The sequence below is a fragment of the Lolium perenne genome, chromosome 6, assembly GCF_019359855.2.
Source record: "Lolium perenne isolate Kyuss_39 chromosome 6, Kyuss_2.0, whole genome shotgun sequence".
NCBI classification, from domain to species: Eukaryota; Viridiplantae; Streptophyta; class Magnoliopsida; order Poales; family Poaceae; genus Lolium; species Lolium perenne.
The window spans coordinates 26,058,161-26,130,249 of record NC_067249.2 but is presented as its reverse complement, the minus strand read 5'-3'; the positions used below and the strand labels follow the sequence as shown (position 1 = coordinate 26,130,249).

General features: G+C 44.0%; 3 protein-coding genes across 4 annotated transcripts; 2 read left to right on the top strand and 1 right to left on the bottom strand.

Annotated features, from left to right (window-relative positions):
- Nucleotides 1–24,403: 24,403 nt before the first annotated feature.
- LOC127308548 (uncharacterized) lies at nucleotides 24,404–30,173 on the top strand. The gene is made up of 5 exons (XM_051339411.2): nucleotides 24,404–24,867; nucleotides 25,157–25,235; nucleotides 27,902–28,891; nucleotides 29,099–29,356; nucleotides 29,590–30,173. The coding sequence occupies exons 1-5, from the start codon at nucleotides 24,459–24,461 to the stop codon at nucleotides 29,747–29,749; spliced, it is 1,896 nt and encodes a 631-aa protein (XP_051195371.1). The 5' UTR covers nucleotides 24,404–24,458; the 3' UTR covers nucleotides 29,750–30,173.
- Nucleotides 30,174–36,505: 6,332 nt separating this feature from the next.
- LOC127309759 (uncharacterized) lies at nucleotides 36,506–37,294 on the bottom strand. The gene has a single exon (XM_051340493.2). It carries the CDS (start codon nucleotides 37,126–37,128, stop codon nucleotides 36,667–36,669), a length of 462 nt encoding a protein of 153 aa, XP_051196453.1. The 5' UTR covers nucleotides 37,129–37,294; the 3' UTR covers nucleotides 36,506–36,666.
- Nucleotides 37,295–47,983: 10,689 nt separating this feature from the next.
- On the top strand, nucleotides 47,984–61,881 carry LOC127308549 (uncharacterized). 2 transcript variants are annotated; one of them, XM_051339412.2, is made up of 7 exons: nucleotides 47,984–48,145; nucleotides 49,730–55,960; nucleotides 56,471–56,944; nucleotides 57,025–57,306; nucleotides 58,578–59,036; nucleotides 59,114–59,245; nucleotides 59,327–61,881. In XM_051339412.2, exons 1-7 carry the CDS (start codon nucleotides 48,104–48,106, stop codon nucleotides 61,595–61,597), a joined length of 9,891 nt encoding a protein of 3,296 aa, XP_051195372.1. In that variant the 5' UTR covers nucleotides 47,984–48,103; the 3' UTR covers nucleotides 61,598–61,881. The 2 variants fall into 2 exon arrangements, with proteins under 2 accessions (XP_051195372.1, XP_051195373.1); XM_051339413.2 differs by having other exon boundaries at nucleotides 47,985–48,145; nucleotides 58,578–58,991.
- Nucleotides 61,882–72,089: the final 10,208 nt, after the last annotated feature.

The window sequence follows — 72,089 nt, the reverse complement described above, 5'->3', positions numbered from 1 at the left end:
CGCCACCCGGACCTGTACCAAGACAAGTTCAAGCGTGCAGTAGTCCTGGTCGATGCAGAGGAAGACGAAGTTCCTGCGGGAGACCAAGAGGTAGCAGTGGCTGAATGGGATCGGGGAGGAGCCCCCGTGCCCTGCAAATGGGTAAAGCCACCAGGCCCACCCAGGGGATTTGATTTTGACGTGACCAAGACTGAGCAAATCTTCGACCTCCTGCTCAAGGAGAAACAGTTGACGATTCCTGAAGGTCTCAAATTCCCCACGGTGCAAGAGCTAAACGGAAAGCCATACTGCAAATGGCACAACTCGCTCTCCCATGCCACCAACGACTGCAGGGTGTGGCGTCAGCACATCCAAGCGGCGATAGAGAAGGGGCGGCTAATTTTCAACCAGTACGCCATGAAGGTCGACACCCAACCCTTCCCCGCCGTTAACATGGTAGAGGTCACCTACCCTGAGGGTTGCCAGCCAGGTCCCTCGTTCAGCATCAACATGGTAGGACCTGGGAACCACTCTGGCAAAGATAGAGATGAGGGCAGCTGCTCTCATAGCAAGGACACAGAGGAGGCCGCTCCACGCGATCGGCTCCATCATGATGGCAAGCGCTACGTCACAGAGGGAGAAGTGAAGAACATCAGATATCAAAGACCCCTCTCCGATCACCTACTCAACAAGTATGTGAGTCAGTATGGCCAACGCCGACGATCCAGCGATGATGATGAGAGAGACCGTCTGGCTAGAGAAGCCAGAAGACATCGTCGGCATGATCACGATGAGGAGAAGCACGAGCGCCGTGCCAAAGAAGAATCAAGGGAGCAAGATGACAACGCCAGGCACTGGGACTGCCCCTTCTTCAGACACTGCTGGAATTCAGGAATGAGCCGATTGCCCACAATCGGCAATTGCCCAGAATGCAACCAGAAGAAGAAGGAGGCAGCCAACGTGTCTGTGTTCGAGCGCTTAGGGCCTCTCCCGCCACAGAGCAAACGTGCTGAGTCCCCTCGGTGGGCGGATCTCGAGGATTCCGAAGACGAGGGACAAGAAGAAGAAGAAGACAGGTACCACCGTCCAAGGTGGTGCCCTGACGGACTCAGCCGTTCACAAAAGCGCAGGGTTCAGCGGTTGCGCGGCCTGGAGGAAGCCGAAAGGTTATACCTGCATACGCTAAGGAAGGCATGGCCTGATCTGGCTGCAAAGGTTCAGCGAACCCTGGATGAAGAGGGTCGTCCACGGAAAATGGAATGGCGTCCCAAGCAAAGGAAAGCCGATGATGAAACATCGGCTGGTACAAACATGGTGCTCGTCCTCCCGACGGAGCTTAGTGCTCCACGATTCTACGATGCACTCAGGGTGGACGACAGCAAGCGCATCAAGTCAGAGGTTGGGCTGGTTTTATCCACCAGCCTGACCGCATAGTTGAAGCAAAGCGATGAGCAGACATGGCGAGGCTGATCCTTGTGATCGGCCCCAAAAATTGTGAAGGAGCATTACAGAACCTTCAGTCAGCGCTTCAATCAATATGGAGGCCGATTCCAGCAATCGGCCAAAATTATCCTAATCACATGTTCTGCCTGTATGCAACGTCAATCTACTGGGCAGCGGCCACGTCGGCGGATGAAAATCAGCACGAATCCTCGCGGAACCGACGTGCAAGTGCAGTGTCCTGGCTAACCACAAAAGCCGATATCTGCAGTCATCTGGCAGATTCGGCTCGGGGGGCATATAGTCAGATGAACAGGTGCAGATAAGCATGTGTAAACATGCGTGCAGTAAAACATTGGGGGGCCGATTAGGAAAAATCGGCCAAATAAAAAAAAATTTGTACAAGAAGCAAAGCCGAGGCACAGTCATCGACTCTAGTACAGTCACACCAGACCAAGAAAGTTTGCATCAACATCGACGTTCAGTAGAAGAAAGCTGATCAACAACCTGTGCGTCCTCGCCGGTATTCTCGCCTTGATTAAGGCTCGGGGGGCAGCTAACTTGGTAGGTGTTATGTTTTGGGAGCCGATTGGAGTCGCATCGACTGACCCTGCATCGTGATCTTCTCTGAAAGCAGTTCAGGTGTTGCAAAAAGAAAACTGCTAAAGCTACGGAGAGGAACCGGAAAAGGAGGTCGTCGGCTTTACAGGTTTTGGACCGTCCTGTCGCTACAAGAAAGGAAAGGGACTCGATTCTCAAAATAGCCGATGAGTAGTCATCGGCTAAGGGGTTGCGAGAAATCATGGTCAGATATCAAATCACAGCCTGAATTTGAGAAGTGCTTGACTGGCGGTCTAATCGACATTTGAGTCCGGCTTCACGGGCGTCCAAAGGGAAAGGGATCCGATATGTTGCTATCGGTCTTGGTATGACTAGCGGAAGGAGTGAAATTGGATTAATTGAAAGAACAATTTCATTAATTCAAAGGAGCGGCTTTACAAGAAAGAGCCGATGGCTCTCAAAAGAGGGATCTGGTGCCTAGTGCACTGCTACTACTAGTCCTATTCTACTAGTCGTCGCTGTCCTCATCATCGCCGTCGTCGAGATCGTCGGCGCTGCTCCCAGGAAGCTCCTCGTCGCTGCTACCCCAGCCCTTGGCCGGAGGTTCGTCTTCCTCGTCATCATCATCATCCTCGCTGTCCGCCCAGGAGCGGAAGCGCTTGGTCGGCGGATACCCGATGGAGGAGGAGGATTCATCCTCCTCCTCTTCCTCCTCGTCATCATCATCGTCTTCGCTGTCCGCCCAAGCGCGGAATCGCTTGGCCGGCAGAAGCTTAGCGGGGGGAGGGGAGCCCCCCTCCTCTTCTTCTTCCCCCTTCCCGTCGGGGGAGGTGGGTTTCGCTCAGGGATGGAGGTCGTCTTCACTTTCGCTTATCAGCTCCCCATTGACGAGGAACTTGAGGTCCTCTTCCCCATCGGTTAGAGGCAGGTCGCCCTCTGGCGCGTGATCGGAGTTCCACTCCGGCTCGCTCGAAGAGAAGGACTGGAGAGAGAGGCCGGAGGAGACAGAGGAAGAGGAAGACATCGCTACAGGGGAGGAGGTTTTTTTTGGTGCCGATGGCTGGAACAGAGGAAGGGGATGAAGAGAGCTAATCGATCGGCACAGTTAAATAATGAGAAGCCTAGTGGTAATTTAATGCCATTGCAGTTTCCGAGGAAGCGATGCCAAAGCTATCGAATTTTGCAGAGAAGCTGGAAAGACAGGTCATCATGATGAAGAATACTGCGCCAGGTCTGCTCTGCCATGACATGACCCTTCGAAGGAAAAACAGAGTGGTTTTGAAATTATCATTGCCAAAACCAGGGGGGCATGTGTTATCACCAGATTTTGGCCAAATCAGGAGGTGGGCTGTAAGAGGGATGGGCTTGGAAGATTACATATGGAAGATCTCTGAAGCGGCCTTGCACGAAGAGTTTGGGCTAGATTGCCCGTGTATCTTTAATTATAGTAGATTACATCTTAGATTAGAAGATAGAGTTTTACCCGTGCACGGTTAGGTGCACGCCTGAATTAGAAAGTCCCCTGGACTATAAATATGTATCTAGGGTTTATGGAATAAAACAACAACTCACGTTCAACCCAAAACAAACCAATCTCGGCGCATCGCCAACTCCTTCTTCTCGAGGGTTTCTATCAGGTAAGCGACATGCTGCCTAGATCGCATCTTGCGATCTAGGCAGCACAAGCTCCACGTTGTTCATGCGTTGCTCGTACTGAAGCGCTTTTGATGGCGAGCAACGTAGTTATCATAGATGTGTTAGGGTTAGCATTGTTCTTCGTATAACATGCTTACGTAGTGCAACCCTTGCATGTCTAGCCGCCCTCACACCTATCTTAGGTGTGGGGGCGGCACCCCGCTTGATCATTATTTAGTAGATCTGATCTGTTACGATTGCTCCTTGTTCTACAAGGATTAGTTTAATATCTGCAATAGTTAGGCCTTACAAAGGGGGGGAGGATCCAGCGGCACGTAGGGTGTCGTTCGCAAGTCCTGAACAGGATGTTCCGAGGATCAACTTCATGTTGGTTTTTAGGCCTTGTTTAGGATCGGCTTACGATCACCGTGCGTGGCCGCGAGGCCCAACCTGGAGTAGGATGATCCGATTATGCGGTGAAAACCCTAAATCGTCGTAGATCTCATTAGCTTTATCTTGATCAAGCAGGACCACCATATATTCGTGCACCCCGTACAAATCATGGGTGGATCGGCTCCTTGAGCCGATTCACAGGATAACCTGAGAGCCGATCGAGGCTCGTATTTAATGTTTACGTGTATGCCATGCAGGAAACTAAGCGAGGCATCCCCATCACCTTCCTGACCAGGTATAGGTCAGGTGGCACGCCCTTGCACTTCGCATCGGACGTGTGACCAGAAGAGCATTGCGGGCCGTCGCTCGGAGGGGTCTCAGCCAGCCGCAGCTCTAGGCTCTTCCCGGCTCTACCTGTGTTGACGGTCGCTGCCCGCCGGTGGGTTTTGGCAGTCAACAGTTCTGCGAGCCTCTGTCGCTCCGCCGCCATGAGGCGGCGTCCCGCCTCCTCCGTGGCCGCTCGCTGGCGCGAGATCTCGAGGCCGTGCTGGAGGTTCACGTCGTTGACGAACTTGTCCTCCTCCTCCATCAACCGCTTGTACTGTTGCGCCTTTAGCGACGAGAGGATCGCCACCTGATCCGGGTGGGCGGGGGCCTGCGGCGGCTGCCCCGACTGCGCTGCCTCCTCCGCCGCCTCCTCCGCCGCCTCTTCTTCCGCGGTTGCGACGTAGACCTCATCCCACTCCGCGAACCGTGGGTCTGCGTCCTCGTCGGTGCTGTTGTCAGCATCGGCCTGCGGCTCGGGCTCGGGCTCCGGCTGCGGTGGTGGCGGAGGCAGCCCGCGGCCGTTGAGGCCAAGCATGGAGTACGTGGTCTTCAAACGGTGAGACATTTTGGTGTGGAGAGGAGTGACATAGGCATCCCAAATGGGCCTGCCGAAGATAGTACCCGGGGTTTACTGAAGGCCCACTACCCGAAGAATAAAAAGATTCGAGAGCCCAAGATGTATTTAAGGAAAGATAGAGTTGTAATAGGAAGTGTTATTTGTAAATCTGGCGGGATGAGTTAGAAACCGTCCCGGACTCTGTAACCTGCACTATACGAATCCCTCGGCTCCGCCTCCTATATAAAGGGGGAGTCGAGGGACGAGGAGATCATCGAATCATTGTCTGCAAACCTTAGTTCTCATAAACGTCGAGTACTTTTCGGCTGAAACCTTCGAGATCTACTTGCCCTCTACTTCTAACTAAACCCTAGCCTACAATCCATAGGCATTGACAAGTTAATACCTTGTCAATTGGCGCCGTCTGTGGGAATTAGAGGCATAAGGATCTGATCTCGATGGCACGTTCAAGATCTTCGACATCGTCAACCGCAAGCAACACAATGGATCGAGGTAAACAGATCGCTACTGGTCTTGTCGATTTTGTTCCTCACCCACCCTCCCGTTTGGATGCATATGCGTATCTGGCGGAGCCCATGGAGATGACGTTCGGAAGGTTTCACTTTCGCGTCGAGAAGGAAGGATCGTATCGTGTCGAGGTTCCGATTTCATCGGGATCGTCGGAAGTCGATTCCGATTTTTCAAGCTATGCATCATCAACCGAGTCAGGAGAAGAAGAAACTTCGGCGACACACTACGTCAGCACCAGAGCAAGAGAGAAACTCGCCAAGATCTTCAACGACATGTCGTTTGAGTCATCCGCGGACTCATATATAAGCGATGGCTCAAGCGATGTCGACAGTTACGACTTCATCGACAAATCTATCACAGTGGGCAAGGTCTTCATTAATCTCAATGATGATGTCACCAAACCCAACATAGATCTGAGTACAAAGTATCATCAGATTTATGCCATTGAAGACCAAGAGGAAACATCTGAGGTTTTCGACGATCTGGGAAATCCATACGTCGATCCCTCCAATCTGCGACAAGGCCTGGGCAATAAATACGTCGGGCCAGAGCCGCGAGATAGAGTTCAACTTTCACAAGCAGCATGGGACAGAGCCACGAGAGCTATGAACGGTACAGAACCAATGGCTACCACGGCCACACCAGAGGAATTGCAAGCATATCAATATAGGCTCGCACGAGCTGCGAGGGAATTGGAAAAACAGACAGTTGAGTTGAACAGGAGAAAGGAGGCAGCTTCTGCATCCAGCAGGAGAAGGGCAGATCTAAGTCGACAATCTAGAACTTCGGGTGATAGCCACAGGGAGGCTCGGAACAGAGGAAGATCAAGGTTACAACACATACCCGAAGCAGAAAGAGAGCATTTGGTTCAAAACCTCGACATGTCCTTTATGTCGATAGACACAAGAGGAAACATTATCCCTAAGACACCAGAAGCTGGGTATATGGCGACACAAGCTTTTATCCTCGCGTCTAAACCACCTCCAGGTGATCCAAGGGAAACATTATACAATATGGCGATAGCAGGAGTCGGAGCTATGGGGACAGCGTTCGTGTCAACGCCTCCCGAAGGAGCGGCAAGGCAAAATAGTCCACGACCTGCAGCAGCAACGGCGGCAGCCCCTGAAGGGCCAAGCGGAGCAAGAGATACGGCAGCACAAGCAAGAGTCGACAGAGCGCGGCAAAGTAGAAGGGATCATCGGCAATCTCCGGAGCTTAACGACGAAGATATGTGCGGCTTGCCATGCTTCACGAGGAGAGTCCGAAAAACTCGAGTCCCCTCAGGATTCAAGTTACCCGACAATTTCAAAAAGTTCGACGGCCTTCAAGATCCAGAGGATTGGCTAGTCGACTATCTGGAGACAGTGAAGCTCACGGGAGGAACCAGGGCAACAGCTATGCAAAGCATTCAGGTGCATTTGAGTGGAGCCGCACGATCGTGGATAAAGAAACTCACTCCAGGATCTATCGACAGCTGGGAAAGTTTCGAGGACGTGTTCGTCAAGAACTTCAGATCCACGTGCAAAAAACCTGCGTCGTTAGAGGAGTTAAGAGCATGTCGACAAAAGCCAGATGAGTCAATGAGAAAATACATCCAAAGATGGAATATCATCAAAAACTCGGCAGAAAATATATCTGACGAGAGAGCAATAGATGCGTTTGTCGCAGGAATCAGGCGTGGAGATTTTGTCGAAGACTTAGGGAGGACCAATCCAAAGACAGTATCTGCATTAATGGAGATAGCAAACAAATGGGCAGATGGAGAAGATGCTGTCTACAACAAACGGCACAGGTCGCCAGAGGAAGACCGTGGTCGAAATTATCAACCGAGGCGACGATTTCCTCGACAGTACCCGAATTATGACGCTCCAGGACAAATTTCAGCAGGTTTTCGAGCAAACACAGGAGGAAACAACAGAGATGATTATCAGAGAAGCAGTGAACAGCGAGGTGATAATAGGGATGATTCTCGCAACAACAGGCAAAATAGCGGGCCTAGGTTCCCAAGGCCTTTCGTGTCCCCTGAAGAGATGATGAACGGGCCGTGTCAGATGCACTTTTTCCTCGATAGCAACGGTAAAAGACAGTCAGGGCACCTGCAGAAAGACTGTCGAAATTTTCAGGCAATGTTGCGGTATGCAGAAAACGCTAACGCGCGAGCAACACAGAGAAATCCTCGGGAACCCAGAAGCGAGATTCACCTGCCACCACCTCCCGCGATTACAGACGACAATCGACACCAGCTCAGAATAGCAGCAGCACCCCCACCACCACCTTATGTTGATCCCAACTCTCATGGGGCGGTGTCGATGATTCAGAAGGCAAGGCCGTCAAATAGAGCTCAGAAAGTAATCTCACGACAAGTGTTTATGGCAGAAAAAATGCCTCCACCAACTGTTGAGTATCTTAATTGGTCAGGGCAAGATATTGGCTTCACAATAGCAGATCATCCGCAACAAGTTCCTCGACCAGGGCGATCGGCACTTATCCCGCCGGCGATCATTGCGGGATTTGATGTCTCTCGAGTGTTCATAGACGGCGGCAGCAGTTTAAACCTCATGTATGCAGATACATTGAGGAAGATGAACATATCCTTAGCAAACCTGAAGCCAACAGACACAAGGTTCCACGGTATCACACCAGAGAAGCCAAATTATCCATTGGGAAAAATCAACCTCGACGTTCAGTTTGGAACCCGAGAGAATTATAGAATCGAGAGGCTGGAATTTGAAGTCGTGGATTTTCCGTCGCAGTACCACGCGTTGTTAGGACGACCGGCATATGCTAGATTTATGGCAGTGCCACACTATACATACCTGTTGTGGAGGCTGCCTGGACCAAGGGGACCAATCACAGTCAAAGGAAGCTTCGCTTTGGCCGATAAATGCGACAAAGATTTTCATCGGCTATCAGAAACCTTCGGGATGCAAGCGGAGTATTTGGCGTCAAAAAGTATGACTGACTACGACGTGCTGCCAGACGTTGGAAGGCCAAATAAAGAGTCAACTTTCAATACCGAGAAAAATTCTAAGGAGGTGCAGATTCACCCGACAGACCCGAAAAAGACGACGTCCATTGCAACAAATATGGATATCGCATAGGAAAGCGCGCTCGTCAAGTTCCTCCGTGAGAACTGGAAAATCTTTGCATGGTGTCCAGCTGACATGCCAGGAGTACCCAGGGAACTTGCCGAGCACCACCTAAACTTGGATCCAGTAGCGAGACCAATCAAACAACCTTTGCGGCGTTTTTCGGAACCAAACCGCAAAGCCATGCTATCAGAAATAAATCGACTTGAGGAGGCTGGTTTTATCAAAGAGATATCTACAGAAGCCACATGGGTAGCTAACCCAGTGATGGTGCCGAAGAAACACACGACAGTCCTTCGCATGTGCGTCGACTTTACGTGCCTCAATAAACATTGTCCTAAGGATCACTTTCCCCTCCCAAGGATCGATCAAATCATCGACTCCACGGCAGGCTGTGAACGTCTTTCCTTTTTGGATGCATACTCTGGTTATAACCAGATCAGATTAAAAGAAGATGATGAAGCCAAAACAGCGTTTATTACACCTTACGGCGTGTTTTGCTACAGAACAATGCCCTTTGGTCTAAAAAATGCGGGAGCAACATATCAGAGGATGATGCAGAAGTGTTTAGCAACACAGATCGGGAAAAACGTGCAAGTATACATCGATGATGTCGTCATAACGTCAAAAAAGGGGGCAACGCTGATCGAGGATCTCAAAGAAACTTTTGACAACCTCGATAAATTCTGCCTGAAGTTGAACCCGACAAAGTGTTCTTTTGGCGTCCCAGCAGGAGAACTTCTGGGGTTTCTGGTCTCAGCAAGAGGGATTGAAGCAAATCCCGACAAAATACAAGCTATAGTAACAATGAGGAAGCCAACAAAGTTGAAAGAGATACAGACTAATCGGGCGAGTCGCAGCATTGAGCAGATTCGTCGCCAGGCTAGGAGAAAAAGCGTTACCATTTTACGCTTTGATAAAGCAAGGAGATAAATTCCAATGGAACGAAGAGGCCGATAGAGCTTTCGAGGACTTGAAACGCAAAATTTCGACACCACCAATTTTGGTGGCGCCAAAGGAAAAGGAACCTCTCCTGCTGTATATTACAGCCACACCTCAAGTGGTTAGCACGGTGCTAGTTGTCGAAAGAGAAGAAGAAGGAAAAATCCATGGAGTGCAGAGGCCAGTATACTTCGTGAGCGAAGTTCTGTCGCCCTCAAAACAAAGGTACCCTCAGTACCAAAAGCTAGCATATGGAGTGTTCACAACAGCACGAAAATTGCGCCACTATTTTTCGGCACACCCGATCATAGTGGTCAATGAAGCTCCCTTGTCAAATATACTAAACAATCCAGAAGCTACGGGTCGTGTCTCCCTTTGGGGAATAGAACTTTCCCCTCGGGACATCACGTATGAAAAAAGAAAGGCAATCAAGTCGCAAGTCTTGCCAGATTTCATCGCAGAGTGGATGGAGTTGCAAAACACAGGACCTCCAGACTTATCGAGAACCTGGACCATGAACTTTGATGGGTCCAAAAGACTAGAAGGGGCTGGCGCAGGAGTAGTACTCATATCACCTGAAGGCGACAAGTTGAAGTACATCCTTCGGATGACGTTCCCTAACGCATCTAACAATGAAGCAGAATATGAGGCTCTCATACACGGGATGAAGATGGCGAAAGCCTACGGTGCAACTCGACTAAAAATCTTTGGCGACTCACAATTGGTGGCTCAGCAAGTTATGAACCAATGTGACGCAGTCAATGATAGCATGATGGCATACAAGGAGGTGTACAACGAGCTCGAGAAGTTGTTCGACGGATGCGAAGTAAATCATATTAGTAGATTGAGCAACGACGAAGCCGACGTTCTTGCAAACATCGGGTCGCAATGCCTCGCGGTCCCGCCAGGTGTATTCTGGGAAGAGATAACAGAGAGATCCACCAAATCAACAAAATCAAAAAAGAAGGAGAAGAAACCCTCGGGGGCTACCAAGGAAGAGCAAGAGGAAGAAGAAGAAGAACAAGACCTGGTCATGGTAATACAGATACCATGGATGCAGACGTTCATATCATACATCCTCAGGAAAGAAATACCCGATGATCCAGTTGAGGCAAGGCGAGTAATTCGACGCTCCAAAGCTTTCACGGTAGTCAAAGGGGAATTATACAAGCGGAGTATTTCAGGCGTCCTGCAAAGGTGTGTCACACCCGAAGAAGGAAGAATAATTCTGAAGGATGTACACGAAGGAATCTGTGGGCACCACGCAAGTAGTCGAGCTATTGCAGCCAAGGTTTTTCGGGCAGGATTCTACTGGTTGACAGCAATCGAGGACGCTAAGGAAATAGTAAGAACTTGCGACGCGTGTCAAAGGTTTGCCGCAAAACCTCACTCTCCAGCAGCAGAGCTAGCACCAATACCATTGTCATGGCCCTTTGCCCAATGGGGTCTTGATATGGTGGGCAAGTTACACAAATCCTGGCCAAGAGGAAAAGAGTACATGCTAGTAGCTGTCGACAAATTTACAAAGTGGATAGAAGCGAAGCCGATAAATTCACCAGACGGAGCATCTGCAGTAAAATTCGTAAAAGGCCTCGTCTTCAGATTTGGAGTGCCCCACAGCATCGTCACAGACAATGGCAGTAACTTTACATCCAACGAATTCAAAGATTATTGCAAAGAAGTGGGTATCAAGCTGCACTTTGCGTCAGTTGCACATCCTCAAACCAATGGGCAAGTCGAGAAAGCCAATGGCATCATTTGCAACGGCATCAAGAAACGCCTGTTAGGACCACTGGAAAAAGCTCGGCATACCTGGCCAGAAGAACTACCAAGTGTGTTGTAGAGCATCCGAACAACACCAAATACGGCGACACAGGAGACCCCGTTTTTTCTAGTCCATGGAGCAGAGGCAGTACTGCCAATAGAAATAGAGCACGACTCCCCCAGAGTCACAGAATATAATGAAGAAACTTCTAAGACAGCGTTGGAGGATGACGTCGACGCACTCGACGAAGCTCGAGATGAAGTACTATCAAGGGTAACCAAATACCAACAGGACTTGAAAAACTACCACAGTCGACGTTTGCGGCCAAGGTCTTTTCAGGTGGGAGACCTAGTTCTTCGGCTCACGCAAAAAAGTCATGAAAAACTCGAGTCACCATGGCTTGGCCCTTACATCGTCACAGAAGTAATCGGAGGAGGAGCATACAGAATTAAGGACAAGAAGACAGGGGTGGAGGAGCAAAACCCCTGGAACGTGGCGCAACTCAGGCGTTTCTATGCCTAGAGCTGAAATATAGTCCTTGTGAAACTTCAATGTACTGAAACGCCCGCGAGTTTTCAGACGCACTCTTTTCCTTTTTCGGGGCACCGAGTGGGGCCGGGAAAGGTTTTTAATGAGGCGGGCTCGCGGTGCTGCAATATAATAAAGATAGTGTCAATATAACTTTTTCTTTATCGACATGCTCAAAGTCTCGAACCCGACAAATCTCAATATAGTTCGTCGAAAGAAAAAAGCATCGCCTTGGTATTAAAAATACCTGGTGAGTCAATCAAAATACAAAATAGTACTCAATAAAGACGCTCGGGGGCTGATATCCACCATAATAAATGCCTTGGTTCAAAAACCTCGCAATATACAAATACAGTAACTAGCCACCGAAATACTCGGGGGCTAGTCAAATATAGAAATATGACGATTGCTTCACAATATATAATCAAAGTCATAGGTTAAAAAGACGAGTTATCTACAAAAGGAAAATAATTACTCCTGATGCAGTATGTCATCAAGGGTAATTCTGTCTTCTTCAGGAGCAGCGCCAAGAAAGTCAGCATAATGACCGTCGGCAAAAAAGTCGGCATCCATCCGGAGAAGGTCTTCAATCATTTCTTCGGCTATAGGCGAAACCTTCGTGTTAATTCGGTCGACACCAACTCTTCGGCGCTTTACCTTCTCATGAACTTTCGCAACAACTTCAGTCAGGTCAAGTTTCGAGTGGCAGATCTGAAGCATGATAAGAGCAAATCTGGCGCCAGCTACCAGTTGAGCTCTGACAAAATCATGGATCTTTTGGGCATCCTTAAATTTTTCCATTAACTCGGGAAGAGTTTTTGGTTGAACGTTCCGAGGGAACATGGAATTGTAAACCATGAACAGAGTCTTGGTACAGAAATCAAGGAAATCGTGAGTTTGGGAAGCGCGATCTTGAAATCTGACAATCTGGCGGGTTTTCTCTGGCGTGGCCCAAAACAAAGAACCATGATCAAGGGAAAGGTTAACAAGGAGGTTCGTCCTAGTATTTATCCTCTCTTCTTCCGCAACAGCGTCAGTAAAGGAACCTATTAAAGCAAAGGAGCAGAAAAACTTCAAGAGACATAGCATGAAGACGCAAGATACCGGAGGATGAAACAAAGCATACCTGACATATCTGCACTGGCTTCATTTATTAACTCGAGCATGAAATTTTCTCGAGTAGTCGCTTTTTCGGCCTCAGAAGTAGCAATTTCCTTAGCAGCCACGGCCTCGCGAGCTTGCTGAAGTGCAATTTTTTCGGCTTCGGATGACTTGTGAAACTTTTCCATCATCACAAGTGTTTGTTTCTTCGCATACTGAAGTTGCTGTCGAAGTTCGTCCAGTTCTTGCGACAAGGTATCCTCGACAGGTGCATGATCAGCAAAAGCTCTCCTCGAGCGAGAAGAAGAAGGCGAAATATTGGGAGGAGCGGAAGACGGAGTATAGTTATCAACTATCAACTGAAATGTAGACAAGACAACATCAAACAACAAGCAAAGATAGAGTTTTCATTAATCTCTCGGAATAATTACAAAGGCATTACAGGGGAGCTAAGGAAGTACGTGTCGCCAAATGACTACTTTGGCGACAAGAGCAAAAGAAACATAGAAAGAAAAATAAAGAGGCATGCAACTAGACCTCCGGCCTCGATGAGCTAGGAGTCGACGCTGGTTTGATCCCAAGATAGGCCAAGATCTTCTTCGTGTTGGGCTTGGCTGCCTTAATCAGCGACCTCCATCTTGATTGCTCTATCTGCTCGGTGTCGCCAACTTTCGTCCAATCAACAGCCTGTTGACTGTCAGCAACCAAAGCGACAGTGCTTTCGACAGCAATTTTCATATTTTCTTGGCGCATCTTCAATCCAAGGTCTTCTGATGAATTGAACATCTTGGCGAGATTAAGGAAAGTCGAGGGCTCCTCTTTCTTCGGAAAGAAGTAGGGGAACAACGCCGACAATCCTGCATTAGCATTGGCCACGCCTTCACGAATTTCGGACCCATGCAGCTCCAGATAGGAAAGTGCGTCAATAAGAGGGTCGTCGACAGGATTCGACAGATCAAATTCTTGGTTTGTTTGGTCTGCCAAGGAAATAAAATGTTGGTCAAACAACAAAAAACAGTGACTCTCGTAAAAATAGAAGGGATCAATAAACTTACTGAAAGTGCGTCGACTTTGGGATTTCAGACGCTTGAGGATTCCTTGTTCACGAGAAGCTTGTGCAGCTTTGTGCTCGTCTAAGGCAGTTACAGCATCCTCAAGTTTTTTCTGCAATTCCTCGACATTAGCAGCCTTTGCTCTAGCGTCATCAGCATCGGCTTTGGCTTCGCTAGCAACAAGCTCGGCTTTCTTACGAGCCGCCTCACTTTGCTCAAGTTTTTGAGCAAATGCGTCGGCACGTTTGTTGGCCTCTGCAAGTTTCTCTGTCAAGATATAAAAAAGAGAGAGAAGAAAGATCAAAAATCGCGACAAGCAACAGGAGCAAAAAGTCAAGGAAAACGGCAAGTATAAAAGTTGTTACCTTCGGCCCTGCTAGCATACTCACGGTACCCAATAAATTGGGACCCAATGCGGAGAAGCTCTTTGATCATGGGCTATTCAAGAAGAACACAGGAAAAGAAGCATCGGCATGAAAAAGAGAGTGACGACGTGAAAAAGCAACATAGGGGAAATACAGATATCGACAAACTTACATCATCCAAGAGCAGAGTCGACGAACTGCCAAATTGAGAGGCAGGCTCAATAATCTTTTCAACCCTTGTCCTTTTTGGTGAAGGAGCAAGGGGGCTTGCTGGCGGAGTTGTGGTGACGACGTTTTGTTGAGGAGGCGAGGATTCTTCTCCTTCAACTAGCGTGTCTGACGCAAGTACAGTATGTGACGTGCTTGTTCGAGGAGCTACGTCAACACTTGGTACTTCTTCTTCGTCATCACTGTTGGTTAAAAATCGATAGCCTAAAATCAAGACAAGATAAACATTTCGAGTACAGAAATAAGAAGAAAAGTAAAAAGGACTTACGAGCTGACAAAGGATCCAAGATAAGGATCGTAAGCTGCCTTCTGACGTGAAGGATCAGTTTCTTCGGCTTTGGAAGTGCCGGAATCTTCGACATCGTTCCTTTTCCTTTTGCCTCTCGGAGAGACAGCGGGAGGAGGAGATTGTGCTGATAAAGTATCTTCGGAATGACCCGCAGATTTACGAGAATCCGCGGGTTCGTTCACAAAAGATGGAGCTTCCTGATTGTCATCCGTGACAATGGTCCTTTCTTCGACTTCTCCATCCTCAGGAAGAGGAGGAAGAGAAGCCATAGTAGGATGGTTCTGCAAGAAAATAGCGACAAAAGAAAATTAGCGAGATACCAATACAGTGAGATGCAAGGAAAAGTTCAGAACAAGACAGAAACTCGAGAAGACAAAATACCTCGGGAAGAGGATTGGAGGCACTGTATGGTTCCACTCGACAAGAGGAGGGAATAGGATCCTTCTTGGCTAGTCGAGAAACTCTTCGAACCAATTTCTCCAAATCCTTTACAGAAAGATCACCGGAGATTCTGTTGGCGTCGTTTTCACCAGAATACGTCCAAAGGGGATTTTTGCGAGCCTGAAGAGGCTGCACTCTAATCCTAAGGAAGTAGGCAGTGATTTGAACACCAGATAATTCTTTGCCTCGAGTATTTTGGAGCTGATAAATACGAGACATGAAAGCTTCTGTCGCCTTTTTCTCTTCTTCGGAAGCTTCAGCGTCCCAGGAACGGCGGCGCTGGATCTTGGCACTTCCGTCGAAAGGAATAATGTTGTGCTCCACAGAGTTGGCACTTTCTTCGTGAATGTAGAGCCATCTTTTGCGCCATCCTTGGACAGAATCAGGAAATTTGACGTCGAAATAATCGACATCAGTTCGGACACAGATAACAACGCCGCCTATGTTATAGGTGGCGTTGTGAGAGCCATTACGGCGGAGGCAGAAAATGCGCTTCCACAGAACCCAATTAGGAGGAATTCCGAGGAAGCATTCGCAAAGCGTGATAAAAATGGAAATGTGAAGGATGGAATTGGGGGTCAACTGGTGCAGTTGAATCCCATAAACGAAAAGAAGGCCGCGGAGGAAATCATGAATTGGGGCCGAAAGGCCGCGGATAAGATCTTGGATCTCTCCCACTCAAGATCTTCGGCGACCATCTTAGATTCTGGCGTGCTGTGGCGAGTAAGTCGCGCGCGCGGTGGCATCAACGGCAATGGGCAAAGCAGTGATCGTGAGTATGGAAGAACAGAGAAAGTTGGGCGCAGGGGAAGCTTTTGCGAAAAGAAACAGATGTGCGGCGCAAGCGAGGGAGTGCACGGAGGTTGAAGAAAGGTTTATATAAGAATCGGGTGAAGCAATGAACCGTTGGATGAAGAAATCGTGTGGTGACAGCAAATCTTCTAGATAAAAGGGTAAAAAGGTATTTTCACTGAGATAAGCGTTACCGTACGTGCGCCAGGAAAAGCGGAGGACGTGTGTCCCCCACTTGCACGACGTGTCAACATGAAAGAAGCAATGGACCCACAGGGCAGAAAAATCACGACTATTACACAAGAGATGAAGTAAATTTGATTAAGGGAAGCATGCCGACAAAAAATCGAGAAGATTGGCGACAGGAGGAGTTATTTGAATACTTCGGGAGCCTTTGATCAAATACAAGTTTTTGCCCAAATGCTCGGGGGCTACTTCGACAAAAAGTAAAAATTCGAGTATGGCAATATAGAAAATGTTGAGCCTACAACCAAGCACAAGTTCTTGGCTGTAGTCTCGGGGGCTACTCCCATCGGGAGCGCTGTTCGCGCACCCAAGAGATAAAAAGAAGATCATATTGCGACATAATGACAATATAGTGACAAGGTGGACTAAAATGTTGAGCCTACAACCAAGCACAAGTTCTTGGCTGTAGCCTCGGGGGCTACTCCCATCGGGAACGCTGTTCGCGTACCCGATGAAGTTCAAAAATAAAAGATAGAAAGGCAAGAGAGTATATTTCGAGTTATAATTAACTCTACATATACTCCCATCGGGAGAGTAATATAAGTCATATGTGACTCAATAAAATGTGCCATTCCAACAGCCGGAAAAGCACTCGACAATATATTCTCAGAACGCCAAAGTTGCGATCAATTTCTGAATGCCGCAAATTTGCGAAGGTAAGACCCCAGATCCGTTCTGCTGGGCGTGGCATCGCCAAAGACTGCGCTCTGCTACTTTTATCCGTATCAACAGATACGAAGAAAAATCCTAACGGACGCGTTAGGTACCCGATAAATTTGACTGGGACTCGACAGAATGGTAAGACCTTAAGCGGCACCTGTCGAAGTTTACACCAGTATCCCGAGATCATGTCCAGGGACGTGATCTTGAAGTAGGTTTTTGCGGATTGCCACTAGAGCAGTTAACTAGTACCTGATCCGTCAGATGAACTAGCCCCAACTACCAGTATCCCTGTACAATATAGAATTTTATGTGAAGAAATATAAAAAAGTTAAAGCTTTCGAGTAAAAATAGGCAGTGGAGATTTTCCCTGACTCTACGATTCAAGCAAAATCTCGGGGGCTACTGACATAGGCATCCCAAATGGGCCTGCCGAAGATAGTACCCGGGGTTTACTGAAGGCCCACTACCCGAAGAATAAAAAGATTCGAGAGCCCAAGATGTATTTAAGGAAAGATAGAGTTGTAATAGGAAGTGTTATTTGTAAATCTAGCGGGATGAGTTAGAAACCGTCCCGGACTCTGTAACCTGCACTATACGAATCCCTCGGCTCCGCCTCCTATATAAAGGGGGAGTCGAGGGACGAGGAGATCATCGAATCATTGTCTGCAAACCTTAGTTCTCATAATCGTCGAGTACTTTTCGGCTGAAACCTTCGAGATCTACTTGCCCTCTACTTCTAACTAAACCCTAGCCTACAATCCATAGGCATTGACAAGTTAATACCTTGTCAAGGAGAGAATGGAGCGGCGGTGGTGGACGGCGTATGAACTATATAGCGGTGGCAACTACCCACATTTACGCCGACTGGACACCGCGTGGCCAGTCGCTGCTCTCGTGGCCGCCTCGGTTTCCGCGCGGGAGGCCATTAAACACTGACGACCAACATTCCCGCGTCGCGGCCGATCGAACCGTCGCGTCCTCTCGCTGACAAGGCGCCCCCACCCGCGAAAACCATCGTTCCGCGATGCGCCGGCGCGCCCGATTCGCGCCCTTGGCGAAGGGGCCGGTACGGGGGTGCCGGATATTCTATTGGGCTCGAAAAATGGCCGGCGCCGTTTGGGGTGCGCCGGTGCGAGCCCAAAAATGACGCCGACCCCAAAATTGCTATGGGGGCCGCTATGGGGGCCACCGGTGGAGATGCTCTAAGCCTAGTTTGCAGGGCAACCTCCACCGTCCGTTGAAGGATTGATGGGCACGATGGACGCACGGAACCTGACCTAGAACCTCACTTAAGAAGCACTACAAGTGTCTAAATTCGTCTGAAGTGCAGCATGGTCGGTGGTAAGGGAAGTGTATGTTGTTTATGGTTTACTCTTAATGTTCTGGTGTCAGTCGAAGATATATTATTGGCTAAGTACATGTTCTTAAGTTCTAATAATAGCTGTGACCTAGATATCAATAGCCCTAAGAGTTTGCTATTGCATTTTAAGCATTAAGTTATGACTCACAGCTATCGGCTTACTCATGAGGTGGTGCCATCTACAGCTCATGGTTGCTAATAGTTTGTACTGGACTTGAAGACTAGGAGCTAATAGTTTGTACTGGACTTGAATCTTATTTTGTTGGTGAGTCTCACGATAAATATATGTGCGCAGATGGAACCATAAATGGAGTATAAGCTTATTTATCGAAACCTAATCAAATCCATAAAAATACTGTCCATACAAACGGGGCAACACAATACATCAATATCGTGTACTACCACTGTTTTAAAATAAGCGTCTCAATTTTGTTTAGATATAGATGTATCTGGATATATTTTACTTGTCGATATATTCATATTTTAAAAAATAAGACACTTATTTTAGAATGGAGGGAGTACTACATGCCTATAAACAAGCCAGTCTAACCGATATGGCGAGTGCAGTTTGGGTGCTAGTCTCACCGTGATGGACGAAGTTCTCCATGTCAGCTCAAAAAAGGAAGCTCTTCATGTTGAGAACTTAAATCTACATTAACTAGATTTTCTATTTTATTTTGTGCACAGACTTATACTTCAGAAACTAGCCAGAGTATTTTCTATACACCAGATGATACCAAACGTATTGCAAGCGAGCATCTACAAAAAAAATGTATCAAAAAGTACTAGAATCCATTGCATTATGATATTCGATAGATGATTAGTATTAGAGATGTAATGTCAGTACCAAGTATAGAGCATGCACAATATTTTTAATTAATTACTAAACCAAGTGAAATTATTTTAACCATTAAAACATAGTAAATATTCGTTGAGGTTCAATTTATACTCGAGAAGTTTCGATAAATAAGCTTATTTGTTCATACAACAAAAATTGTTATTATGATATCTTTTAGACCACTGCCCTTTGTAGATCGTTACCATACATATATGTCCGCTATACAATTTATGAAACTGTCAAAAATCAATCCAAGTTATTTTAATACAAAACACAATTTAAATCTAGCATGTTATGTATCTTTCAGTGATATAATAATGGTGGTACAAAAATGACTTTGGTAATTATATATTGAAACTTTGTGTTGTCACAAACAAATTAAAGAACATTATCTTCATAAAGAGTGTAGCATGATAAAAATTACTTCTATGGAATTATAAAAGTTCAGTGCAAATTAAATACTTATCTTCCTTGTGTCAATATATTCCTCGTGAAGGAGGGGTGGGCTCGCCACCTACTCGCAGAAGTCGTAGTCGAGATCGAATTCACGGGACATCTTACCTTTTTGAAGATTGTCCACTCAGATCTTCTCGTCCAAGTGCAGGCACGACATGTCGCTTCAATAGATTTATTTGGAGAAGCAAAAGCAAACCCATGAAATGGCCAGCAAACCAGAGATCAAGAAAAATCAATTAGAGGACAGATGACAGGAGAATGATGCTTTACCTCAGGGCCTTATGTGTATCCCAGATGACCACGTCACCACTCTCGAGCTCACCCACGATGAGTCTAGCGGGGCACGACGAGTCGCTGGTCAACAACTGCTTCGAACATAAGAGGCAACAGAATGCCATCGAGGGCTTGCCAAACTCTGCTACCGCATCATGGATCAACGCTCTGCCATCCAGACCTAGGCTAGCCCGTAGGATGCGGAGGGGTCTACCTAGTGCCGAGAATCGAGCTTGTGGCCAGGAGGGGGACTTCCTTGGCGAAGGAAATCCTGTAGTTGGGTGTCGGCATGGTATTCAAAGATGTGACAATAATCCGAGTGGGGTTCTTCTCTCTCTCCGCCCAAATAATTTTCAGTTTTCACATAGCTACGAGACACTCCGTGCATGAAAACACATCTCTATCCGTGTCTATCTATCCCTATTCTTACTACTCCCTCTAATCCTTCTTAATTAACTCGAAGTTTAGTAAAGAATCGAAGGGAGCATCTCTCGACTAACTAAAAAGAAAGTCACGGTTCCATTTTCTACCACTAGGACGCTCCTTCACAAGAACGTAACATATGCTGCGATCATCGCCCCTTCGAATCCAGAACCAAAACTCTCTCGTCAGCCGCAATCCGCTGCGCTGCGCTGCCCAGCCGAGTCGATCCGATCAGTGCTGCCACGCCGTCCGTCTGCCGCGATCCACCGTCTGCGACAGTCTTTGGTTCTGCCTTCGCCACCCGGCCGAGCCTTTCTTCCATCCATCGCGATCCACTGCACGTACACGCCATCTTCAGAAATTCCTTCCGATGTGATATCAGGCTAAAGCCATGATTCAAAGAGTTACATACCAGTTACCAGGAGTGAAAAAAATATTAATCATCCAGGGCGGCGAGGGGTCACAACTTAAAAACATGTTCAGCCATAATATTGTTTTGCAATGGAGCAACATCAAGTTCATCCATAACGGAAATGGGAAAATAGTAGCGATTTCTCCAAAAACATCTAATCAGGATTCAATTTTGATGCATGCCGCACTGCAATCTACAATGTTGAATTTTACAGAGCTTAGAGGAATGAGAATGCTATGAAGGCTACTAAACAAGCCCACTATTGCCACATTGCAAATTTATGCAACTACAAAAAAAAACACAAACAAGAAAAATAATAAATGCAAATCTAAATCAAAAGCCACTAGCCACCAAAAAAAGGCCCATACATGCAGTTTAACATGGGCCGCACCAGAATGTACAAAGAGGCCATGCATTTCCTCGCGCCTAGCGGCTAACGATAACGGGAGCTCCTGGGAGATGCTGTCCACCGATCTGGTCGGTGTCGATGGTGCTGCCGCACACCCCGCGCGCCTCCCGGGTTACTAATTGGGCCGCAGCCCAACATCAGGTAAGCCGTTTTTTCTTTTTTCTTTTTTTTTGTTTTTTTGTTGTTTCTTTAAAATCTGAACATTTGTCAAAATTAAATATTTTTTAAATTAAAAAAATCACTTCTTAAAAATCTGAACATTTTTTAGATTTGAACATTTTTAAATTTGAACAAAAATGTATTTTTTTTCTATGAACAATTTCCGAATTTGAACATTTCTGAATTTGAACAAATTTTATATTTGAACAATTTTAGAATCTGAACGATTTTTATATTAGAACAACTTTCGAATTTGAACAAATTTCATATTTGAACGGTTTTTCAAATTTGAACGGTTTTTGAATTTGAACGGTTTTCAAATTTGAACATTTTTAAATTTAAACATTTTCTCAATTTGAACAATTTTTAAAAATTAAAATTTTCGAATCTGAAAAATATAAACAAAACCGAAAACAGAAAAAAGAAAAAGAAAAGAAAACAGAAAAAAACCAGAAAAGAAAAAAGAAAAACGAAAAACGAACTGCTACAGGCTAACAGACTCAAATGGGCCTGGCCCATACCCGACCAGGGGGTGTGCGGTGGCCGGTAGCCACCGACCTGGTCGGTGTATAGGTTTTGCCCTCTCTCTGGCGGGGAGTGCTGTACACCGACCTGGTCGGTGTGTACGGGCCACCGCACACCCCACCGACCAGGCCGGTTGGTTGGGCCACGGCCCATTAGTAGTAGGTACGTTTTTTTTTGCTGTTTCTTTTTTGTTAATATTTTTCTTTTTTAATATCTAACTTTTAAAAAATATATTTCGGAGAACAAATTTTTAAAAATCTGTTCAGATTCGAAATTTTGGAAATTTTAAAAATGTTCAGATTTTGATTTAATTTTTTTCGAAATTTGAACATTTTTTCGAATTTGAACATTTTTCCAAATTTGAACGCTTTATATATTTGGACGGATTTCAAATTTGAACGCTTTTATAATTTGAACATTTTTGTATTTGAACATTTTTCAAATTTGAACGGATTTCAAATTTGAACAATTTTTTGTATTTGAACATTTTTCAAATTTGAACGGATACCAGATTTGAACATTTTTTGTATTTAAACGGTTATAAAATTTGAACGTTTTTAAAATTTGAACATTTTTTAAATTTTGAACATTTTTTAAATTTTGAACAGTTTTCAATTTGAAATTTTTCTGAATTTGAAATATTTTCAAATTTTAACAAAAATAAATATAAACAAAAAAGAAACAAAACAAAAAAAGAAACAAAAAGGAACAGAAAATAAAAAAGAAAAAGGAAAAGAAAAGAAAAAAGAAAAGAAAGAAAGAGAAACAGAAAACAAAAAAAAGAGGCGAACTGGGCCAACCAGGCCGGCCCATACCGCGCGCGGGGGTGTGCGGCGCGCGGTAGGGACCGACCTGGTCGGTGTTTAGGATTTGCCGAGCTCCTCGCCACCGACCTGGTCGGTGGGTGGAAGGCACCGCACACCCCCCACGATCCAGTAATTTAGTGGGCCGCGGCCCATTGCATCAGGTGAGTTTTTTTTCCTTTTTCTTCCTTCTTTTCTGTTTTTTCTTTTCTGTTTATATTTTCGTTTTTTAAAATCTAACACTTTTAAAAACTTTTTTCGAGAAATTTTTTTTCATAAAATCTGAACAGTTTTCTGAAATTAAAACAGTTTTCAAATTTGAACAGTTTTTGGATTTGAATATTTTTCAAAATTCGAAATTTGAACAATTTTTTAACTCGAATAATTTTCAAAATTGAACATTTTTTGAATATGAACAAAATTCGAATTTGAACATTTTTTGATTTGAACGATTTTCATATTTGAACAACTTTCAAATTTTTAAATTTGAACGGTTTTCGAATTTGAACGGTTTTCAAATTTAAATAATTTTCAAATTTGAACATTTTTTAATTTAAACATTTTCTCAATTTGAACAATTTTTAAAAATCAAAATTTTCGAATCTAAAAAAAATATAAACAAAACCGAAAACAGAAAAAAGAAAAGAAAACAGAAAAAAGAAACCAAAAAAAAGAAAAAAGAAAAAAGAAAAAAGAAAAAACGAGGCCAAACAGCCACAAATGGGCCTGGCCCATACCCGACCAGGGGGTGTGCGGTGGCCGGTAGCCACCGACCTGGTCGGTGTATAGGTTTTGCCAACGATAACGCCACGTGTCCTTCCAAAATAAAAAAAGCTAGTGACAATATAAAACAAAAGCACGAAAATTAGCGAGTAAGGAAGCACGAATCTTGACACTTCCAATCCGACAACTTTCGAGTTGACTAGCAATTTCTAGGAAAAAATTAGTTATATCCCCACTTGCAATTGACTTTTTTCTCAATGCAAACAAATAAAGGCCCACATAAAGAAGAAAACAAACTCTAAATGTACATACATAAAACTCACAAAAACGAACAAATACGCACACAGAAAAGCCCACAAAGGACAAAAATCAACTCCGGTCACTACGAGCCCAAAGGCAATATCCTATCAAAGCACTGATTACAAAATATCATGAATATAAAGCATTATAAGACGACGTTTCCATTGACAACGAGTCGCGTATGCTGATTTTGTCTGAACTTTTCGCAAGAGCCTTGCCCAAGGTACTTGACAGGCAATTGAAAATGTGCTCTCTAAAGGCACCAAACCGAGAGAGGCAACCCAAGGTACTAGACAGGGAAGGAGGTCCTTTCCATAAGAAGCCCATTTAGGACATCAATACTAGGAAGCTCTTTTGAAAATTGGTGCAAAAGTCGGTGACCTCCCCAATGCCATGGAGAATGAAGGCTAGGTTTTGTATGTCTAGTTTGAAAGTGGCCACAAAAAGCCCTATATCCGCATAGAGAGGTCCTCAAAATGGCTCGGTGGCCTCTAAACGTGTGAAGTAGCCCATGTGTGGTTTAGTTCTTGAGTCCACGATCTCCCTTTTTTCTAGTGTACGTATTTCTACTTCTGTAACTATTTTGATCTTTGAATGTTCTAACATCACTGATTTTGTTGCTCTGATATAGTCTAGCTTCTAAAATAAACGAACTGATTTCAAGTGTGAACGATATGAACGAAGATACGAACTCGAGTTCGAGAAGAACGTAAGCACAGTTTGCAGGGCAACCTCCACCGTCCGTTGAAGGATCGACGGGCAGGATGGACGCGCGGAACGTGACCTAGAACCTCACTTAAGCCCACAGGCGCCGCGTCCTAAACCTCGGCAGCGCGCCGCCGAGCACCACTGCCATGGCCGCCGCCGCCGCCGCCTCCCCCTCCATTTCCCTCGTCGCCGGAGACCGCGCGGACCGGCGGCAGTGGCGGTACACGTGGGAGACCCTGGCGCACCTCCCCCTCCTGCGCCTCTACCTCTCCCACCCGGCCCTCTCCGCCGCCGCTCCCGTCTCCGGCCTCTGCGCCGACCTCCGCCTCGACGCTTCGCTCCTCCTCCTCTCCTTCTCCCTCTCCGGGGCGGGACCCGTCTCCCTCAGGGTCCCCGTGCCGAGGGTGCTCGTCGACCCCTCCGCCCCGCCCGAGTGCCGCGCCGCCGGGGACCACCTCGAGGTCCGCCTCACCCTCGTCCTCCCCGTCGACCACCCCGTCGTCGCCGCCGCCTTCCCCGGCGCCGACCCGCCCGCGCCTCTCTCCCTCCGCGACGGTGAGCTCTTGGTCACCTCTATTTCCCTTCCAACTTAGGCCAGGTTTAGTTTCCTTCCCCAATTGCCCCTTGAAGTGTTTTTTGCATGAATTTGAGCTCAGTTTGCTAGTCCAATTGGGATTGAGTTGTTTAATTGACTCACTAGTCACTAAGATACGGCCTTTGCCCCCGAAAATTTTGTGCATAATCTGATTTCTACTTCCAAAAATTGGTAGATTTTACCTTCATTCTCCCTTTTTCCAGATCAATTTTGAAATCTGTTTGTTGGTTCATTTTCATGGATACGCAGATTTGAAGAGTCTATCTTCTGGAGATGTCCATTTGTATTGCAAAACATGCTCAGCAAGATTGACAAAACAGCCACTAAGGTAAACATGTGACAACCTTGTGGTTCGTACCTACTTTGTACCTTGCAGTGTTCACTCTTCAGTACATATGCCACTTATTTACAGATAAATATGTGTGCGTGAAAGGAACCTACACATATCATATTGCTGACGCTCTCAGTACCTTCATAGTTAGCAATGTCCAGAGCCACGGTGTTCCTTTTTTAGTGTTTGCACAAACTGGGATGATATTAATTTTAGCGTATAAGGGGTTTCTTGATCAAGTTCAACAATTTTTCATTGTTCATGTCTCCTGCGCGGCCTGTTCTTTTCACATGCAATTAGTAGCTGGCCTTACACTTTCATTTCATCTGCCCTGTTTTTTGAATTGGAGAGAACTCACCATTGGGTGATGGATCTGCTCATCAATGATCGCATCATAGATGTTTACAAAGTTTTCTTGGAATGTACATGCCCTAAAGAAGCACTACAAGTGTCTAAATTCGTCTGAAGTGCAGCATGGTCGGTGGTAAGGGAAGTGTATGTTGTTTATGGTTTACTCTTAATGTTCTGGTGTCAGTTGAAGATGTATTATTGACTAAGTACATGATCTTAAGTTCTAATAATAGCTGTGAACTAGATATCAATAACACTAAGAGTTTGTTATTGCATTTTAAGCATTAAGTTATGACTCACAGCTATCGGCTTACTCATGAGCTGGTGCCATCTACAGCTCATGGTTGCTAATAGTTTGTACTGGTCTTGAAGACTAGGTGCTAATAGTTTGTACTGGACTTGAATCTTATTTTGTTGGTGAGTCTCACGATAAATATATGTGCGCAGATGGAACCTAGTCGAACCAAATTCCTGATGCTCAGTACATCATGGTTAGCAATATCCAAAGCCATGGCGTTGCATATTTTTAGTGTGATATGCAAGAATCATGATATTTAATCAAAATGCATGTTTCTTTCATCAACTCTTTGCAGAAGCTGGAATAATACTAATATATAGTGTAAATTGCAACTAGAGGTTTGTTGATCAAGTTAAACAATTTGTCATTGTTCATGTTTCCAGCACAACCTATTCTTTTCACATTTATTTGGTAAGTAGTTCAGAATGCTTTGCACTTTCATATCATCTCCCTTGGTTTTAACTCGGAGGAAACTTAATATCGGCTGATGGTTTTTCTCATCAATCATTATAGACGTTTACAAAGTTTTATTGGAATGTAAATGTCCTAAAGAGGCATTAACATTTCTGAATTTGTCTGAGGTAAGGGAAGTGCTTGCTGTGTATGGAGTAGTTTTGTACCCTTGTGTTCTCGTGTCACTTGGAAGATAATTTCTAGAACCCTAAGTTGTAATAAAATAATAATAGCTGCGATCTACAGATAACTAACCCTAAGAGTTTCTCATTGCATTTAAGCATTAGAGCATCTCCAACAGAGGCCCAATACTGCGGCCTCGCCCAAAAACCGGCTTTTATATGGCCTGGCAGCGCTACAGCAGAAGCCCAACAATGCGCCGGCGCCCAAAGCTTTTGTAGCGCGACCAAGAAAAACCATAGCCCACGCTGCTAGCCGCTCGTGCGCAGCCCAACTGCCCGTGAAATTTCCCCACCAACTGCGACCGCGCGGCCGCTGATTCCTGCCAACACAGCCCTCCCTGATGCTTTCCTCGCAGATCAGACCGCTCCCCAGCTCCGTCGACTCCCGCCAGGGCTTTTCCCGCGGGTTCCCACCGCCACCAGGATGCCTCTGCGCCTCCGCGTCCTTAGCTCGATGGGCTTCCGTGGCGTCCGCGCCCGGCTGGCTGGCAATTTCATGGCTGAAATCACCTCTGCCAGCGAGCGCGTGGCTCGGCACCTTCGATTCGAAGGAGGAGGCCGCACGCGCGTATGGCGCCACCGCGTGGAGGTTCGGCCTGCAGTGCCACCACATGTATTTCCCGGACGTTGACTCCCGGGCTGAGGCCGAGATGTTGGCTTCACAGCCAGTAGTTCTGTCGCACGAGTAAGAGCGGCGCCACCGCAGGGTGCAGCAGCGACTCGCCGTCGTGCAGGCAGACGAGCACGCCATGGCTGAGTGGAGGAGGAACCACCTGGGCGCAGAAGGAGGAGAGGAAGGCGGCTAGGGAGGCGACGAGGAAGAGGAAGGCCTTCGCGGAGGTGCAGTTTGCCAGTCGTTGACCCTCGATTCCGATGACGATCGTTGGCTCGACGTCGTCGAGACGATGGATGAGGACAGCGACAGCGGCAATGATCTGAGCGACTGGGATTAGGTTTAGTTCGTGTCTAGTATCAGTGTGTCGTTGAACTATTGTGTAGTTCATGTCAGTATCGGTGTATGTCTGAACTTTTCTGAACTACTGGTGTGTTTGTGCTGCCTAAAAATACAGCATCTGGAAAACTGCCCAAAATTGGTGTCTTTTTTTTGGGCATCTGGATCAGCTTCCACCGGCCCCGCGCTGTAAACCGCGAAATGCCACGCCGTAATATGCCGCGACTGTTGGAGATGCTCTTAGGTTATCACTCAAAGTTGTCTGCGTACTAATGAGTTGGTGCGATCTACAGCTCATGTGTGCTAATAGTTTGTACTGGACTTGAAAACTAGGTGCAGAACTTATGTTTCAATACTATTACTATCCAACAGCTTCATATGTACCTTATCTTGTTGGTGAGTCATGATTAAGATAACCACTTTTCAGGAACATTGTGGAAATGCCATCTTTAGATTGGGAGGATGTGGCTGACAATTGGTTTGGTGGATGTTGCACATCATTTGGAGGGGCAAGTGAAAAGTTAGTATCACAGTATATCAATGCATATGGTCGCCTGGAGGGGACAACTCTACTAGATGCTACTTCCATTATTATAGAGAAGGATTATCTTGAGATTGATTTGGTGTCCAGAATAGATAATTCAGTGACCAGTATTGACTTTGTTGCACTACAAGAAGCTATGTCTAATGTTACTCTAGAAAGTGATCAAACTACCGATAGGATAAATTCAGAAGAAGCATGTCATGAAAAGAAAACTGATTATAGTCACGCGCAACCTCCTCTTCTTTTGGAAGAGGGTCCCTGTATTAATAACACTGAAAGAATTACTGAAAACAATGGAGGCACTCTTTCAAGTGATCAATGTGGTACTATCCAGCTGGACAATGGTGTTGACGTGAACTCTGAAAACTCTACAAGTGAGCCCTGTATTAATAATACTGAAAGAACTACTGAAAACAATGGAGGCATTCTTTCAAGTGATCAATGTGGTACTGTCAAGCTGAACAATAGTGTTGATGTGAACTCTAAGAACTCTACAAGTGACTGTTTTGTTGAAAACATGGAGCAAACTTCTCAAGAGGCTGATTCGTTTCTGGTAGATCCATGGAGTTGCTGCTGTGGCAGTGGAGATAGCGGAAAAGCTGAATATAACACTTCAGAAATGCCCTCTACATTAGAGAATGTAAGAGATTACAAATTAACAAAAAGCATCTCTCTTGGTAGTAGCTTCATTGTTAAAGAATCAAACCTCGTGAAAGATGTTAACTGGATTGAACTTCTGTGTTCTCATTGCTCCTCATCTCTTGGGTCATACCCTTCGCAATGTTCAGATGCTCTGTCGGATGGGCGGGTTCGGCTATTCAAGTGCTACACATCCTCAAACCTTCCTGTTGGGAGTCCCCATGATGTGTTCAGGTTTGTATATGTGCTTCCTACTAGTTTTGTGATAACTGGTGTAGCATTGCCAATGATTGAAAAAAGGAAGTTAATTTACAACTACAATGCATAGTTTGGCAGTTACAACTGCTGCTCCTTGTACTTCTCTGAATGGATATTCTGCATTGGCATGGTGTTTATGAGCTGATTTCATTACTGACATGGACACCCATTATCTCTGTGCAGGAGACATACACTGGGAAAACTTTTTGTTAATTTGTTGCTTGAAATAGCTGAAGATGAAATATCTTTTCGTACAGTAGTGAGAGATCTGAAAACCAAAAGGCCCATGCTGCAAATAGTCCTTCTTAGTTCAAAAACATGGCTGTTTTCTGGTTACTGCTATGAAAATGATACGGATAGTTCACATGGGACAGCACATCTGCAGCCTACGGTTAAACTCCTGTATTCTAACTGCAGTAATGCCTCAGAAGCAGACTTAAGGTACATTGAACGCTAAACCTGCACCTAGTATTTTTTGTTGATGGGAAGTATACTGATGTTTACCAACCTATCATACTGTCTAAAGCCTTAAATGCATGCCAATATCAATTTTCAACAGCTGATTGTATTTCTGCATGCCTGTTGTTTGCAAAGTCACAAGGGCAATATGCTAAGTTTATTTCCTTCTGTTTTGCCATCCTCTTGTCTCACCTTCTATGGCTTACATTATGCAGGACAGTAGAGGAGTGGTCATCCAAATATCGGGCTGAACAGTTATACATGATGGGGCATCAGATAGATGAACTTACTGAATGCCTTAGCTCAGCTATGGACAAGTTCCCCCTTTCTTGCTCGTCACTTGAAGGAATGTCTCTTTCATGTCTGGAGCGTTGACTTGAGTTTAAGATAATCGTAATTTATTCATGATGTCCGAAGCCCGCGACTGATCTTTGTATCATGCATATCTGATGGAGACTCCAATCATATATACCAAGCTGTGTTCCTGCCCATCTCAGTTTAGTGTTCAGCAAGCTGGCCATCTCATTTGTACACTGCAGACTTCTGGACTCCCCCCTGCTGTCACAAGGCTGAGTTCAATCGAAATTCTTGTTCAACTGACTTTTGGTGATAGGGATTCAGCCTTGTCATTTACTCTTAAGCAGTATTTGACACCTTTTTATAGCTCTAAAGGAGTTAATGATCAGGGGGCCACTAGGAATCGGTGCCCGATTTGTGGCTTCCCATCGGACCATTCTGTAGCCGCACGATAGGAAGCATTCTGGACGTTGAAGAAGGCTCGGTGTGAGTTTCCATGAAATCAGCGCCTGATTGCATGCTCCAAAATAACTGCTCGTATCAAACCACTGATTACTAGGATACGCCTTGACTGCTTCCCAAACTTAACTCTTCGGGATTTTTAGGAAACCAAAAACCCCGTTTTGAAGGAAACTAGCAACAATTTAGCAAAATTTCAGGCATGAAAATTTGCTTCCGTTAACATGCAATTTTTGCAAAATTCAGGCATGCGAATTTCCAATGTTATTTATTTTTGCTTCCTTTGCGACTAATATTTGCTTCCGTTAGAGCTGAATTTTGCTTCTATGTAAAATATATTTTTTGAAGCATATCAAACTATATTTATGTGGACATCAAAATTAATATTGCTTCCATGGTTAATGAAAATTCTTGGATGTGGCATACATAATTTGTGTCGTGTGTAAAGTGATACATATTTCAAAAACATTGGGATCTACCAATGTGAAATTTGAACGGTTCAACAAAATGTACCGGAAGCACATAGTTGATTTATGTGCCAGAAGCTTCATTCATATGCCTATGAAGCACACTGAGTATTGTAAACATGCAACATTATTTTTGTGTGTGGAAGCTTCATTCCTATACTCACAGTACATTTTAGTGCTTCATACATTCAATTGACATATTTCAAACAAGATACATATTTGAAGCATACAAGTAAGGAAACCTGCAATATTTTCTTTTTTTGTGGAAGATTCATTCCTATACTTGGAGACTTGGAGTACATTTTAGTGCTTCATACATTCATTTGACATATTTCAGACAATATACGTATTTGTTTCCTTCAAGTCATCAAAAATAGCAGTGTTGCACTTTCATACGCTTCCTACATACAACAAATTTGCTTCATTCTACAAGACGGTATGTTTTATGGATGCATAATCAACAATGTGTTACAAACACTTGGTTCATTTCCTTTGGCGCATGGAGACATCATTCCATGAGGCTTTAGCCCTTGAATGACACGCCGCATGCTCGCTTGCTTCTGATGTTGGTCCTCCTCGTCGAACATAAGCCGCGCCATCTGGATGAAATTCATTGATGACTTGGCTAGGATTTGTAGGCAGAATGTTGTCCCAATACTGTTGATAGCATCGACCTATTTTAAATAAAATCCCTGCATAAAAATAGTGATCCAACATCGAAGAAATCATGTAAAAAAAATCTCGCGGCGACAATTATTTTTCATACCAGTTGGTGTGGAGGATGCATTCTCCCGTCCGATCAATCCATATGGATGTCGTTGTTGGTGAGCCACACCGTCAGATCGGAGTAGTGCCGTTACGGCAAGACCAGATCAACCGCCACGGCATGGGCGGGCCCAGGATTTATTTAATGGGTATTCAAAATAAAAGAAATTACCAAGAGAAATAGCAAAAAAGTTGAACGTATGGGAGATTGAACCCAAGACCTATTACTGACGGTAATCACCTGTAACCAGCTGCGCTACAGTATACTTCATATCAAACATAAAAATGGTTTTCATACATGGTAAACCTTAGTTTATGGCTGTATCATATAATATGAAAATTTTGCCAAAATTTTTGGGTATTCACCTGAATACCCATGAATACACATGGGCCCGCCCATGCGCCACGGTTAGATCAGAGCAGCTCCAAGCTGACTACGAGATCAAGCCAGCAAGAAGCAGCAACTTTGTGGTAATTCAGCATAAACGATGATCAAATTTAGTTTGAATTACCTATATATCCGATTTGTATAGACGTTCAAGGAAGCAATCTCCGACAGGTTGCTTTGTCCGGAGTCCGGACTACACCCTTACAGGCCTGGCTATGCCGCCCCGATCGACTCTAGACCGTAGGCCACCGACGATCAGGGTGGCGGCGACAACGACTACACAAGGCGGACGCAGCAACTTTTTTTGGAGGAGCGAACCGAGCGGGATTTTAGTGATCAATTTGGGAGGAGCTGACCGGAATTATGGGTGAGGTGGGCAACGTGCGACCTTTATTTTAGCATGAAACCTGGATGCAGGCGCGCCGCGTGATGTAATGGGAATCAGACGGTGCCGGATCGGTCCGATGTTTTGCCATGTATCGGACTACGATAGGTAACCTGGCTGTCATAAGGCTGAGTTCAATAGAAGTTCTTATTCAGCTGGCTTTTGGTGATACGGGATTCTTGTCATCTACTCTAAGCAGTATTTGGCATCGTGTTGTAGCTCTAAAAGAGTTAATGGTCTACCTACTAACCTGGTTGTATTCTGTATTCTGGTACGTTGCTAGTTTTTAATCTTTGAAATGCATTTCTGGAGCGATCTCTTAAGCGATGCATTATATTTCTTTGACTCTTCCGGTAAAAGAAATATTTCTTCAGCACTTGTAGCCTTATGCAACCTGGTAACATAACTGACTCCTAGGGAACAGCAGAGTAATCATAGTCTCTGCTGATGTCTGAAACCCAAATACAACCTTTTGTGATCCATCCATGCATATTAGTTTTATATAATAGTATTGAGAATGCTGCTTGCAACTTGCAAGATTTGTTAAATTCATCTGATAATAGTATGACATACTAGAGCAACTAGCAGGCACAAAAATATGAATGGTTATATATAGCTAAAGGAAACACTACTGTAGTCGTGCATTGGTACTGGTGTACAAATATTGGCCCCTGTGATAGGAGAGTACTTGGCTTGCCCCCCCTTCTATGTAATATAACATCAACCCCTTAGATTCCTCGACACAGATTGTCACATGCATGGGTGCACCTTGGTTCTTTTCCGTAAAAGAATCATTCCATCTTAGTTTAGTTTGTACGGAGTATTTGACTGTATAATTCAGTTCCACAAAATAAAGTATCGCATTTCATCATATCAATCGCATACTTTTGCACATGCTGTCCAATATTTTGCCAATTGATCACATATGTCTGATAATATACTTCAAACTCATATTTTCTGTGTAATTTGATAATTACATGCATAGATGAAAAGAACTCTACCCAGCCTGTGATAATGAGGTGACTGTAGATGGAAACTCTCATGGATCTGCATGTGTGTGTCCATGTTTTGTCCACTTCACTGTTGTTTTGGAACATGTGCATGTACCACAGCATCAGACATGATTTGTATGCACCTTTTTTCCAGAATCATGAAAGTGGCGTGGAAAGGGCTCATGATTTATCTAGTGTTGTTGCAGAAATGGTAAAGCACAGTAGGGCCATGCATGGGAGGGTGAACAATGACCTACCTATATGAAAGACATGTCATATTCTCTTAAATAGCTGGAGAGAAAAGACCACTGGATCTTGCATTGCTTCATGATGAATGCAGCCCCTTAATGCTGATGAATGCAAAAGGGACATTACTACACTTGAACTTAGTTAGGCATCATATTAAGTGCATGTCCAGTAATAATGATGGTAAGTGCAATGATCAGACTGAACTTAAGAACAAATACAAAATGTCCGGTGGTACTAGTAAAGTATATAGCCTTCCTTCCTGTCATTTTATAATTCTCACATACAACGGGGATTGGGCCTTTTTTTGGTTACACCCATCACGTTCGGCCAACTCATGCATGTATTTCAACAATGTTTGGGTTTTGTTCTTGTCGCTTTCATTGAACATCTTACGTAGTGCTAATTAAGATGCAATGATCAAGATGATGTGCATCTCAATTTGGTGATCATCAAGATCTCTCCATCCCTTTCATTTATGGCATCCAGTCCAATAATTAGATCACCATTTTAGTACATCACCCACGACAAATGTTGGTGTCTTGTTACATCAACATACATATACTAAATAGTACTCTTTCTTGTTGTGTAGTTTAGGAAAAGACACGATGGGCCAATATATTATACATGTAAACTTATAATGGCAGACATAGTAAAGTGGAGCTAGTCCCCCTAATCATCTCCAGTACCCTTAACTGGAGCTTTCATCATTTGGACGCATACCCAATCCAGGGCTGTAATGTAACTTGATCAACCAACCCTAGCTTTATCTGCAAGAGGACATGTAGATCTAGATATATAACATTGAAATTAACAGTTAATTCTTACATTTCAAAATCTGATTGAGTACCTACTTCCCTTTTATCTTTGGTTTGGTCCTCTTTACACGTTCGTTAGCTTTTGAAAATATGTGTATTCATGGAGAAGTGATTCTATGCTCTCCCATAGATAAAAGAAAAGATAATTAAAAAGCATGTTACTCTATCATAATTAAGAACTACTCCATATATATATTATATATAATAAGCAAAGGTTGTTCAATATGATGTGAACAATATTTAATGAACATATATAAAGTGACTTTTCACAGGAAGAATCATTTTCCTTTATCCACTGTGCAAATATAAAATCAGCCAAAAAATAATACTCCCTCTGTTTCATTCTATAGTGCCTATAGTTTTTTGGCACGGAAATTAGCAAAAGAGTATTTTGTACACGGGACCCCTAGCTGAACGATTTGAGATCAACGTAAAATTTGGGAAATCCATATCTTATTAACTTACCATAACAAATTTGGGACCTGGACGATTTGGGAGCTGAACGGGGAGGGGGTAATTGAAAAAAAGTTAAGCTAGAACCTTATATTTTGAAACAAATGCCAAAAATCTATAGACACTATAGAAAGAAACGGAGTGAGTACACAATTACTCGGACCATCAAACTGTTGCTGCATGCATGCAGCGAAGTATTAGAACTTTACAAGAGTGAATAGTACTGTCTTTTTCACTGTGCAGGTCAAACCAGGAGACGCGGGGAGAACTTGCCTTTGGGCAATGTGGTGGCCCAGGCATAGAGGGATCCGAGGGAGAAAAGGATAGCACTGACTGACCAAGTCCTAGTGGAGCCGTTATACTAGTATCTGAATTCTATATTGGTTTGACAAAGTTATCCATCTATTTGCTCTGCTCATCAAACTGTGGCTCCATGCATGCAGCAGCATCTGAGACCTGGTATTTTAAAGATTAGAACATTCCATAATAGTGCCAGCATTGGGATACCTGCTGAAGCTACTAGCTAGGCTACACTACATGAAAACTGTTTTTGATCTGATCTGATCTGATCTTCAGGGCTAGTGATGAGAATAATAAAGAAATAAGCTGGTAGCATGCATGTGCATCCATATGTTGTGTTGACTTCTGCATCTTTTTGGTGGCCTTTTGAACTTTTAGAATTTTGTATATGATTTTGTCTAATTGGTCAGAATTTCACATATATGACCAAAATCAAATGGATGGATACGTCCTCCTATAGCAAGAGTTTCCTATGAGTGCTGGAAAATTTGTGCCCACATGGTTTGAAATAGCCAGCATGAATCATTGTTCTTTTCTCGAATTAATAAATCACACGGCTACAAAAGAGTAGGTCACCTCTTCTTTCTGTAAAACATGCAAAAGGACTGGGCAACTTGCATCCTAGATTAATTAGTACTGTACTTGAAATTGGGATCTTAACTTATTGTTTTCCCTCTCAAAGCTCGAGAAAGAGAACTGCTTTAGAGAAAACCTACTCATTATATTATCAACTAAAAGTGTCACGCAGGTTTTCAGGGATTTAATTGATCTTCTGTTTAGAAGTCAGTGTTTCAAATTTTGGCGGGCTTGGAGATTGCTACGTAGAGGTATGGATCAGTTGAGGTATGGACTCTCATGTGCGTAGAAATGCTGGTGTGTAACAGCTATCTATAAACAAATAAAATTACTTATGGAGATTTGGAAATATTCCAAGTTGTTTATATACTTTTTGAATTAAAGCGAAACACTTGATGGATAGTACTCAGTTCCAGGTACGGCTGCTTGTTATTCTCGAAAGGCCTCAAGCCGATCTTTATTAAGAAGAAAAGAAAGTTTTACAGCAAGCTGCTGGCAGCTCCGAGGTAGAGCAAAGCAGCAAAAAAGGCAGCAACCTGACAAACCTGGGCTGCTTGTTATTCACTGGTAAAATCTTAAGAGTTAAAGATTTCTTAGGTAAAATTTGTCAAAAGTCATCCAAACTTCGTTAAGTTTGCATGAAATTTGTTCAAACTGGCATTTTTCTATGTATATGGGATGACAATTTTGGTCACCGATAAGGCTTTACCGGAAATACTGGCTGGTTTGCCAGAACCTTGGTTAGTTGAAGGATCGACAATAGTCTCAAGACACATAGTAGTACCATGCGAAAATATGTAGATGTTCTCAAAGAAATTTATATGTGGATGTCTTCTGTCTTCTTCTGCAAAATTTCAAAAGGAAATTCATTTCCAGCCTAAAAGATACACCACAGGTGCCAAAGAACAGGAAAAATCCACTTCCTTCCGTAGGAGGAAAGATTAAACAGGAGCAGACTACCAGACACCACATAGCAGACAGATGAGATCACAAGTGCATTCATCCATCTCGATTATTTTCACAACAACAACAAAAAGTTCAGCCCAACGACAATGCGAAATATGTACAGCTACATTAACAGGGCTCGGATCGGTTCCTCATTTCTTTGAACCGCAATGGATCGCTCGCGTTACACGTAAGAATCGATCAGTTGGCCTCGGCGACCCGGCCGACGACGGCGAACACGGAGTCCAGGTCCGCCGGCACGCGGTAGTACTCCGTCACCTCGCCGTCGTCGCGGTTGCACCGGCGGTCGGTGACGATGGCTACGGCCGCCGTCCTCGCCTTCTTGGGCGCCGGAGGGCACGTCGCCGCCTCCGCCGGTATTCTGCACCCTTCCCCTCTCGGCGTCGTCACCTCCTCCTCATCTTCCTCGTCTGCCCCTCTCGCGCCGCAGCTGTTGCTGCTGGTACCATCGTCGAGTCTTCGGCGGGCGACCTTGACGGGCCTTATCAGCGGCAGGGCAATCCAGACCGCCGCTGCCGCCGTGGCCTTGCTCCTGCCGCCGCCCGCTGCCTGGTCGTCGCCGGCGACCGCGGCTGCGCCAAGTCGCATATTGCCGCCACCATGGCGATGCAGCTGCAGCTTCTCCATTTCTTGCAACCCCATGAGTGCAATCAACCAATGCAGCTGGTCGGCTTAGCTGAGGTGCTGAACTAGCTTGTGTTGTTTGAGTGTGATGAGCAGAGCAGCTGATAAGCCAACGCCAATGGAGTGGAGAAACGCTAGGAACAGATGGAAAGAAAGGCAGCTGAGAAAGCAAGGAGGGGTTGCCTGAATATATAATGGCGACAGGGGAAGGGTGGCTTTGGTAGGGGTGGTTGGGTCGGGAGGGAAGCTAGCATGGTGCACCCGGTTGAGCTAAATACAGAGGACAGTCGAAATTCTTTAACTTTGACAATCAATGCATGTGAAAAGAAATAAAACAATCGCATCTTTAAGGTATCTTGTGGAAATAGTTCGTAATTATGTTTTAAATTTCTTTACTGGCCAACATACTCATATAAACACTTGTAACATTCAAAGCCACATTTTGGGGGCTATTTGCATGTCTAAAACCTCAATTAGTTTAGAAACGGCAGTAATATTCGCTAACATCTTGTTTGTTTATGAAGAATGCAAAATTTTATTTGTTCAACTCACTGTTCACTTCTCGTCAACATCAATATTTCAATGTAGGGACGGACCTGCAGGGTGAGCCTGGTTGGCCGTGGCCCACCCCAAAATTTAAGAAATTTTCTACCCTTAATTCGAGGAATATTGGCTACATATATTACTTATCTGGCAAAATTTTACCACAGTTGAGAAGCACAATTGTTTTTGGAGGTGTGTCCACCCTCTAGTGCTGTTTCCTGCATCCGCCATTGTTGCAGTGTATGATAGTAATGGCATGACGGCCCAGATCCAAAAGCAGCAATATTTCACGTTTACATATGTGACACAGATTGTAAAGCATGAACCAACAGCAAAAATCTTCATACGGAGTTGGTAATTTTTGTGTCAAAGGAAACCGAATGAGGAGTTACCGCTATAATTTTGTTGTGAAAGAGATGGTACATGCTAGAGGGCGTGTAGTCTCAGTTCTCTAGCTTTGGCAATCAATGTATGAAAAAATAATGGTATTTGTCAAAATAAACAGTCGCATCTTAAGGTATCTTGTGAAAATAATTCATAATTATGTTTTAAATTTCTTTACTGGATAACATACTCATAAAAACTTATAACATTCAAAGTCACATTTTGGGGGCTATATGCGTGTCTAAAACCTCAGTTAGAGCATCTCCAATCGCGTGCCCCAAACCGTCCCCCAAACAGCGCCGGATGAGCGTTTGGGGGACGTGTTTTGTTCGTGCCGCGTTTAGGGGACGACGCTTCCCAGCCACGTCCCCCAAACGCCCTCCCCAAATGAATATATTAGTGCACGAAAATAAAGGTTTTCATTCAAATTTGATTATATATTACAAAGTTTGAATGAAAACGGCTAGATTTCACCTAAACCCTAGCCTACTGACCGCCCAACGGTGCGTTCGACGGTCCCGCCCCGTCGTCGCCTCCCCTCCGCCGTAGCTCCTCCAGGCGCCGCCTCTCCATACGTAGGGCGGTGAGCAGACGCCGCTGCTCCAGCAGCGCGTCGTCGCCTGCCCACCCCTGCTGCGCCGCTTGGAGGAAGAGCTCGACGGCGCGGCAAATCTGCGCCTCTTCGCGGGCACGGGCATCGTCCTGGAGCTTCTTCTCCGACTCGAAGGACTCGACGAGCACGCGTTGCTGATCGGCCGTCTCGTCCGGGTGCGGCCCGTCGTCGTCGGACCACTCGAAGTCGTCATCGTCGTCCGCCTCGTCGTCATCCTCCTCCTCCTCCTCCTCCTCCTCCTCCTCCTCCTCCGCCTCGTCGTCGTCCTCCTCCTCCAGTCGCGCCGCCAACGCATCCGCCCGCGCCCCCCAGGCCGCCTCGTTGCCGCCGGCGCCACCTCCCGCTACTGATGCTCCTCCGCCGCCTGCTGCTGCATACGCTCCATCGCCTCCCGCCGCTCGATCGCCTCCCGCCGTTCACGGTACTGCGCCTCCCGCTTCATGCGTTGGCGCTCATCATACCACCGCTGGGCCATCTCCTCCGTCCGACGCCGCCGCGCCTCTTCCGCCGTGGCGGCATCGAACGCCGCAATGGTGTCCGCAAGCATCGCCGCACCTCTTCCACCGTGGTGGCGTCGGACGCCGCAATGTTGTTCGCTAGCGCCTCCTCCTCCCACGCCGCGTTCTCCTCAGCTGCGGGGTCTCCCGCTGCTGTCGTCACCGCCGTCGCCTCACGCTGCTGATGGGCCCGCTGCTCTATTGCCTCCCACCGCTGCCGCCGCTCTGCACGCCAAAGCTCTGCTCGACTCCGCTCGGCGCCGCCGCAACTCTTCCTGGGCAGCGGTGTCGATGCCGAACTGCGAATCCGGTGGTGGAGGTGGTGGTGGAGGAGACGACGATGGAGGGAACTTGCCATCGACGGGGCGGTTCATCATTGCGCACTGGTGTTCGAGCGACGAGGGCTGTGCTTGTGGCGGAGAAAGGGGTGCCGACGGCTGTGGTGGTTGCCATTGAGCCAGGGGGGGGGGGGGGGGCTTTTATAGACGCCGACGTCGGGAAGAAAGCGCAGGAAGAGGCCAGAAGCGGCGGGAAGAAAGCGCGGGAACGGGAGGTGGCGTGCGAATGCCGGCGACGCGCGTGGAGGCTGCGGAGCACCGACGAGACGTCTCGCCTGCCCCTCCATCGCCATTAAGGAAAAGTTGCGGCGCTTCGGTCGTGTGTCACCCCGCGCAAATAACTTCCGCCGCGAGGTAGGCGACGGTTAGGTCCAAACTTGTGCCGCTGACGCATCGGCCCCGCCACTCTCCGCCTCGCTTTTCGTTGTGTCTGGCGTGCTCGGAGCATCTCCTGTGGGGCGGGGATGGGCTCGGGGCGCCGGACACCGTATCGGTGTGCGCCGGATAAAAAAAAGGTTGGGGGACGCAGCTAAGAACATTTTTTGTCCAACGCACCTTAAATCCCTTTGGGGGACGATTTAGGGACGCCACTGGAGTTGCTCTTGAAACGGCAGTAACATTCGCTAACATATGAAGAATGCATTTTTTTATTTGTTCAACTCAGTGTTCACTTATATGCTAGTAATGGCATGACGGGCCATCATGGACTAGAAGGCCCATTAAGCAAATCAATGTTACACTGCCCACGTGCTAACTAAACACACAGACGCACTCTCTCTCTTTCTAAAAAAAGACACAATCTCTCTCTCTCTCTCTCTCTCTGAAAGCACTCAACTATTATCTCTCTTTCTCAGTCTCAGTTTTTTTCTTCCTGAAAGCGATCTCTCTCATCTCAGCATTGCCATCCATCAAATCTGTATAGACTGCCGATCCTTTTCTCACAGAGCTGAAAAATCCCAGCCCTTTTCTCCGATTGAAAAATTCCATCCCTGATCATGGCAGTTAAACACCCATCAATTTGCCGCAGACAGCATCTTGATCTGTTTAGTGTCACTTCTTCAGTTAATGAATGATGATGATGATGTCGCATGGATGCATGCATACTCCATCGTTTCTTTGACACTACGTGCTGACATGGACACCAGCTCAGCTACCTCTCGATCGGTGATCAGCTGCGTATGCATGCATGTACATGTACGTACGCCGACAGCTCAATTTCTCTTTTGCAGATATATAATGTCAAATCATAATCGTTGTCCAAATATCAATTTAAAATTTTCAGACATCTAATCGCACTGGTGGTGGGATCCAGGTGGAATTTCGCGCCATGGGCACTGACAGCTCAACCACGAGACTCGAGACCCCTCACTGCCTCTGCTTTGACATTCCTATTCCACTACCCTGGTAAAATGTTTTGCTGCTGACCTGTCTACATGGCCACCAGGTAGCCTGCAGCTCGCAAGCTTCCATCAAAGAAAGATTTGCATTCTTTTCCATTAGTGCCATTTGGCGTCCAGTTTCGGCTTTCCGATCTGCCGCTATAGTAGATACGGACACGCATACCCACGCTGCATGGGCCGGCCCATCTAGGTTATATTTCTTCATTTTCGTTTTCGTTGTTCCTATTATTTTTATTTTTATTTTTTTGTTACGTTTTGTGGATTCTTTTTTGTTTTGTTTTATTTTTATGACCCTAGTTTCATTTCCCCTCCTTAACTTATCTCTTTCCTTTTGTTTTACTATCTTACTATTATTTTTTCGATAGATACACACGTTTTTTTTTATCATCTCCTTTTCTTCACATCAATTTTCGTGGCATATTTTTTTATTATACAACTCATTTATATAAAACATAAATGCAAAGATCTTCTAGACAAACTCGGATAAACCGAAGAACAGGAAGACAAGTTAACCCAGGTTGAGGACCCAAGGTGGGTAACATCGATCCCTATTTCATGCCTTGCCATCTTTTCTTACAACAATCAAACTGATTATAAGATGTATATGGATCGGACATTCTTTGCTTTCTGTTTTGGTCTTTGGGTTCTTTAAATATGCGTCTTGCATTGATCTTGAAGTTGATCGAAGTTCGATGTAGGAAGGAGATCTGCCTATTACAGAAATAACCCCATAGTCATTTAAATTCCTAGATTGAAGAATATCTCTTTCCTTATCGTATGTGCCACTAATACTAACTCACAAAGATTTCATGTTTTCACTAAAAAAATCGCTAATATCCATGTTTTCTTCTTTCGCACAAACTCAAGTCATCTTTCTCACTGGCCCAGTGAGATTGAGAGACGGGAAGGAAAATGGTTTCAAATATGTCTTTGTTTTCCTTGGCACCACTAGACTACTAGTAGTATATTGCTGGAACCACCAACCTTCACATTTCATGTCTAAGAAGTCCATCCAACACTGGAACCTCCGAGGAGGGACTTAGCAGTTTTTTTTATTATCAAACTCATTATTTAGGGTGTTCTAGTAGTCCTAGAAACTCGTAGTTCACTTTTCATCGCAATTAACGGGCATGCACATTTTCATGACAAAAACTAGTCACCATGTTGACCCTGAACCTCTGATCACTCCTTCCATTACCTCCGACAATTTCCACCTTTTGAGGTTCTCCGGTCCTATGGGTACCTCTGAGCGTTAATGGCTATTCTTTCAAAAATAATACATTTTTAATTAAATTTCAGAAATAATACACTTCTTTTGAAATTTCCGAAAATAATATGGCCTCGGCGACTCGGCGTCCCCTACGCCGATAAGAACCTTTCGGCGTCACAATTTCTGAAATTTAATAAAAAAATGTATTATTCAAAAAAAAATAGTGCTTAGTGTCGTACCTTTAGGAAGTATGTTTTCCTAACAACCCTTCAAATTTTAAGCTAGTCGAGAACCCGTGGGTTTCACTATCTGATACTTCAAGAGACGTTACTTTTTCATGTAATAGTCAGATTTCTTACTTTTCATAAGAGAGAACCCTTGCCTACTCATATCTTCACCTCTTTCTGTCTTGCACCAAACTCTAAACCTAACTTCATATCTTTGATTATCTATATTGCTTCGAGAAGCCAATTTTCATGATGTCTTTCTAAGGGCTTCAAGTTCCAATTGCTAGCAAAGTGTTGCTACTTCTTGGAGGGCCTGCAACTCCTAGATGGCTAAGGAGTCACTTGGAAACCTAGATGGCTTCAAGTTTCAAGTGCTAGCCAGTGTTGCGCATTATTACTCAGTACCTGATGAACCTCATCAAAATGGTGTGGCTCACCATCGCAAACCACACCCTTATATATGGACATGTTGCGACATGCTTAGCCACACAAGTTTACCAGTAATCCTATGGATGGAGGCTTTAAAGACGGATGTGCACGTACTAAATATTGCTCCTACAAAACCCGCACTGAACACACCTTACAATATCTTGACGGGAAAGAAACCGAGCTTGAACTACCTACTTGTGTGGGGATGTCCAGTTGAAGCAAAAGTATTTAATCACAACTTTTGAAACTAGCAAAAAAATAGTAAGTTGTTACTTCATTGGATACCCTCATAGGGGTATGTGGCATCACTTTTATTTTCGAGGTCATACCACTAAGTTTGTGGAAACCAGACAACTGGTACTTTTCCGAATAATGAAGTCGCCGAATTAGGACTATTGGTCTTGAGGAGAAGCGCGTTTGCACTCCATCCTCGACTATCCAAGAGATCGTTCACCCTTTTAGAAATTTTGACATGACACACAATGCTCACACTGAATGAATGTTGATCCTCAACCAAATGGAAGTCATAACCAGAAGATGATCCTCAACCAGAAGATGATTCTTGACCAGAAAATGATTGTCCATCACGTCCTCTGTTATGAAGAATTCAACAAGAGAGAAAGAAAGCCATCCATATGATTATATCACTTACATGAGTGATGACATATATGATGTGCAAAAGGTGGAAGATTTACCCTCTTACAAGGAGGCCGTGAAAAGTGAAAACTCAACTAAATCGTAGTTTCCATGGAAGATGAGTTGAAGTCTTTCGGCACAAATGATGTTTGCGACTTAATAGAAATTCCCAATGGAGCTAAAAGATAAGGCTATAAGTGGGTATATAAAATTAAGGAAATGTTGAAAGGTTCCTAGTAAAGATTGTTGCGAAAGGATTCACACAAAGTGAGGGAATTGATTACAATGAAAGTTTATCGATCTTCTATGTCAAGCAAGGACTCTTTCAGAATCATTATGGCATTAGCAACACATTATGATTTAGAGATACATTAGACGAATGTTAAGAGGGTATTCCTAAATGGTGACTTGAATGAAGATGTTTACATGACTCAACCGAAAGGTTTTTTCGTGGAAGGAAAAAACACTGGGCATATCATTTGAAGAAATCTACTTATGGCTTGAAGCAAGCTTCAAGATAATGGTAACTACAGTTTGATAAGGTCATTATAACTTTTGTTTTACAATGTTGTGCCGACATCATTTATGTCAAGTTTAAGCGCAGTGGGTTCACAATAGTAGTCATGTTTGTGGATGACATATTATTTGTTTGTAGCGATAAGGATATGCTCCACAAGATTAAGATTTTTTGTCATCCTACTTTGATGTAAAAGATCTCAGTGAAGCCTTATATGTCCTTAGAATAGAGATTCATCGAGATAGATCTAAAAGATTGTTGTGAGTATGACAAAAGGCATACTTTGAGCGAGCAACGAAGAAATACAAGATGCATAAGTGAACATCCTCACATTATCCTATTGTCAAGGGCAAAAATTTGGGACATTTCAATGTCTGGGAAACCAAATTGAAGAAATATCAGATGAAGTCGAAATGGAATTACTGAAGGCCTTAACATTAATTCTTTCATGAGATGTTGCCGAAATGGAATTACCGCAAGCCTTATGATTCTAGAATAAAGGGACCACAATAAAGAACCACTCGGAATAAGTAAAATATTATCCGTTTGAAGATAGGTTGTTATGCCATAAGTACTGAGGTTCAACAACAATTCTTTGCACGCTGAAACACCGCGACTTGGTGTATTATTTGTATGGGGAAGGGTGAATGAAGTTAAAGATAACGATTAACGGAGAGAATATTGGATTGATTTGACAGTTTTGATAGGAGTGGTTAGGAGGGTAGTTGTACCAAAGCCCACCAGAGTTCAAATCTCAGGTTTGACATATGTGTTATGTGTGTCATAAAAACAGAATCTTCTTTTAGTGGGAGGCGACGTTCCTGTCGACAACAAGGCGCCAGTGGCGACTTTCGTCAATTTCAAGATCCCATTCGCCGGCTCAGTTTTTCGGAGGTGCTCATAGAAGTAAGATATGCGTATATATGTTCATGGAGATGAGTATATGTAAGTATCTACGTTTGTACTGTATTTTTGAAAAGATAGATAAAAGATAAGACAGCCAACCGAGCGTTAAAAACGGAGGCTCACGAACCAACGTTCAAGATCCACCCCTTGCAGCATTCTAATCTCTGCCGATAAGTCCGATGCGTATACGGCACGAGCAATGGTCAATCACTTTCTAGGAAACAAACACAGATCTGCACCTGCATTGCTTCTCCCCCTAGACTAATCTATGCCGCCTTTAGTGTACTTTGTTCGTGCTAGCTAATTCTCCGCGAAAAAACTGTTTGGCCTATACATCGTTATCAGATTTTCCATGCCAGGCCGAAATTGCTCGAATGACCTGAAATGGTTCATATCATATTCACACATGAACATGCGTTGTAGCTCCGAGCATTTAGACAGACCCCTCTACCAGGCATGATATCATATTATCGGTGCCCCGCTGGTATCTGCCGTCTAAAGGAACGGCTTACATCAACTTCGACGCAACTCTCGTCTCTACCTCACGCCGGATGGGAATATATGTCGTGATCAGGAGTCACATTGGTGAATGCTCGTTAGCTTGCAGCGAGCTTCTCGAGGTCACGACACCAGAACTAGCAGAAGCGCTGGTGATGCGCCACGTTGTTTCCCTCACCGGCCGCCGTGAGGGTTTTAATGGTGGTCTCGGACTGCCTCGTGGTGCATGATATCAAGTTTCAGGCTTCGACGAGATTTCCTTCTCACATGTCCATCATCGGTGAAATTAGTTGGCACATATTTTAGCTTTCCATTTCGAAAAACACATACGTAATATTTTAGCTTGCTACGTAGGGCACTTCAATTCTTATGTTTTCAGAAACTTTGCCCCAGAATGTACCAGGCAGACATTGTACAGTATAATGATTTGTTGTAATCAATAAAGTGTCGCATACCCTAAAAAGATCTGTAAGGAGAAGAAATTTGCCGCCGTTGTCCAGTTGGCATCTAACTTTGCCGTTTTGCGGTGTTTTTCTCGCAAAATATACGAACCCCTCTTTGAAGTTATTTCAGGCGGTTTTAGTAATGCCCGTTAAACTCAACATATTGTAGCATTCTAATCCTGCCCATGAACTGGAATACTCGGTGCGTACACGGCACGGGCAATGGTCAATCACTCTCTACGAAACAAACACAGAGCTGCACCTGCCCTGATTCTCCCTCTAGACTTAACCTATACCGCCTCTAGCAATATTTAATCTGTTCGTCCTAACTCTTTGCGAGAATTGTTTGTCCTATACATCGTTATCAGATATTCCTTGCCAGGACGAAATTGCTGGGACGAGCTGATGGTTCATATTCACACATGAATAGATGATGTGACGGTGCGATCACTTCTATCGGTGGTTAAGGCTTTGGCGGCACAACATGACAAGACGACGTTCTGCACGGCCGGTGCATGCCAAAATCGCTGCCTCCTCATCTCCCTTCACAAGCTAAACAAATACCGCTCCCTCCCTCTACCGTTCCTTTCATCCAACGCCATTGTGTGCAGAGATTAGCTAATTTGATTTTAACAGTGTTAGATTACTCCATGCGTTCTCAAATGTATCTTACGCCTAAACAAAACGGGAGGGAGTAAACACTTTTGGTTCTTTATCTTGTGGGTTAGGACCAGCAAGTGACGGCTGCTTATATATTCTCCAGCGAGGAAAAGCAAACAGTGCCAGCAAACAAAACATCAACTTCCCATCTTCTTTCTCTCCACAGTCGTGTTAGCATCTTACGTGCGATGCTGACTCGGATCGGATAGGTGCACTGGCAGGGGCGGCTAGAGAGGCTCTGACGATAAGTATTTTCTCAAAACATCCATGTCATCCTAGCCTACGGCTCCAGCACATCAACTTCTCTCTTTCGGTGCCGCGGCACGTTAGGATAATCCATGAATTCCATCAACAATTCAACATTGCCTGCCTGACAGGTTAATTTCTCAAAACGTGGAGGATGACGGGTCGGATCGGTCCGGTCGGTGCATTTCTTTTCTGCATGAGGAATTTGGATAGTGTGGCAGGCGGTCCAGCGTGGCGCTTTGGTCTGGCCAACTTGGTGTTTTCTTTCTCTAAAGCAGCTGATCCATGTGGAATTCTTTCGCTGTGGATCGCTGTCATCAGCAGCCACTTGACCGGATTCAGTATTCATGGCTGTGCACCTCCGTTCATTCTTTGCCCCTCTTGATTCTGCGGTCTTCAGAAGTTTGTTGTCATTTTAGCGGGCATCGAGGCTTCCGAAATTCTGGATGACAAAGAAATGATCGATCTCAGGAGTGAAGCTTTTGATCACCACTACTCATCTTGAATCAAATGATCAGTTTGTCTGACACTTCAACTAACGTATAACATTTTTCAGAAAGTGTTTAACTGGAAGTGCATCATACCACTGTAGCATAGGTGAAGTTTTGCTTTCATCCTGCCCGGCTTTCCGCTCGATCCGATTCAGCAGAACTTTCGATGGCGTCCAGAAAAAACTGGCCAAATCCGTCGCTCGCTTGAATCCCTGGTGCACAATGAGGTAAGCAGAACACAACCTTTCGCGGCGCCTTTAGCCATTTGCATCCAAAGCTGAATGTGACAAAAGATCCAATGTACACCTAATCGGTTGGAGATAATTTGCACCTGAAGGGACGTCACAAAGGCAATCATGTAATGTTATATGTATGTAGTACCAAGCAACAAAAAAACAGGATAAACCAGATAATAGTATTTCTACACCGAAAATGAGACTTCTTACTTCGAGATGCATGCACTCTAGGGGCACAAAAATAATGAGATAGGATCCAAGAATGATACTAATCTCAATCAATTATGGATCCAATAATTCCTCAGAGAAAAAGGTTCTGTGGGTCCAGGGATGCAAGACTGTAAACACACTGGTCCAGCTACCACTACCATGTGCCTCAAGCACCAGTTGGCATCTTGGCACCTAATGCTAAGCTCCCATGTTCACTGATCTGCCATTTCAGGGATAATTCCTCCAGCTTAATCAGGATTCAGGCTGATTAAGTGAGTACCAACTCACTGTCAAAGAGCACTGTCAGTCTGTCACTGCTTTCCTAACCGCTGCTCAGCAATAGAAAACACATCTGACAGAGGAAGGGTTAGTATAAAGCCCACCAGCTTTTCAAGCGCCCAGAAGACTTATATGTAAAGAAGCCTCCCTCTCTCTCGCTCCCATTCTTTCTTTCTTTCTTTCCTTTTTTTTCACTTTCTTTTCTCTTCTTCCCATCCTGATCTGGAGCAATGGTGACTGAAGAGGAGGCACGAGAGGCGGCAGATGGAGAGGTAAGCAATGGATCTTTGCAGTCTCTCCTTGCTTCCTTCTGTTTCCATGCATGCATACTCTAGGAAGAGAGCTTCAGTGTTGCTGAATCAGCTGCACAGTGCGGAGCATATTGTAGCAGTTCAGTAGACTCGGGCCCGTTTTGCATGAGTTATTGTTGCGTCTTACTTCTAGTTCCACAATCTTTTTTTGTTTTGGTAGCCTCCTTCTTAGTATCTACAAAAGGTTCTTCGTGGTCAGCTTTGTATGATGAAATGACACTGCACACTTTGTGTTCGTAAACAAACGATTCACAATCAAAGCATGATTTGTTAAATACTGCAACAAGTGAACACAAGTTCTTGTAAAAAGATTTGTGTGACACTTCAGTTTCTTTAATGAAACTGGGGATCCCATAGGGATTCCTTTTCTTGAAAAAAAAAAGTGAACACAGTTAGATGAGCGATCAGGTTCCAGTTTGGTTCATAACAAACTGAATAAAGATGTCTAACTTTCCAAAATACTTCCTCCGATCCATAATAAGTGTCGTGGTTTTAGTTCAAATTTTCCTAGACACAATTATACAAAAAATAGTATGTGTTAGCATTTCTTTAGAATTGTCCTGTTTCGGGGAAAGACTAACTTGGCGAGCAAAACAAATCAACATATACTTCCATGAACTCTAAAGGCAAGTATATCACTCTACAGTGCAGTCTGTTATGTTGTCTTGATTACTGATAAAAGTAATCACAACCAGTACCCTCTCTGTTCACCCACTTGGTAATTATATCCTGAACTAGATGTGAAGTTAATTGGCGTGCAGAATTGATCAATAGCAAGAAAAAATATTGTCCAAAACTCAACAAAGCACTAGGTATTATCTTCTACAGTTATAGCTATCTAGAAGGTAAGTCAACATCTATAACTGAAGGCTGAAAGTTGCACTGAGCACGAATTGTCAAGTGTGTTGTGGCAAGGGAAATGCATGAAAACAACAAAAGTTAGTTAAAGCATGCAGAAGCATATGATTGCAGTAATAATCCACTAAATAGAAGCATTATCATATTATTGACATTATATGCTTCATGTAAAAATTAGTCAAGGCTCTTCAAGTCATAAGGTTGTCCAGTTAGGATTCCCACATGCCAGGTTCTGGATGAAAAAGTTAAGCTAAGACTTCAGTTGGTTATGCCACCTGGGTTGGCATGTGGTACTATTGTATTGTTTAGAAAGTTATTCCTGCTATTTTGTTGACCAGTCTCTGAGGAGAACTATACCATGAAATGTACTCTTCATGCACTGAACCTACATGTGACGTTCAGTGCCATCTATTAGTAAGACATACTTAGGAGAAATCCTTGCTGTCATGTAGGACATTATGTTTGTAGTTTTGTAGTCCTGCAGTATCATCATGTTGTGGCATCCGCATATCCTTTTGTATGAATTACAACTAAAATTGGACAATGCCAAATAATACCAAGTCTAAGAATGCATACATTAGCACACCTTTTTTTTCATCCCTTCTTTTTTTTTTTTAAATAATGACAGCCCAGAGTGGCATGCAGTGTAATTTAATCTGAATGTTGGATTTATCTGTTCATTTCCAGGAAGTTCAAGTGGAAGTTGCCGATCTAGGAACAACCCATTTGCAAGTGAACCTAGACAGCAAGCTTTCATCTCATGGAGATATCAAGGAGAAGGGCAAAATAATGGATTCAACTGAAGGAATTTTGAGGGTTACAGAGGATCAGGTTTTCGAAAAGGCACCCTCGGTAGCCGAAATTCCTCTAGAACATACTCCAAATGGTACAGCGTCTTCTCTGAATGGCCATATGAAAGAAGCGAAGATTTCAAATGAAAAGCCACAAGAAAATGGTCAGAAAGATAATGAGCAGGTAGAAGCCTCGTCAGATGGAATAAACACCGATCAGAGCAACAAAAGCAATGGCAAAGAGACAGTCGATTCTTTCAGTCATATTGAGAGCACTACAGAAGATACCAGTCTTCTGAAATCTGAGAATGAAGAGCCCAAGGAACATTATGAACAAGATGTAGAAGGTGCTGCAGTAGAGGACAAAATGGTGCAGAAAGACACACTGCAAGCTGACGAGCCAACAGTTCCTCAACAAGGCCAGAATCTGGAACTAGCAAAAGTAACCGAGGACACACAACATGCAAGCACGTCATGTAATCCTCATGATGAAGTTGTAGCTGACGCACCTGCTGGAGTCCAGACTTCTCATGACCCTAATGCCGATGACTCTGCTCCCCTTCCAGATGCAACTGATGGAAACACAGAAACAGAACCAGCTAAAGTGGATAAAGAGAGCTTCCCTGAAGATGAAGATATTGCAGAACATACAAATGAAATTATCAAACTAGAAGATCAACCAAGCAAGCAAGCTGATGATGTGGATGCAGACTTGGTGCAGGAAGAGGTGCCTAAAAGCAAGAAAACTGATATGCCAGAAGATATGACTACAACTGAGCAAGCTCATGAGTCAACGAATGGTGATCAAGAAGTGTTGAATCAGGAATCGCAAGAAGACACTAGTGACCCTGTGCATGAAAAAACTGAAGAAACTTCCCACGAGAGCAATGTGTCTGCCTCTGAGGAGACAACTCCAGAACATGATGCAACTGCAAGGGAGCCAGCCCTCGATGTTCAAGAAGTGCAGAGCCAAGGATTAGCAGAAGAAATAGCAGATGCCAAAGAAGTTGATACCGGGAAAACAGTTCAGGAAAGTGGTGTTGCTTTTGAGGAGGCAACTTCAAAAGATAATATACCAACCATTGAACCAAGTTCTGATATCCAACATCCCAATAGTGTGGAATCAGAAGAAATCAAGGGTCTTGAAGATGCCAAAGCTGAAGAAACCTCCAATCAAAGCAATGTGACAATTGCTGAAGATACAAAAGATAAGGAAGCAACAGAAGCTATACAACCAGTGCAAGGGTTGGAAGAAGAACCTAAGAATTCTGGAACTGCTGAAATGGATGAAGCCTCCAATGAACCACTGGATGTCCTCAATAACCTTGCTGAAGAAGACGGTGTACCAGCATGTCAGCCCCAGGTGATAGAATTAGAAGACGTAAAGAACACTGGAGTCACTGAAACTCAAGAAATCACTCAACAAAGTCATGTTGCTGCTTCAGAGGAACTAGAAACAGAAGACAATTCTAGGGAAATTGAGTCATCGAATGATGATATCCAGCTAATCCTAGAACAAGGATCAGTTGAAGTTAAGGACACAGAATCTTCGGAGACTCAAGAAATCTGCAATGAAAGAAGTATTTCTGCTTCTGAGGACCATGTAGAAGATGATGTGACAGCAGAAGGACCAACCTCTGATGCCCAAAAAGTAAAGAATGTTGAATCAGCAGAAGAAATCAAGGATAACACAGCTGACGATATCGTCGAAGCCTCTAATGTGGCAACTGTTGAAGAGGCAGATCAACAAAACAATGTGCTAACAAGTGAGGATGTGTCTGAACAGAAAATGCGGGGGCTTGAGCCAGAAGAAATACAGAACACTGAACCAGTTGAAACAGAAGAAGCTTCTGATCAAAGGCATCCTGCTCAAGAAGATATTATACCAAGTGATATGCTGAAGACTGAGTCAACAGCAGAAGTAACGGGAACTGAAGCCACCAAAACCAAAGCACTCCCCCAGGAAAGCAATGTTTCCATTTCTGACGAGCCTGCTTCAGAAGAAAATGCAACAGCAAGTGAAATAACCTGTGATGCTCAAAAAGTAAACAATTTAGAACAAGCAGAAGATGTTGAGGGCAACAAAGATACCAGAGCTAAAGAAACCTCTGACCAAAGCAGCGAAAGCAACGTTGCTAGTCTAGAGGAGATAGCCACAGAAGATAGCACAACAATCCTAACAGATGTCAGTATTCAGCAGCTTGAAGAGCAAGAACCAGTTGAATTCAGGGGCACGGAAACTACCGAACCTCAAGGAATCTCCTCATCTCACATTGTCTCTACTACTGAGGATTCCGCATCAGAAGATAAGGTGAAGGCAGAACCAAGTCTTGACACCGCAGAGAATTTAGAATCAGCACCAGTAACTAAGGAAACTAAAGATGTGAAAAGCACTGATGCAATTGCTGAGGAGGAAACTCCAGAGGACCATGTACAGGAACTTGAGGCACCTGTTCAAACACCACCAGTGGAGGAGCCAGAACTAGAAGAGACCAAGAATACTGATAATCAAATGGATGCCACCGTCCTTGAGGACCCAACTCATGAAGATGACCCAACCACAAGTAAGTCGCTTGTGATAGAATCAGCAGAAGGGAGCAGCAGTGGAGCCACTGAAGGTCAAGAGATGCCTCAAGTCGAAGTTGCTCGGTCGGAAGACCACGAAGCAGAAGAAAATATGATAGCAAGTGAGCCAGAAATCCTGGAACCAGAACCTGCTGATGAAATGAGAGACAGTGAAGCTACTGAACCTCAAAGTATCTCACAACAAAGCATTGTTTCAAGTTCTGAAGAGTCTGTCCCAGAAGAAGATGTGACAGCAAGAGAACCAGTTTCTGATATCAAAGAAGTGCAAACTGAAGAACCAGAACTGATAGATGAAAATAATGATGTGAAAGCTGGAGAAATATCCAACCAAAGCAGTGGAACTATTGTTGGAGACGCAGCTCAAGAGAATTTAGAATCAGCAACAGGAACCGAGGAAACTAGAGAAGTGAAAAGCACTGATGTAATTGCTGAGGAGAAAACTGCAGAAGAACTTGTGCAGGAATTTGAGGGACCTGTTGACATACCACCAGTGGACGAGCCAGAACTAGAAGAGACCAAGAATACTGAGCCTGCTGAGGTGCATGACAACGTAACAACAAACGAGCTGCCAACAGAAGAGGTGAATGATACTGAAGCCACAGAGATTGCAGAAATCCAGAATGAGTGTGCTGATCTCACTGAAGACGTCAAAAGCAATGTTCCCCTTGCAGACCAGGCAGCTCCTGATGAGCATGCAAAAGCAATAGAAGCAACTGCTGATATACCACAGGTGCAAGAACCAGAACTAGAGGATATCAAGAATAGTGAACATGTTGAAGTGGAAGATAATATAATAGCAAGTGACCTGCCAAAAGAAGAGATCAAGGACATTGAAGCCATGGAAACTGAAATGATCCCTGATGAGACTACTGGTGCAAACATCAGCGAGCTCACCAATGCTGTGAAAAGCAATGTTGCTCTTGCAGAAGAGGCAGCGCCTGAAGAACATGGAACAGAAACCGAGGCAACAATTGATATACCACAAGCACAAGAGCCAGAACTAGAAGAGGTCAAGAATACTGAACCTGATGAGATGGAAGAAAACATATCGGCAACTGACCAGTCAGCAGAAGAGATCAAGGCCAGTGAAGCCATGGAAACTGAAGCAGTCCACGAGAGCATTGATGCAAACAACAGCAAGCTCGCTGAAGATCTTGAAGACGATGCAGCTCATGAAGAACATGTAATAGCAGCCGAGACAACAGTGCAAATACCACGAGCACAGGAGCCAGAACTAGAAGAGATCAAGAATAGTGAACCTGTTGAGGTGAAAGAAAACATGTCAGCAAGTGACCTGCCAGCAGAAGAGGTGAATGAAACTGAAGCCACAGAAAATAAAGTAATCAACAAGAACACTGATGCAAATACAAGTGAGCCCACTGAAGATGCGAATAGAAATGTTGCTGTTGCAGACGAGGCAGCTCCTGAAGAACATGTAATAGCTACTGAGGCAACAGTTGATATACCACGAGCACAAGAGGCAGAGCTAGAAGAGACCAAGAATGCTGAACATGTTGAGGTGGAAGAAAACATAACAGCAACTGACCTGCCAGCAGAAGAGGTGGAGGAAACTGAAGACACGGAAACTGAAGTAATCAGCGAGAGCACTGATGCAAATATCAGTGAGCCCACTGAAGATGCCAACAGAAATGCTGTTGCAGACGAGGCAACTCCTGAAGAACTTGTAATAGCAACTGAGGCAACAGCTGATATACCACCAGCACAAGAACCAGAGCTAGAAGAGATTGAGAATGCTGAACATGTTGAGGTGGAAGAAAGCATAACAGCAAGTAACCTGCCAGCAGAAGAGGGGAAGGAAACTCAAGACACGGAAACTGAAGTAATCAGCAAGAGTACTGATGCAAATATCAGTGAGCCCACTGATGATGTGAAGAAAAATGGTGCTGTTGCAGATGAGGCAGCTCCTGAAGAACATCTTATAGCAACTGAGGAAACGGTTGATATATCACGAGCACAAGAGCCAGGGATAGAAGAGATCGAGAATTCTGAGCATGTTGAGGTGGAAGAAAACATATCAGCAAGTGACCTTCCGGCAGAAGAGGTGAAGGAAACTGAAGTAATCAGCGAGAGCACTGATGCAAATATCACTGAGCCCACTGAAGATGCGAAAATAAATGTTGCTCTTGCAGACGAGGCAGCTCCTGAACAACATGTAATAGCCACTGAGGCAACAGTTGATATACCACGAGCACAAGAGCCAGAGCTAGAAGAGACTGAGAATGCTGAACATTTTGAGGTTGAAGTAAACATATCAGCAAATGACCTGCCAGCAGAAGAGGTGAAGGGCACTGAGACAATGGAAACTGGAGCAATCAGCAACAGTACTGATGCAAACATCACTGAGCTCACTGAAGACGTTGCTCTTGCAAACGAGGCAGTTCCTGACATACATGTAGATATACCGCCAGCACAGGAGCCAGCACTAGAAGAGATTAATAATACTGAACCTGTTGAAGCGGAAGACAGTATAACAGCGGATGATGTCCCAGCAGAAGAGATAAATGAGACTAAATTCATGGAGACTGAAGAAATCCCTCATGAGAGCACAGATGATAGTTTGACAGCCAGTGCACCACTTGCTGATATTCAACAAGCCCCAGAACAAGAAGCAGTTAAAGACAAGTGCACAGACACAACACAAAACCAAACAGAACCCCAACAAAGCATTGTTTCTACTGCTGCTGAGCCTACTCGAACAGAAGAAAAACCAACAGTGACAGAGCTAGCTTCCGATGTACAACAAGTGCTTGAACGAGATTCAACCGAAGAAACCACAGGAATTGAAGATGTGCATACTGAAGATGACCAGCAACACGGAGTTTCTAACCTTGAGAAGCCAGTGTCAGAAAATGATGTGTCAGAAAGTGAGCCAAATGTTGCTGATCAAGAAGTGCAGGAGGACAAAACAGCAGAGGTCGAAGACACAGCAGCTATGGAAGCTGAAGAAATATCTACCCAAGATAATATCCCTACTACTGAAAATGCAGCTCAAGAAAGCAGTGAACCAGGAAATGATCCAGATTTGCTTGTCCAATCTGAAGATATCAAGGAAGAGCTTCTAAAGGCAGAGGAAACAGGCCAAAGTAATGGTGCCACCCTTGAAGAACAAACTGCAGAAGACAATGCTGCAAATGAAACCGACCCTCTTGCTGATACTAAACAAGTGCATGGACTAGAATCAGTGAAAGAATACAGCAGTGTTGATGCCACTGAAGGTGAAGAAGCCTCCCATCCAACAAGCCAAGATGCTGGTTTAGAGGAGATAGTTTCAGAAAGTAATGTAGCAACAACTGAGCCAACTTCTGATATTCAGCAAGTAGATGACTTGGATGAAGCAGGAGAAATGATGGCCACTGAAGCTATCAATGATGAAGAAATTTCCTATCCAAAAACAGAGGCTGCCCCTTTGGAGGATCCATCTCCAACAGACAATGGAATGTCACCAAAACAAAATTCTGTAGAGTTAGACCAAGAAACCTTGGGAACTGAAATCAACAATGCAGAGCCAATAGAACAAAAGGTATTTGCACTTAACCAATAGTTTCTTTCATCTATCTGGCATATACAGCACTTGCATCGTTTAGGATATAAGAGATGTAGGTAGTGCTAAACTTGTTCAAAACTCCCGAACATTTGGAAACTGATATTCGGATGATTTTAAATAGGTGTGTCACCCATTTTGGTTGAATGACTTCCGCACATCTTGTTGCATTGCATATGTAGCAAGAGACACATCCAAGCACTATCATTCATCATAACACTGTAACTACATATATTATCAACTTTAGGTTGACTTACTATCATTATCTGATATGGTGGTGTATACAAAAAATTACAAAGTTTTAAACAAGTGATGTAAAACTGTTTTTCAGCTGTAGTTGTAAAATGCAAAGTAGGTTGAAGACTTGTAATTTAAAGCATTTCATTTCAGTCATAGAAATTCTGCAATCTGTACCAGCAGCAAAACATGCCACTACTCGTGTGAATTTGAGCATACTCACAGGATAACTCACTACTGCATTTTACACAGGACGAATCATCTGACATCGGTGAAAAAACTGCTTTTACAACTCAGAAAGGTGAGAGCCCTACTGAGGAAGATGATGTACAAAGTTCTGGTGATGATACAGTAGGGATTTCAAACAATATTGAGCAAATCAAAGAACAGTCAAAAGCTGTAACTGAAGATGACGCAATAAAAAGCGGTGAACATACCATTGATCAAGATGACGAGCAGCTTCACAGTGTGGAACTTCAATTGCAAGTTTGTGAGAGGTCAGTGGATGTTTCAGCCATTGAGCAGCCAGATGATGACGTACAAAAGGTTAACTTGGGTCAGCAGCAGAAGGAAGATGAGGTGATTAAAGAGCAAGCAGAAGAAATTCAGAGAGATGAGCAGAAACATGATGACAGTAGCACCGAGTTAACCACCGAGACATTATTGGAGCATCAGAGCAATGAAATTGGCACAACAAACTGGAATGAGGACACTGATATGTTTGAGGTGAAGATTTCTATAACTCAATGCATTTTGTAATTTATCTGCAAACTTTCTCACGCAGCTTCTATTCAATGATTGTCCAGGCTGAAAAAACAGAGACAGTGGCTACTGAAATGCTCATGAATGAACAAACCCCACATATACAACAGGGATCTACCCCAGCCATTGCAGATGCAAAGGTTGAGAACTCCACAGAAATAAAGGAAACGCCTGAACAAGAAAATGCACCCAACAACACTAGCACTTTATATACTGATGCCGATGCTGAAAATCATAATGAAGATGAGAAGGAGAATCTAGAAACAGATGCAGCAGTAGTAAAACCTTCTACTGACGAACAAGATGGAACAACTGATGAAACTGAGGTCAGTCTTCTATTAACGCCGTATGAGAAATTTGGACATGATCTTGTTTTGTTAATAAATTCTATGTATATAAGTTCAGAATTTTAAAAATTAATGCTCTCCATGCTGATCTCGGAAACACCAAATTTCCAGGTTACAATACAGAAAAATGCTAAAACATTAAAGAGTGAGATTTTTTTCAATACACGTACCTGAATCCTGATATCACCCCGAGCTTAATGTTTTTTTTTTTTTCGAGAAAACGCAAAGGACCTTTGCGTTTCATTTCATTGAAAAGGAAGAGTTCGAGTTACATCCTCCTAGGAGGCAAAACACAGGAAAATGCAAGAAAAGATCAGTGCACGTCCCAGGTGGGAGGCAAGACTACTCTAAGTCCTTGTGCGCCCGCCCGCGCCCAGAGCTTGCTTTCCTCCTTGATCGTAGACACTAGGGAGGATGTAACCGTGGTTACAAAGCATTTTTTCAGAAATTATCAAGTCCATCTCGTGACAATACTAAGCAGTAGTTCCTACTATTACTAGCACCATTATTATTGCGTAGGCTCACCATTGAGTAGAATTATCATTCAGATTGGAGTAAATATATCAGAATGACCGACACGAGTTCACAACGTGTGTTGAAAATTTAGAGTGCAGAGCTCAAAAACACAGAAGCAGTGATTGGTGGAAACTTCCCATCGGTCATGCTAAAAATATTCTACCATTTTGCTCCTCTTGTAGGTTGGAAATGGTTTGACATCAAGCGCAGAGAAAGATCTTTAAAAAACATCTGACCCAGCTCCTTCGAATGAACAAACACTAGAAAACATAAGAACTATTAAAGTGATTACTAATTATTTCATATACTTTGGAAAGAATAATAATCCTTTTTATTTTGTAAGGTAACTATTTAAAAGGTGGTTCAACTAGAGTCCTTAAAAAAATCCCCATTTTTTAACAGCAGATCAGACTCACATTAACGAAAATCGAAGTAAGATAGCAGCAACACACCTAGTTGTGGGGGCAATACAGAATATCAATAAAATAAAGAAACATGAGCTTGAGCTTTGAAGCCAGTACACAAATAATTCTTCGCCGCAGCATCTGCACCTGTAATTCCAGTGGTAGTTCATCTCTAAGCAATATTTTAACTTTTCCTCCATGGTTGCATGCTCTTAAGAGTAGCTTGTTTGTGAATCTGCGGTTCAAGAAACATAGATACCAGTCACTCCATTTACAAATTTAATTCTATCATAATGATTAGTGAAATGAGCAATCATAATTGATGTGCAGAATCCTACAGTGGTTCCTCGGAATGTTGAACCCAAAGTACACAGCGAGGAGAAAGCATGCATAAACAAGGCCAATGATGGTATGCAGGCCATTCAAGCATCACAAGAAGAGATCGTTGATGAAGTGGAAAATAAGCAAGAAATGCAAAATGAAGATACCTGTGTTAACAATGATGAAATTCAGACCAAACCTCTAAATGAAGATGCATCAAAATTGCATTCCAATGACAACACAGATATCAAAATGGACGATACCATCAGCCCCTTTGCAGAAATGACGCATGGAAGAATAGATGCACAGCCCACAGAAATCGAAGAGGTGGAGGAAAACAAGGGATTCCGTTCCATTTCAGAATATGCTGTACAATGTTCTAATCAGAATGACGTTGAGCACAACTTAAGCATTCATCCAAAGGTCGGTATTGATACTCTTAACAAGTTCATGCGACCAAATTTTCAGGTCAAAACTGCTTCTAATAAATTGTTAAGGCTATTACTTTAGTAAAAGAAATAAGCAGATTTTTTTGTGTCATTTAGGTTGTAGATGACAATTTGGCAACAACAGAGCAGAGTGATGCAGAAGTTGAAACTAACTCGAATGAGGAAATGGCGACTAGCTGTACAGCAGTCACTGAAGCAGTCAAATTTGATGAAGCTATCAACAATAAGGTCAGTAGTCAAGTTCCTTAGCCATTATTAATGAAGAATTCAATTTAGTCTTTTAAAGCTAATTTCACTTTTCCAATTTAGGCTAATGGAGCTGATGGGGCACTATCTGATGAAAATCTCGAGACCTCTGAGGACAACAGAAGGAACCTCGAGGCTTCATCTGCAGTTACGTCATTGGGAGAAAGTATGAATGAAGGCAATGAACATCATAATCTTGCTCTTCCTGCACACTCTGCAGTGGATGGAAACACAGCTGAGCAAGCATCTGGCTTAGAGGTGACAGAAAGAGGGCTGTTGTTTCCAGAGAAGCCACTCCCCGCTGAATCAGAAGAGCATGAAGAGAGTCAAACAACCAAAGAACAAAATGAAGAGGACATACATGAGCAAGAAACTAGTGACACGGAGAAAGAAGAGAAAGAAGATGAACAAAGTGATTTGCCTGTCTCCAATTTTCTGATGAACCTGATCATGGGAAAAGAGAGTACTAAGCCAGACAGTAATTTGGAAACTGAGGCTGAAATGAAGCAAGAAGAAACTACAAAAGATGACAGTGGTTTGATCAACTCTCAACAGGAAGAAAGCTTGGTGCCAATTCCTACAGAATATAAGGTGGACAACAAGCTCATCTTTGAACAAGGAAAACATAATCTAGAAGGCTCTGAAGAAACACATGATTTCAAGCTGGAAAGTGATGAAGAGCTCAGTAGGAACACTCATGAATTGGAAGCACCAGTATCCCAAAACAATGTCCAAGATGAAATATCTGGTGAACTAGTACCAGGTGGACCTGGGCTGATGACAGAAGTGGAAAGTAGAAACGTTAAGCTAGGTGAAAGGGCAACCAATTCTGTTTGTCAAGAACATATGGAAGCGGCAACACAAATTGAAGGAGGCTTGAAGAGCAACATTGATGACTCCACAAACCCAAAGGCTTCTCAAAAGAATACATTAGAAGGAACAACAGACCTTCGGCATGAGTCTTTACCTGAAGAGAGAAGTTCTGATGCAGTGGCCAGACAAGCGCTCTTGGCGACAGAACCGGATACAGGTGATGAAGAGAAATTGCCTAATGACACTGATGATCTTAAAAGCCCTCTGAGCACAAAGAGAGAAGAGTCCACTGAATCTTCCATCATTGAGGCCGAAAGTACTATCAAGGCAGAACAGGAGAATGAAGTAGAGAAGGAAGAAGAGAAACATCATACAATCAACGCAAGTGGATCTACTGGAGGAGAGATAGAAAATCTGCATGATGACTCGCAGAAAAGAACAGACGCAATATCTGATGAGAAGATGGCTGAAATTACTGAACTAGATATTGGCACTGAGATAAATTTGGTTGATGAAAAGGAGATTTCTGCAGGCTCAAAATGCGAGGACAAAAAACAAAGTAGCTATGAGTTACCAAACAGTGAACTAGACAGCTCAGAGAAAGCTTTGGATATTCAGTCAGATGGTTCCAGCTTGCATATAAACCAAGATAAGCAAGATGAATTTGCTGGAGACCAAATTGTGATGGAGAAGAACAGCCTACTAGACAAGCCAGGCAAGTCAAATTTGCATGAAGAGCAGGAAGCGGAATTTGGACAAGAGTCTCCTAAAGAATCTGATGGAGGTGGTCAGAATTGTTTGGCTATAAGAGAACCTGTGATCGAAGAAGAGAATGTAAATCGAACAGTTGAAAGCCATGTGCAAACAGTGAACACAAAATCCAACGAAGAGCAAGAAACATATAAGCCACAGGTTCAGGAACGTGATTTCGATGTGGTTTCAGCAAAAGAAGCTCTTGAGGCTGAAGAAAATTTTGTGGAGATGGCAAAGCCAGAATTAAGCACAGATGCAGAACGAAGTCAAAAGGAAGATAAACTAAATATGGCAGGAGAGAAGACTTATGATGAGAAGACAAAGGATGGAGAGGAAGCTAAGAGTTTCACTGATGAAGCAACAACGAAAATTGAAGAACAAGGAGCCTTACAGAAGGCGTCACATAATCAGACACGTGATCTCAATGTGGTTTTACCAACGAAAGCTCCTGGGAGTGAAGAAAGTTTCGTGGATATAAAAACGCCAGAGTTCAGCACAGATGAAGAACAGAGTCCAAAGAAAGGTGAATCAAAGATGGCTGAAGAGAAGAGTTCTGACAAGAGAACAAACAGTGACGAGGAAGCTAAGAATTTCACTGATGAAACACCAATAAAAATTGAAGAACGAGAGGCAGGACAGAAGGCATCACCTAAGAAGCATAATATCCTATCTGGTGTCGGGTCAAAGGTAAAGCACCAACTAGCAAAAGTGAAGAAAGCTATCATAGGCAAGCCAGGTCACACCAAATCTGAGTTAGCGAAATCTTAAGGTTGAAACTGCATTAACCTTAGAGCATGTACATTTTTGTTGTTTTTTGTGCTTTTGTATGCCATTTGCTTGAGTTGTAGTATGCGGTGATGGTACTAGTGAACTTCAAGGTTTCTCTATGGCCATTGCATTGTAATGTTGTGATATTCAAGAACAGTTGTAAATATAGATAGTGTGTAAACAGAAGATTGGCAATTGTTGGAGTTTGGGGTATAACTGAGTGTAACAGGAGAAGGTCAGATTGTTTGTTTCTTCTTCACTGATATGCATGTACTTTTTCATAATCATGATGCAACATACTTTTCCTTTCCTCCTTAAGCCATGTGCAGTTACTCTGAGTTTTGCTCTGGTTCTGGTCAGTGTGGGCTTAAATGATTGAAAGAATTTACTGGAAGGAACATGCTATGCCAAGCAGAGAAACAGACAATGCTAAAGCATGGTAGAAAACTTGCATTATGTATTCAATAAATGGACCTTACATGCTGCATTAACTATAAGTCCAATATGATGAGGATAACATGTAAAGGAAACTAAGAAAGCACGACTCAGGGTCCAGACTCATCGAACAAGAAGGGTATTGGTATGTTGCTTAATTACAGCGTCCAATGGGACACAGAGAAGAGTAATGGGCAAACCTGGTGTGATGCGATGGGTGTAGACCTCCACGTGATGAACATGCCAATTGCACTGAGCTTATTATGTCCTTCGTAATGCTCCACCATGCCCCTGACCTTCGTACGAAGCAACTCAACTTAAGGCCCCCCACCACAATGCAGACCAAACCATCCGTGGGACCCGAAGACTGCAGGACCCCCGGCTGCCAATGCTATTCTGCTCATGCAATGCACAATGCCCGCACGAGGTGGCCACGCTCAGAGGGCAGTGGAATGCAGTGGAGGAGGACGAGCGTCGAGCATGTGGTGGGCATGCCATGGAGGGAGACAACAAACAGCGCCTAGAACACGCCAACGCCGCCATTAGCCGCTCTTCGCCCTGGGTGCAGAGCGAACTCTCTGCGTGATCCCAGTGGAAATGTGGGCAGTCCCCACGGCCGGACATCACCATGGCGAGAAGCTGACTTGGGTCAGAGCCAAGTCGCAGACAGAACCACCCCGTCGCGCACGCTGCCGGATCCTCCCTGGCCACCGTCTCTTCCGCGCGCGCGCAGTGCTCGTCCCGTGTCGCGGCGACCGCGGTCATAGGGTTCCTGAGCGGGCGCGGAGGAGCCCGACCCATCATCCATGGGCGCGCGGCGGAGGTGGACAAGCGTCGAACAGGTTTCGGGCACAAACTGCGTCCGCTGCCGTATAGCCTTCGCAGCTTGGTTCCTCTCTCGAGTCTCGACCTCGGCGGCGGTGGCGGTGGCGGTGGCGGCGTCGGAAATAGCGAGGCGCGCGAAGGAGATGGGCAAAAAACTCGTCAAAGGGTAGTGATGTTCCTTTGAGAAAATTGCTTTGAAAAGAAAGTCTCTTTGAGGAAATTAATGAAATTTTGAGGCATGCAACGTTCGAAGGGTATTTTGTATTCTGATGCTATTGCAACTTAGAAGTTATTTTGCTTCCATACAAGCATGCATGTTGCTACAACTCTTACTCAACGTGGTGCCGTAAAGTAAATTGATATGAGGAGAAAACAGAGGAGTTGGAGATGATGATACCAGAGGACCTCATGTAGCTCTCAGTTTATCACATGATTTTTCTCATTTCATTTGATTTGGTTTATTTGAGCAACCGATTGACATTCCCCGATTAACAAACTCGGTTGTTGCTTTGTATAAGGGTTATGTTGGTTCCAAGTGGATTAGAAGGATGCAAATCGTTGGTATCTCTAGCCTCTCGGGTGTGTACACGGATCAAATTAGTTGCTCTGGTTTTCTATTCATGGAATTAATGAGTACTACCAGTCTACAGCAGCCTTAAAAAGTTGGATCTTAGTATTTGTCATTCATGCATAAATGGTGAAAATTTGGGACTAAATACAAATATATATGTTCCGTCGATGAACCGTTTAACCACACACACAAAAATGCTATATTTGACCATGAAAGAACCAATAAGCGAGCGCCACCAATGAATGTGGGCACAAGAAGGTGATACGCGGACAAACTGTTATTTGACATCGTATACATTCTGAACTTCATAGTTACTTGCACTAATTTTGACACTCATATACTCTATAAACCTCTATCGAGATATTTGTTACACTTGCGTGATTCCAAAAACCATACCAAGATACTGTGGACATGACCATACAAAAACACACATTACTCATTTAAGCTAATTATGTTTCGGAGAAAGAAAGTTCTGCTTACTTTGCTTAAATATATGGTTAATTAAAAACTTAAATTATTGTTGCAACATTTGTATAGCTCCATTGAAAGAAAAACATCCTCAATGATAAATGTGGTATCTTAGTATCCAACTAGATTAACATGATCAATAGTGGTGGTTGTAATAGAAAAACTAGATAAGATAGTATAATGAAGCATGCATCCTTACAACATGAGATGTACATTTAGTAGACGGAAAGGTCTAAAAAGGTAAAAATGTGTAATATAAATAAATAAAAACTATATATAAATTATCACTGCTAGAAAAAGGCCTATAGTCCCAGGGTTACCACCGGCGCACCAAAAAAGCTGCATGATGGTGGTATTTGCGGCCGGCGCACCTATTTTATGGGCGTCAGTGGTGCCCAAATACCGCCAGCGCAACGAAGAATTTGTGCACCAGGGATAAAGGTTGTTCAGGTCCGAGCCGACCCAAAAATCGAAGCCTACTTTACCACTGGCGCACGAATTTCCCTCCACCCCCCACCCGTGGATCGCCTTTGAGTTTTCGAAAAATTAAAAAAAATGATGAAATTGCAAAAAAAAAAAATCCTCCGAGAATGTAGTTTTAATGAAAATTAATAAACATTAATTTTCCCATTTTTTGCAAAATGGCATCATCTTTGGTCATCTTTGGTAAAACTGCTTTTCTAGTTACATACGACCGACCTCTGATGAAAAAGTATTTTATATCAAAATGTATCTATGCAATTTTTTTACATCCAGATTCAACCACCTCCGGTCGTTTAGCCAATTTTTACTTTCCCCAAAATCGAAAAGAAAAATAGAGTTTTTCCATGTTTTAGATTTTGATGAAAAAGAAAAAAATACCCCCGGCGCTCCACCATATTCTGTGCCCCGGAGGTAACCTAGCTAGGGTATATATGCCCAAACCATCCGGTTCACCTTCTCTCTCTTCCATTTACCCCTCTTCTCTTTCACTTATCCTCCTCCTCCTCTCTTCCTCCTCCCTACTCCTTCATATACCTCCCTCCGGTGAGCACCTCCTCAAGCTACTCACCAGCGAGCACCTCCTCTCACTCCGGCAACCACCCTCTGGCAAGCTTCTCCACGACCACTTCCTCTCACTCCGGCAACCACCCTCCGGCAAGCTTCTCCACGACCACATCCTCTCACTCTGGCGACCACCTACTCTTTGTCCTTCAATGGCAATGCCGACAGGCAAGCAGATGACCACGGCGATGGATGGGAGGTCACAACCTAGAACTCGGCCTAGATCTAGATCTAGATTTAGATCTAAATTGACCTTTTTTGAATCCTGGAAAATATACCGCCGACGCACTAGGCTGGTGCGTCGGCGATAAATTGGGTTAGCTCCGGAGCACCAGATGGTGTGTCGGCAATAAGCCTTTACCACCGGCATGTATGAAAGAACTGAGTTATGTTATGTGATTCCATGTATTGTAAATAGCATGTTGTCATTGTTCGTGGGTGACAAAGGGTTAACTTTGTGAATTCCCATGATGATGGACTTGGGTTTCAGGAAGGAAGACATTGACGAATCAACAAACCGGTCAGCCAAACTAGGCAGCCGACGAGTATTATTATCAAGGGCGAATCGCCGAGATTGTATGATGTGAAACTAAGTTTACAAGGGTGTCTCGTATGATTGAATATGTCCCCTCTCGGTGGCTCCTCCTAGCGGCCTAGCCCTTATATAGCGGGCTAGGTCTTAGAGTCCACCTCAAGGTCGAGTTACAGCATACATCGGTTCACCCGATATGGTCTTAACTTTTCTAACTTGCACTACAAGAAAAGTTGTCATGGCCGACGAATTTCTAGTCGGACCGTTGTTGTTGATGCACCATCCCGACGATTTTTTTTCTCTCTGTGATGCATATCAAAACTTTTTTTTTCTCGTTTTTAAAGCCATCTAGCGCCACGGAAACGTGAAAAACGTCGTGCATGATGGCCTAGGACATGGTGCATGACGACTCTAGAGTCTACAGTCGTCGAACAAGAAGGGTGTTGTTATGTTGCTTAATTACACCGTCCAATGGGACACAGAGAAGAGTTATGGGCAAACCTGGTGTGATGCGATGGGTGAAGACCTCCACGTGATGAAGATGCCAATTGCATTGAGCCTATCATGTTCTTCGTAGTGCTCCACCATGCCCCTGACCTTCTTAAGAAGCAACTGAACTTGAGCCACCACCAAACCATCCGTCGTACACGCAGACTGCGCTCTCTGCGTGATCCCAATGGAAATTTGGGCAGTCCCCATGGCCGGAAATCACCATGGCGAGAAGCTGACTTGGGTCAGCGCCAGGTCGCAGACAGAACCACCCCGTCGCGCACGCTGCCGGATCCTCCCTGGCCACCGTCTCTTCCGCGCGCGCGCAGTGCTCGTCACGCGTCGCGGCGACCGCGCTCGGCGGGTTCCTGAGCGGGCGCAGAGGAGGTGGACGAGCGTCGAACAGGTTGCGGGCAAGCCCGCTGCTGTTTAGCCTTCGCGGCTTGCTTCCTCTCTCGAGTCTCGACCTCGGCGGCGGTAGCGGTGGCAGCGGCGGCGGTGGAAATAGCGAGGCGCGCCAAGGAGATGGAAGGTCAAACTCGTCAACGTGTGTGCGCAGCCACGGGCTTCATCAGAAAATTGGAGACATGCAAATCACTTTGTTCATCTTTGTAACGGTCGAACCGTCGAAGTGTAGTAATGTTCAGAGCCTCAGAGGTCTGGCCGTAATTTGGGATATTGCCCCAAATCCTATCTATTTTGTATTCGGATGCTTTTGCAACAAATTTTACTTATATTACAATTGTTTTGTTTACATACAAGCGTGCATGTTGATACGAACTTTACTCATCGTGGTGGTTTAACGCAAGTAAATTGAAATGAGGAGAAACAAAGGGGAATATTTGATAATCTGACACATTTTTCTATTAACACTTGTATACCCACTATACCATAGTACCATACCCGTTATGTCATGGGTAGGGCATGAGTAAAGCACGGGTATGGGTAGAAGTTTATACCCATTGACTATACGGGTATGGTATTGCTTTATCATACCCATAGCCTTCACATTGCCATCCTTACTGAATATTGTGGCAAATAATTAAATTGCAAACAAAACTTTGGCAAAATGTCTAATCACCGACATCACTAGCTCTCAATTTTATCACGGGATTTTTCTCATTTTATTTTATTTGGTTTATTTACTTTTTTGAACATGGGTCGGTCTCGAAGGACCGAGATATTCATTCAGCGGTGGATATACAATTTACAAAAAGGATCCCACGAAAGTAGAAAATTACAACCATATCCTTGCCTTTTGCACTAATGGCCTTAGAACTAGAGTTGGAAAAGCAATCAAGGCCAGCTCCTTCACCACCCCAAATCTGTTGCGTAGCACAGTCAACCTCACCGTCGTCGGGGATGGAACCACTTGGGGCGGTGAGGCGGGAGCCTGCTGCACTGGAGCCAGAGGGCCTCCGCAATGGCTTTAAAATTATTTGGTTTATTTGAACGACCTAATCAACAAACTTAGGTGTTGCTTTTGTAAGGGTCATATTGGTTTGAAGTGGATTCGAAGGATGCAAGTTGTTGGTATCTCTACGGTGTGTACATGGATCAAATAAGTTGCTCTGGTTTTCTATTCATAGAATTAAAAGAAGAGTGAATTCCACTATTTACCCTCTAGTTATAAATTTGTGATACTAATTACCCCGCCGAGTGAAAATTCGTGTAGATTACCCATTTTCAAAGCTTTAGATCCTTGTTTTCTGATGTGTGTTCACTGAGGAAGGTGTTAGGTGATGAGAGGGGTGCAAAAATATCAAGACCATAGTGAGGAATGGAACATGTGGATTAAAAAAGGTTGGACATAATCGTCCATGACTCTCCGATATTTACATATTTTGTCGCTCCACGTCGACGTATCATGCCTATCCTATCTAAGAATTACAAGCAAAATGCTAAATTGGAGATAAGGTGTGTTTAAAGCCTACTAAATATGACATTTTGGTAGAAGTTCCACTAAATGTGGTACTATGTGTCACAAATGCATAACTATAGGGTAAAATATGGAATTCACTCTTAAAAGAATGAGTACTACTACTTCTGTTAGATATTATAAGGCCTCCTCGAAATTTAAGGCTAATATATTAAATATAAATTATATGTTATATAAATTATATCATTGGATTCATATTTAAAAGAAATTTGCAACGATATAATTTTTGTGGGAAATAAATTATATTTTGTTAGTTAATTTTATGGTTAAAATTGGGCTCAAATTTAGATGGGGGCTTATAATCGCTAACAGAGGTAGTACAGTCTACAACAGCCTAAAAAGTTATATTTTTGTGTTTTCATTCATCCATAAATGGTGAAATTTTGGGACTAAATACAAAGATATATGTTCCGTTCGATGAACCGTTTGACCACAAAAAAGGGTATATTTGACCATGAAAGAAGCAATAAGAAAGCACCACCAATGAATGAGGGAACGAGAAGGTGACACGAGGACAAACTGTTATTTCACATCGTATACATTCTAAACTTCATAGTTACTTGCGCTAATTTTGACACTTGTATACTCTATGAACCTCTATCGAGATATTTGTTACACTTGCGTGATTCCAAAAACCCCTACCAAGATATTGTAAGATACTGTGGATATGATCATACAAAAACATACATTTACTCATTTAAGCAAAAATTATGTTTCGGAGAAAGGAAGTTCTCGTTACTTTGCTTAAATATATGGTTAATTAAAAACTTAAATTATTGTTGCAACATTTGCATGGCTACATTAAAATAAAAACATCCTCAATGATAAATGTGGTATCTTAGTATCTAAGTGGATTAACATGATCAATAGTGGTGGTTATAATAGAAAAACTAGATAAAATAGTATAATGAAGCATGCATCCTTACAACATTACAACATGAGATGCACATTTAGTGCACGGAAGGTTCTAAAAAGGTAAAAATGTGTAATATAAATAAATAAATAAAAATTATATATAAATTATCACTGCTAGGAAAATGCCTATAGTTCCAGGGTTACCACCGGCGCACCAAAAAAGGTGCATGCCGGTGGTATTTGCCGCCGGCGCACCTATTTTATGGGCACCGGTAGTGTCCAGATACCGCCTGCGCAACGAAGAATTTGTGCGCCAGGGATAAGGGCCATCCAGGTTCGAGCCAGCCCAAAAATCGAAGCCTACCTTACCGCCGACGCAAATTTCCCTCCATCCCCCCCCCCCCCCCACCGGTGTTATGTCATCTGCAAAATGGCATCATGTTTCGGTAAAACTACTTTTGTAGTTGCATACGACCTCTGATGTCTACGGGAGCTTCTATTCTTGTAGACAGTGTTGGGCCTCCAAGAGCAGAGGTTTGTAGAACAGCAACAAGTTTCCCTTAAGTGGATCACCCAAGGTTTATCGAACTCAGGGAGGAAGAGGTCAAAGATATCCCTCTCATGCAACCCTGCAACCACAAAGCAAGAAGTCTCTTGTGTCCCCAACACACCTAATAGGCGTACTAGTTCGGCGAAGAGATAGTAAAATACAGGTGGTATGAATAAATAGTAGCAGTAGCAACGGCACCAGAAAAGTGCTTTGCCCAGGACAGTAAACAAGCAGTAGTAATGCAGCAGTAGTAACGCAGTAAAACAGTAAACAAGCAGCGATAGCAGTATTTAGGAAACAAGGCCTAGGGATTAGACTTTCACTAGTGGACACTCTCAACATTGATCACATAACAGAATAGATAAATGCATACTCTACACTCTTGTTGGATGATGAACACATTGCGTAGGATTACACGAATCCTCAATGCCGGAGTTAACAAGCTCCACAATTCAATGTTCATATTTAAATAACCTTAGAGTGCATGAAAGATCAATTCGACTAAACCAAGTACTAACATAGTATGCACACTGTCACCTTCACACTATGTAGGAGGAATAGATCACATCAATACCATCATAGCAATAGTTAACTTCATAATCTACAAGAGATCATAATCATAGCATACGCCAAGTACTAACACGGATGCACACACTGTCACCATTACACCGTGTAGGAGGAATAAAACTACTTTAATAACATTGCTAGAGTAGCACATAGATAAATTGTGATACAAAACACATTGCAATCATAAAGAGATATAAATAAGCACTTCACTATGCTCTTCATAACAGTGAATAAGTATTCTGTGAAATATAGCCTAAGAGACCCACACAGTGCACACACTGTCACATTTACACACGTGGGACAAGGAGTCTCCGGAGATCACATAAGTAAAATTCACTTGACTAGCATAATGACATCTAGATTACAAGTATCATCATATGAATCTCAATCATGTAAGGCAGCTCATGAGATTATTGTATTGAAGTACATAGGAGAGAGATGAACCACATAGCTACCGGTACAGCCCTTAGCCTCGATGGAGAACTACTCCCTCCTCATGGGAGACAGCAGCGTTGATGGAGATGGCGGTGATGTCGATGGAGGAGCCTTCCGGGGGCACTTCCCTGCTCCGGCAGCGTGCCGGAACAGAGACTCCTGTCCCCCAGATCTTGGCTTCGCGATGGCGGCGGCTACAGAAGGTTTCTGCGGGTTTCATCGAACGTATCAGGGTTTTCGCGACGGAGGCTTTAAATAGGCGGAAGGGAGGCGTCAGAAGGCTTCTGGGGGCCCACACAACCAGGCGGCGCGGCCCCCCCTCTGGCCGCGCCGGGCACAGGTGTGGGCCCACCAGGGCTCCCCTCTGGCGGTTCTCGGGTGTTCTGGATGCTTCCGGACAAAATAGGAACCTGGGCGTTGATTTCGTCCAATTCCGAGAATATTTCTTTACTAGGATTTCTGAAACCAAAAACAGCAGAAAACAGGAACTGGCACTGCGGCATCTCGTCAATAGGTTAGTTCCGGAAAATGCATAAATATGACATAAAGTATGTATAAAACATGTAGATATCATCAATAAAGTGGCATGGAACATAAGAAATTATCGATACGTCGGAGACGTATCAGCATCCCCAAGCTTAGTTCCTGCTCGTCCCGAGCAGGTAAACGATAACAAAGATAATTTCTGAAGTGACATGCCATCATAACCTTGATCATACTGTTGTAAGCATATGTAATGAATGCAGCGATCAAAACAATGTAAATGACATGAGTAAACAACTGAATCATAAAACAAAGACTTTTCATGAATAGTACTTCAAGACAAGCATCAATAAGTCTTGCATAAGAGTTAACTCATAAAGCAATAAATTCATAGTAAAGGAATTGAAGCAACATAAAGGAAGATGAAGTTTCAGCGGTTGCTTTCAACTTGTAACATGTATATCTCATGGATAGTTATCAATGCAAAGCAATATAACAAGTGCAATATGCAAGTATGTAGGAATCAATGCACAGTTCACACAAGTGTTTGCTTCTTAAGGTGGAGAGAGATAGGTGAACTGACTCAACAATAAAAGTAAAAGAATGGCCCTTCGCAGAGGGAAGCAGGGATTAAATCATGTGCTAGAGCTTTTTAAGTTTTGAAATCATATAGAGCATAAAAATAAAATTTTGAGAGGTGTTTGTTGTTGTCAACGAATGGTAATGGGTACTCTAACTACCTTATCAACCAGACTTTCAAGAGCGGCTCCCATGAAGGACGTTATCTCTACCAGCAAGGTAGATCATCCCTCTTCTCTTTTGTTTACACATGTACTTTAGTTTTTATTATGGGTGACACTCCTCCCAACCTTTGCTTACACAAGCCATGGCTAACCGAATCCTCGGGTGCCTTCCAACATTCACATACCATGAAGGAGTGTCTATTTGCAAAATTAAGTTGCTTACTGATGAATCAGAGCAAAACATGTGAAGAGAATTATTAATGCAAGTTGTAATTAATTGGAGCTGGGAACCCCATTGCCAGCTCTTTTTGCAAAATTATTGGATAAGCGGATGAAGCCACTAGTCCATTGTGAAAGTCTGTCAAGAGTAAATGACAAGGTTGAAAGATAAACACCACATACTTCCTCATGAGCTATAAAACATTAACACAAATTGAGAAGCATTTTGAAGGTTTAAAGGTAGCACATGAAGCAATTTACTTGGAATGGCAGAAAATACCATGTAGTAGGTAGGTATGGTGGACACAAATGGCATAGTGGTTGGCTCAAGGATTTT

Bases quoted from the DNA above. Each gene is read 5' to 3' on its own strand.
- LOC127308549 (XM_051339412.2), top strand. From the start codon at position 48,104: ATGGTGACTGAAGAGGAGGCACGAGAGGCGGCAGATGGAGAG. The intron at 56,945-57,024 runs GTGAAGATTTCT...ATGATTGTCCAG, and splicing joins AGGACACTGATATGTTTGAG to GCTGAAAAAACAGAGACAGT. The intron at 59,037-59,113 runs GTCAAAACTGCT...TGTGTCATTTAG, and splicing joins TCATGCGACCAAATTTTCAG to GTTGTAGATGACAATTTGGC.
- LOC127309759 (XM_051340493.2), bottom strand. From the start codon at position 37,128: ATGGGGTTGCAAGAAATGGAGAAGCTGCAGCTGCATCGCCATGGTGGC.
- LOC127308548 (XM_051339411.2), top strand. From the start codon at position 24,459: ATGGCCGCCGCCGCCGCCGCCTCCCCCTCCATTTCCCTCGTCGCCGGA. The intron at 24,868-25,156 runs GTGAGCTCTTGG...ATGGATACGCAG, and splicing joins GCCTCTCTCCCTCCGCGACG to ATTTGAAGAGTCTATCTTCT. The intron at 29,357-29,589 runs GTACATTGAACG...TACATTATGCAG, and splicing joins GCCTCAGAAGCAGACTTAAG to GACAGTAGAGGAGTGGTCAT.